The sequence below is a fragment of the Mobula birostris genome, chromosome 13, assembly GCF_030028105.1.
Source record: "Mobula birostris isolate sMobBir1 chromosome 13, sMobBir1.hap1, whole genome shotgun sequence".
In the NCBI taxonomy this organism is placed as follows: Eukaryota; Metazoa; Chordata; class Chondrichthyes; order Myliobatiformes; family Myliobatidae; genus Mobula; species Mobula birostris.
The window spans coordinates 83,883,700-83,955,788 of record NC_092382.1 but is presented as its reverse complement, the minus strand read 5'-3'; the positions used below and the strand labels follow the sequence as shown (position 1 = coordinate 83,955,788).

Genomic DNA, 72,089 nt, shown 5'->3' with positions numbered 1-72,089 from the left:
TGGGATAATCCCAAAGATTGCCGTAGGTAAATTAGATTGTAGGTTCAGATCCAAGACTTTTGATAGCGTTTTAAAAATGTCTCTCCAAAAATTATCTAGCTTTATGCAAGACCAAAACATATGAGTTAAAGTGGCCGCCTCAGTATTACATCTCTCACAAATAGGATTGATGTTGGAAAAAATACATGCTAGTTTATCCTTTGACATATGGGCCCGATGCATTACCTTGAATTGTATCAAGGAATGGCGGGCACAAATAGATGAGTTATTAACAAAATGAAAAAATTTACTCCATTGATTATCTAAAAATGACTCTTGAAATTTCAATTCCCAAGCATGTTTAATTTTATCATTAGGTACCATTTGTGAATTCAATAACCGTTTATAAATTATAGCTAGCAACCCTTTTTGAAGTGGTTTAAGCTGAAAGAGAGCATCTGTCATATTAGTTGGATAAGTAGAAGGGTAATTTGTCAGCATACCATGTAAAAAAAAATCCTAATTTGTAAATATCTAAAAAAGTGTACATTAGATAAGTCATATTTATCCACTAACCGAGAAAAAGACACTAAACAATCCCCTAAAAACAAATCTGAAAAAGTTGTTATTTTCCTGGTGTTCCAAGTTAAAAAGGCCTTATCCAAAAGTTTAAAACAATAATTGAAATGGATATTACTAGAGAGAACAAAATTATTTAACTCAAAAAAATCTACGAAACCAAATCCAAATTCTTAATGTATGTTTAATAATGGGATTAAAGTCTTGTCTACTAATTTTAGAAAACAAAAAGGAAAGGGGAGCTCCCAGTAAAGAGGCCAAAGAGAACCCCTTTACTGAGTTTTCCTCCAAATCCAACCATGAAGGATATTCATGTATGTCTGAATAATGAATCCAAAAAGTAATATATTGAATATAATAATTCTAAAATTTGGCAAAGCCATACCACCATCCTTTTTTAATTTCTGCAATAAGGGTTTACTCAAGCTAGGATTTTTATTATTCCAAATATAAGATAAGATTATAGAGTCTATTCTGTCAAAAAACGTTTTAGGAACAAAGGAAGGAACAGCCTGAAATATATCTAAGAATTTCGGTAGAACTATCATTTTAATAGTATTAATTTGACCTATTAATGATAATGTCACAAGTGACCATTTAGAAAGCATTTGTTGAGTGTAATAAATTAATGGAAGAAAATTATATTTATACAGGTCCTTAAAATTTTTAGTAATTTTATTACCAAGTAAAGTAATTTTTTAGCAATACTAAAGGGTACTTGATGATATTGATCTGAGTAATTATTAATGGGAAATAACTCACTTTTACGTAAATTTAATTTATATCTAGAAAAACTACTGAATTCAGGAAATATAGATAACATAGAAGGAATAGATTTCCTAGGATCTAAAATATAAACTAACAGGTCATCTGCATACAACGAAGCCTTGTGTACTTTGTCCCCTCTCTTAATAACCTGAACAGTATTGGAATCTCTAACAGCAATAGCAAGGGGTTCTAAAGCCAAGTTAAATAATAAACCGCTAAGAGGACATCCCTGCTGAGTACCTCTGTTTAATCGAAAGTGAGGAGATTTTTGATTATTAGTTATAACCGCAGCCATAGGGACTTGATAGATCAATTTGATCCAGGAAATAAATCACAGTCCAGAATTAAATTTTCCAAAACCTCAAATAAGTAAGACCACTCCACCCTATCAAAGGCTTTCTCTGCATCAAGAGAAACAACACATTCAGATTCTTTAGATGGAGAAGAGTGAATAATGTTTAATAATCTTCAGATGTTAAAATGTGAATATCCATTTTTAATAAATCCAGTTTGATCATTGGAAACAACACTAGGTAAAATACTCTCAAGTCTATTAGTCAAGATCTTAGAAAGAATTTTAAAATCCACATTCAGTAGAGCTATTGGTCTGTAGGAAACACATTCAGATAAATCTTTTTCTTTTTTAGGAATTAATAAGATTGATGCTTCATAAAAAGTTTTCGGGAGATTCCCAGAGGATATAGAATCAGTGAAAATTTGACATAAATGAGGTGTAAGTATTTCAGTGAAAGTCTTATAAAATTCCACTGTGTATCCATCTGGTCCCAGAGCCGTACCTGGTTGGGAAGAGGACATAGCCCTTGCTATTTCCTCTTGTTTAATAGGTGCATCTAATGTATTCATATCTTGGATAGAAATTTTATGTATATTCAATTTTTGCAAAAAGTTATTCACAAAAGAAATATTGTCTGAAAATTCAGATTTATAAAGGTTAGAGTAGAAATCCATAAATACCTTATTAATTTCATAAGGAGCTACCATTTCAGTTCTATCAGGTCTTCGTATTTTCAGGATCTGTCTTCTAGCCATATTTGCTTTTAATTGACCAGCCAATAATTTGCCTGACCTGTCCCCATGTATATAAAATTGGCTTTTAGATTTAAGAAGTTGTTACTCAATGGGAAAGTCAAAAGCAAATCATGCTGTGTTTGGAGTTCCACCCTTTCCTTAAAGAGATCTTCACTAGGCATTACTGAATACACCTTATCTATTTCTTTAATCCTATTAGTAATCACTAAAAGTTCCGCCTTGGTTTTCCTTCTTAAACCTACTGAGTATGAAATCATCTGACCCTAAAAAAGATTTCATCGTATCCCAAATAACCAAATTTGACATTCCTTCAGTTGTATTTAATTCAAAAAATAGAGAAATTTGCTCTTTAATAAAATTTACAAAGGTTGAATCTTGTACCAATGCAACATTAAATCTCCACTGTGGTATCTTCAGAATATTATCAGAAAACATTGAAGTTAGTTTCATGGGGGCATGATCCGACAACGCAATAACATCATATGCACAATCAGCGACAGAGGGCACCAATCGCGTGTCCAGCAAAATATAATCAATTCTTGAGTAATTATGGTATACATGTGGAAAAAAAAGAAAAATCCTTATCTTTAGGATGCCTAAATCTCCAAATATCGACCAAACCGCATTCTAATAAATAAGTATTAATACAAGTCACAGATTTATTAGGAAGTGACGAATTGGTGGACGATTGAGACAGCCCATAATCAACTGATATTCCTTTAAATTTGGCAGCACAGAAGATAACTTCTTAAAAAATTCAGGGCCATCTATAATTAGGTGCATAAACACACACCAAACCCACTTCTGACCACATAACAGACCAGTAACAATTAAATATCTTCCAATTAAGTCAGTGACAGTATTAAAATGTACAAAATGGATTTTAGAATGAATACAAATAGATACCCCTCTTATTTTATTTACCGATAAAGAATGAAATAAGGTCCTTTCCAATACTTAAAAAAAACTATTTTCATCCTGCCTACGGATATGAGTCTCCTGCACAAAAACAATATCCTCTTAAAAATCTTTCTGTGCTTAATAGGTTGACTCATACCGTTCAGATTCCAAGATATTATACTAATTTTATTAAGATCCATATTTAAAGTGTAATTTAAAATTGTCTAAAGAAAGCTAATGCGCAGGCACAAACTAAATCTGAAGAAAGGACAAAGCATGACTTGATCAGAAAGAAAAGCAAGATAATTGACAAAAAAAAACTATCAGGATTGCCCAGTCCAAAAAAAAATTAATGTAATAGATCCACCCCCCTCCCCCGGAAACTGTCCACTAGGCAGACAGCATGCTACTCAAACCCTTGGCCCCCGTCTCCAATTAGCAGCCACTGCTTACAAAGTAATACGTTACCATCACCAAACAGACACAATAAAGGGTACATAAAAAAAAACAAGTTCCAAATCTTTTCATATTATGTCTACCAATAGATAACACCTAACTAAAACAGCCATCTTAAATTCATTTAAAATACTTAACCATGTATTCAAAAAAAGATAAATCCAACCAACTAATATACTACAACTAATGTTAAAGACTGACAATTAAGTAAATAATAAGTAAAAATAAGTAAATAAATATATAAAATCCAAAACTATATTAACTATTAAAGCAAACAACAGAAGATCTAAGTCAACCAAGTCCATGTCTGGGCACTCATAAAACGAGGAGCAGACTTTCATTGAAGCCATTACAAACAGCTCCCAGATAAGGACTAACTTTTGAAATTGTTTATGAAATAAGCTTAAACTCCTTTAAAATTTTCCAACCGTCTTCTGGGCAGTCAATCTGTTTTGGACGAGTGTTAGGTGGAGTAATTATCAGACAAGCCAAATAGCGCAGAGAGGAATGACAGTTAAATCTTAAAAAGTTCAGCCATGACTTCCCAATATTTGATTCTATCAGCATAAATCTCTGTGGTGAAATCTTCAACTATATGAATCTTTATATCGTTATAAATTAGCTCATCCCTTTTCCTTGCATCCTGAAGAATAGCTTCTTTGGTTGTAAAATAATGGAAAAACTATCACAGGACGTGGTTTCATTTTGGCTGAAGGCTTAGGACGTCGAATTCGGTGGGCTCTATCCAGTATCAGACAGGCTTCAAGAATGTCACTAAAAAGTAAATATAACACGTTCAAAAAGAACTTTAATGGCTTCTCTTCCCAAAGTCTGAGCAGGCGATTGGCCTCTATCCAGTGTGAACTTGCTGGTGTCTCTGCAGTTGAGATGACCGAATAAATCCCTTCCCACACACTGAGCAGGTGAACGGCCGCTCCTCGAAGTGAACTGACTGGTGTGCCATGAGGGATGATGACTGAGTGAATCCCTTACCACAGTCTGAGCAGGTGAATGGCCTCTCTCCAGTGTGAACTCGTTGATGTACCTTCAGATTAGATGATGAAATGAATCCCTTCCCACAGTCTGAGCAGGTGAACGGCCTCTCGCCAGTGTGAAGTCGCTGATGTACCTTCGGATTAGATGATGAAATGAATCCCTTCCCACAGTCTGAGCAGGTGAACGGCCTCTCCCCAGTGTGAACTCGCTGGTGTGCCATTAGTGTGAATGACTGAGTGAATCCATTCCCACAGTCCGAGCAGGTGAATGGCCTCTCTCCAGTGTGAACTGACTTGTGCAGCAGTAGGTCGGATGACCGAGTGAATCCCTTCCCGCAGTCTGAACAGGTGAACGGCCTCTCTCCGGTGTGAATTCACTGATGTACCTTCAGATTAGATGAGCAAGTGAATCCCTTCCCACAGTCTGAGCAGGTGAACGGCTGCTCACTGGTGTGAACTCGCTGGTTAGCCAATAGGTCAGATGACCGAGTGAATCCTTCTCCACAAATTCAGCAGATGACCAGCCTCTGTGCAGTGTGAACCGACTGGTGTGTCCACAGGTGGGAAGACCAACTGAATCCCTTCTCACACACAGAACAGATGAACAGCCTTGCCCAGTGTGAACTTGCTGATGTACCTTCAGTTGAAATGACCGACTGAATCCCTGCCCACAGTCTGAGCAGGAGGAATGATCGAGTGAATCCCTTGCTCCACTTTTTCAGTATCTGGACAGAGACAGCAAAACTGGTGTGTTGTGTTCGAGATTCCCGTAGACAAATTCTTTGTCATTTTTAACCTGTAAAAAGATGTACAAAATCCATCAATGAGTGCAGGACAACATTTCAAATGAGTTGCAAATGGCATCTGGCATGAAGTTCAACTCAAGTTGGAGAGAGAAATCATCTTCTAACTATGCACAGTGCTGGTCTAGGACCATAACTAAATCATTATGCATAATGAATAGACCATAAGACAAAGGAGCAGAAGTCAGCCATTTGGCCCATCGAGTCTGCTCCGCCATTTTATCATGAGCTGATCCATTCTCCCATTTAGTCCCACTCCCCCGCCTTCTCACCATAACCTTTGATGTCCTGGCTACTCAGATACCTATCAATCTCTGCCTTAAATACACCCAATGACTTGGCCTCCACTGCTGCCCATGGCAACAAATTCCAGATTCACCACCCTCTGACTAAAAAAAATTCTTCGCATCTCTGTTCTGAAAGGGCGCCCTTCAATCTTTAAGTCATGCCCTCTCGTACTAGACTCCCCCATCATGGGAAACAACTTTGCCACATCCACTCTGTCCATGCCTTTTAACATTCGAAATGTTTCTCTGAGGTCTCCCCTCATTCTTCTAAACTCTAAGGAATACAGTCCAAGAGCGGACAAACGTTCCTCATATGTTAACCCTCTCATTCCCTGAATCATTCCAGTGAATCTTCTCTGTACCCTCTCCAACATCAGCACATCCTTTCTTAAATAAGGAGACGAAAACTGCCCACAGTACTACAAGTGAGGTCTCACCAGCACCTTATGGAGCCTCAACATCACATCCCTGCTCCTATACTCTATTCCTCTAGAAATGAATGCCAACATTGCATTCACCTTCTTCACCACCGACTCAACCTGGAGGTTAACCTTAAGGGTAGCCTGTACAAGAACTCCCAAGTCCCGTTGTATCTCAGAACTTTGAATTCTCTCCCCGTTTAAATAATAGTCTGCCCGTTTATTTCTTCTGCCAAAGTGCATAACCATACACTTTCCAACATTGTACTTTATTTGCCACTTCTTTGCCCATTCTTCCAATCTATCCAAGTCTCTCTGCAGACTCTCCGTTGCCTCTGCACTACCGGCCCCTCCACCTATCTTTGTATCATCAGCAAACTTAGCCACAAAGCCCTCTATTCCATAATCCAAATTATTGATGTACAATGTAAAAAGAAGCGGCCCCAACACGGACCCCTGTGGAACACCACTGGTAACCGCAGCCAACCAGAATAGGATCCCTTTATTCCCACTCTGTTTCCTACCAATCAGCCAACACTCTATCCACGTATGTAACTTTCCCGTAATTCCATGGGCTCTTATCTTAAGTAGCCTCATGTGTGGCACCTTGTCAAAGGCTTTCTGAAAATCCAAATATACGACCTCCACTGCATCTCCCTTGTGTAGCCTACTTGTAATTTCCTCAAAAAATTGTTATAGGTTTGTCAGGCAGGATTTTCCTTTAAGGAAGCCATGCTGAGTTCTGCCTATCTTGTCATGTGCCTCCAGGTACTCTGTAACCTCATCCTTGACAACTGACTCCAACAACTCCCCAACCACCGATGTCAAACTAACAGGTGTATAATTTCCTTTTTGCTTCCTTGCCCCCTTCTTAAATAGCGGAGTGACATTTGCAATCTTCCAGTCCTCCGGAACCATGTCAGAATCTATCGACTTTTGAAAGATCATTGCTAATGCCTCCGCAATCTCCACAGCTACTTCCTTCAGAACACGCGGGTGCATTCCACCTGGTCCGGGAGATTTATATACCTTTAGACCATTCAGCTTCCTGAGTACTTTCTCTGTCGTAATTGTGACTGCGCACACTTCTCTTCCCTGCCACCCTTGAATGTCCAGTATACTGATGTCTTCCTCAGTGAAGACTGATGCAAAATACTCATTCGGTTCCTCCACCATCTCCTTATCTCCCATTACAATTTCTCCAGCATCATTTTCTATCGGTCCTATATCTACTATCACCTGTCTTTTACTCTTTATATACTTGAAAAAGCTTTCAGTATCGTCTTTGATATTATTTGTTAGCTTCCTTTCATAGTTAATCTTTTCCCTCTTAATGACCTTCTTAGTATCCTTTTGTAAGCTTATAAAAACTTTCCAATCCTCTGTCTTCCCACTAATTTTTACTTCCTTGTATGCCCCCTCCATTGCTTTAACTTTGGCTTTGACTTCTCTTGTCAACCATTGTTGCTTCCTCTTTCCATTCCAAAATTTCTTTTTTGGAATATACCTGTCTTGCACCTTCCTCATTTCTCGCATAAACTTCAGCCACTGCTGCTCTGCCATCTTTCCCGCCAGTGTCCCTTTCCAGTCAACTTTAGCCAGTTCCTCTCTCATGTCACTGTAATTTCCTTTACTCCACTGAAATACCGACATATCAGATTTCGGCTTCTTTTTCAAATTTCACAGTGAACTCAATCATGTTATGATAACTGCCTCCTAAGGGTTCCTTCACCTCAATCTCTCCAATCACCTCCGGTTCATTACACAATACCCAATCCAGTACATCCGATCCCCTAGTGGGCTCAACAACAAGCTGTTCTAAAAAGCCATCTCGCAGACATTCTACAAATTCTCTCTCTTGAGATCCAGTGCCGACCTGATTTTCCCTATCCACTCGCATGTTAAAATCCCCAACAATTATCATAACACCGCCCTTCTGACAAGCCTTTTCTATTTCCTGTTGTAATTTCTAGTCCACATCACTGTAGCTGTTTGGAGGCCTATAAATAACTGCCATCAGGGTCCTTTTACCCCTGCGATTTCTTAGCTCAACCCATAAAGATTCTGCACCTTCCAATCATATACCACCTCTTTCTAATGATTTAATATCATTTCTTACCAATAAAGGCACACCTCCCCCTCTGCCTACCTTCCTATCCTTCTGATACACCGTGTATCCTTGGACGTTCAGCTCCCAGAGACATGCATCCTTTAGCCACATCTCTGTGATGGCCACAATATCATACCTGGTACTAGAATGACCAACAAATTCTCTGATGCTCCTCCTGTCTCTATAAGAATGGAGCATTTCTGTCATCTCCAGTCTGTGAACTGACTCAGTTTGATTCTCTCCATTGGTATTATTCCCTGTTTCCACTGAGCTGCATGGGTGCCTGGCCCCACAGTAACTGAAACACTCTCACACAAATAGCCGGCAGTGCATTCCATGCACCCAAGACTCGCTGTGTAAAAAAAAAACTTACCCCTGACATCCCCTTGGTATCTATTTCCAAGCACCTTAAAACTATGTCCCCTCGTTTTAGCAATTTCAGTCCTGGGAAAAAAACCTCTGGCTATCCACACGATCAATGCCCCTCATCATCTTATATACCTAAAAATGGCTCTAAAGATAAACAAGGAAATTATACATTGCTTTAAGGATTTGTTAGAAGTATACAAAATTATGAGGGTATAGATAGGGTAAATGCAAGCAGCTTTTTCCACTGAGGTTGGGTGGGATGACAACCAGAGGTCATGGGTAAGTGGCGAAGGTGAAAATTTAACGAGAATATTTGGAAAAGCTCTGTACTGAAATGGTCATAAGAATGTGGAATGAGATGCCAGCACAAGTGATGAATATGAGCTCAGTTTCACCATTTAAAATACATTTGGACGGGAGCCTGGATGGTAGGGGTATGGAGGACAATGGTCCTTGTGCAGGTAGTTGCATTAGACAGCTTAAATGTTTTTTCGGCATTGATTAGTTGGGCCAAATACCCTGTTTCCGTACTGAACTTCTCCATGTTTCTATGGCAGACTTGTTTGGAAGGGAAAAGGTAGGAATGACAGTGGAGCAGCAATGGCTGGGTTTTCTGGGAGCAATTTGAGAGCTGAGTGATCGATACATCCCAAAGAAGTGGAAGCATTGGAAAGGCAGGAAGACGCAAACGTGGCTGAAATGAGAAGCCAAAGTCAACGTAAAATCCAAAGACAGGGCAAACAAAAGAACAAAAACTATTGGGAAGCTTTTAGAAATCAACAGACGATGATATAAAAAGAAAGTCAGATGAGCTCAGGGCATGGAATTATGATATTGTAGTCATTAATGAGTCTTGATAGGACCCAACAGACTGAGCCATTTGCAGGAACAAAATATAAGGGGCCTCAATATCTCTTGAAGACCAAGGTTCCCTACACCAGTTACCTTTCAATTTTTATTTTTGCAGGCTCAGACGAACTTTACACCCCAAAATTTCACTTCTGAATGCCTCCCACTTACCAAGTACCATTTCAAGTTCCAACTCCTTAAAGTACAGGATTACAAGCTGCAGCTGGATGCACATCTTGTAGGTGAGGGCATCAGAGACACTGGAGGTCTCCCCACCTTCCCATCAATGTCCCCTCTAATTTGTAATGACCAGTGTGCACATAAATCTTGTACTGTGCATTTTTTACCCAGTGACAAATTGAATTTTATATAGCGAGGTAGTCATTTTAACAGCTAGCAAATACTATCGAAAAGAACTTTGATCTCCTCTGGGTTCGATTGAATTCATCTGCACTCTCACACAACCTATGTAGCAGGTCTGTAATGGGTAATGAAGGATTTTCTCACCAGAGCTTTTGCACATTTTCCATACGTGATTTGCTTCCTAAATTATGCTTTAAAAAGGCAGATTTCCAAATATCACTCAGGTAACACCAGTTTCTGTATTGTACATAAATATTTCCCCTGAACCCTCCCCCAGGTGACTGACGGTGGTGAACTCATTGATGGCAATGCCAATGAATCTGAAGGGAAGGGCTGTATTCTGTCTCATTGGAGTCTGGCTCATTTGTGGTGTGAAAGCTACTTGTTGCCCAGGGCAAAGTTGTTTGATGTCATTATGTACGCACAGAGAATAGGTCAAAAACTGCTGGAGGAACTCAGCAGGCCAGGCAGCATCTATGGAAAAGAGTACTAATGCTGAATTCATCCAGCATTTTCTGCGCGTTGCTTGAATTTCCAGCATCTGCAGATTTTCTCTTGTTTGTGATTGGAAGTAGAACAAAGGTGATTTTCTCACCTGCTGATGTAAAAGATTTTGTCCCCTTTCTCCGAGTTCCTAATCCTTGCATTTAGAAAGCTGGAGCTCAGCTCTGTCTGAGAGATCCATCGGTTCCCGTTCCCTCATCAGCCGGAAGCTCCCCGGGGCCCGTGTACGGATCGTGGGGCTGAGAGAGAGGGACGAGAGCAGGATTGTGCCCGGATTGCTAGCCATGGAGTCCGCAGCTGACAGCAATTGACCCTCAGTAGGTGTTGGAAAACCGCCCGGAGAAATGCTCTTACCTGTAGTCGATTGTTTGAAGTCTTTTGTATACTGCGCGCATGCGCGATTTTCGGGATCATCCGCAACCCTGACGCCTCCGCATTTGATCGGTGCTTCAGCGACGGCGAATATTTAGAACACAGGGCTTTATGGGTAATCACGGTGCCATTAAAGATTACTGCCAGCCCTGGTTCCAAATCCATACCTCTGTTTTTTTTGTGTGTAGAGAAAAATCAGCAGCTGTTTTAACGTAGAAGCCGGTTCCCATAAAATACATGCATTCTGTGTATCGAATGCCAAAGTACAATCCTCTTGCAAATGCAGATATAAAACACAAGAGATTCTGCAGTTGCTGGAAATACAGGGACGCACACACATAAAATGCTGGAGGAACTCTGCAGTTCAGGCAGCAACGAAGCAGAGAAGTACACAGTCTGGGCATGCTGAAGGGGCTCGGTCTAAACGTTGCTTATTTATTCCTCTCCACATTTGCTGCCTGATCTGTTGATTACCACCAGTAATTTGCAGAAATTACCACATTTTTTCGAACAACCAGTTTCCAAATGTTTCTGATTTTTCATATGTAGGCAGATTATGCTGGTCTGATTCCTATTCTTCCTCCTTATAAACTCCAGACCCCATCTCTCTCTCTCTGGAGCCTCAAAGCCCTGACTCAGGCTGGCAACTCCGGTTTCTGACTGCTCTATCAAACATTCACTTGCTAGTCTGCTGTCAGGCTTCAGAGGCACATTCCAACAACCCAGCTGTCTGAGGCAGAGTCCTTTGAAACTAGCTGGTGCATTCAGAATTGGCTTTTGTCAGCAGAAGGTAGATGATAATTACGCGTATGATCAGTGGTGACGTGCAGGGATCTGTTCTGTGATCCCCTGTTTATAGTTTTTTAAATAGATGATTTGTTTGAGGAAGTGGAAGGGTGGAATTTGTAAGTTTGCAGATGATATGGAGATTGCTAGAGTTGTGGTTAATATAGAAGATTGTCGTAGCTTACAACAGGACATCGACAGGATGCGGAACAGGGATGAAAAGTGCCAGATGGGGTTCAACATGGAAAAGTGTAGAGTGATTCACTTTGGAAGGATGAATTTGATGGTTCTTCCTCCCTCCACTGACCTGTATGTCACCCTTGGGCGAGGCATTGCTCCTACTTAGCACAACCCCTCCCGCCACCCCGATCAGGGTGATGTGAAGCCATGGGATCTTATGAGTAGCCAGCGCGTGTCACAAGTTCTGCTAATGTGTCCACTGACACCGGGCAGTCTGTCTCTGAAGAGTACTGATAACGGCTGTCTCTGACCAGTACTGATAACGGCTGTCTCTGAAGAGTACTGATAACGGCTGTCTCTGACCAGTACTGATAACGGCTGTCTCTGACCAGTACTGATAACGGCTGTCTCTGAAGAGTACTGATAACGGCTGTCTCTGAACAGTACTGATAACGGCTGTCTCTGACCAGTACTGAAAACGGCTGTCTCTGAACAGTACTGATAACGGCTGTCTCTGACCAGTACTGATAACGGCTGTCTCTGAACAGTACTGATAACGGCTGTCTCTGACCAGTACTGATAACGGCTGTCTCTGAAGAGTACTGATAACGGCTGTCTCTGACCAGTACTGATAACGGCTGTCTCTGAGGAGTACTGATAACGGCTGTCTCTGACCAGTACTGATAACGGCTGTCTCTGAACAGTACTGATAACGGCTGTCTCTGACCAGTACTGATAACGGCTGTCTCTGAACAGTACTGATAACGGCTGTCTCTGACCAGTACTGATAACGGCTGTCTCTGAAGAGTACTGATAATCCCAACATCTTGAAAAGACACTGCCCAGAAAGCAGCAATGGCAAACCACCGCAGTAGAAAAATTGCTGAGCAATCAGTCATGGAAAGGCCACAACCACCTACATCATGTGACACAGCACATGGCGAACGAACGGACAAATATAAACTTGGACCTGCTGACTGAAAGTGATTTAGATGTAGAATTTGTCAGGCGCATCTTAATGCAACATGTGTATTGTCCAACAAGCGGAAGGCCTGTACTGCATCGGGGGTTGGGTAATGAGCCCAGCCAGCAGACTGAACAGTGAACAGAACACCTCCCACCCTGTCACTATTTCCACCTTCCCACCTCCCCCTCACCTGGATCCACCTCTCACTCCTCAGCTCTTGCCCCATCCCCACCCCTCACCTCTCTTCTCTGACTATTTCCCATCCACTCTCAGTCCAGAGGGAGGGTCTCGGCCCGAAATGTTGACGGTCCATTTCCCTCCACAGATGCTGCCCGACCCACTGAGTTCCTCCGGCAGTTTGTTCTTTGGTCTGTATAACCCGTGTTAGTGTGGGGAGCGGGATTTTACACCATATTCCCGGTACAATCTCAACAAATCCCAAATGATTGTCACTTTTCCCGGACCATTGGCCCCGCTTGCAGGACAACAGTCTGCCGGTGTTTGCCCCCCAATGTGGTGAAGTCCACTGCTCGCCACCACTGTGGGCACAGACATTTCCACAGATGAGCCCCTCCTGCCCCCACCGGAACAAACATCCTGTCCGCCCCCTCTCTCACCATCTTCATCCTTCCAATAAAATCCTCCCCCTCCCATCTTCTGCCGGGATCCCTCCTTCCCACCCAGGGGAGCCGGAATCGCCAATGGGCCGAGTGGTCTCCTCCCACCTCTCAGTGAAGGATCAGGCTCCGGCCACAGAAGACACTTCACTAACCTTCTCCAAAAATGTACTTTATTCAGAAATACTACAAAATAAAGTTATTTACAAAAAAAGAACATTTGTTGACTGAGTCTTTAGTCAATAGTTATTTACAATAAATCATGCATTGACTCTCAGTCCTTGTTCAAAATAAAGACGTTTACAATATATCATTCGTTGACTCTCAAACCTTAGTCAAGAATAAAACTTATTTACAATAAAAAGCCAGGCGTTGACTCTCATTCCTTTATCGAAGTTCCATTACAGTCAATACCTTTCTCCATTTCTAGCCACTCCTGTGACACAATGTTGATTCAACTATCCATACTGCTGATGAGGTGTACACTGCCCACCCGACCCTCCCACTCCCACGGGTGACGAATCTTAAACTGTGGCCCTTCCCCACCGGGCCCTTGCGGTGGCTGCACCGAGTTTCAGTGCGTCCCTCAGCACGTACTCCTGCAGCCGAGAATGTGTCAGTCGGCAGCATTCTCCCACGGACATCTCCATGTGCTGGTAGATCATCAAGTTTCGGGCCGACCAAAGAACGTCTTTCACCGAGTTGATGATCTGCCAGCAGCACCGGATGTTGGTCTCCCTGTGCATCCCCAAGAGCAGCCCATAAATCAGGGATCCTCGGTTACTCAGCTGTTGGGGATGAGTCTCGATACCGTCCCTTCCATCCTGCTCCACACCCTCTCTGCGAACTCAGTGTACAAGATGTGGTTCACAGACTCCTCCTCATTGCAGTCCTCCCGTGGGCAGCAGGGTGTGGAGATGACGTCCCGGGCGTACAGGAGGGCTCCTCTCACCGCCAGCCAGGCGAGGTCCTGGTGCCTGTTGGTGAGGTCTGGCGATGAGGCATTTTGCCAGATGAACTGGACGGTCTGCTCAGGGAACCACCCCACTGTGTCCATCACGTCCTTCTCCCGCAGGGCTTGCAGGACATTACGTGCCGACCACTGCCTGGTGGCCCTGTGGTCAAAGGCAGGGGACCCCAACCTTTCTGGCACCGCAGACCGGTTTAATATTGACAATATTCTTGCCGACCGGCCGGCCGGGGGCACCTCTGTGCGCGTGCATGATGTGTGCATGCGTGTATGTGGCGATTCTTTTCTACAAATCGTGTTTGGCGATTCTGTTCAGTGAAACTACACTGTACATACATTATTTCTACTTTATATAGGCTGTGTATTTATCATATCATTCCTGCTTTTACTATATGTTACTGTTATTTTAGGTTTTAAGTGTTATTTGGTATGATTTGTTAGGTTATTTTTTTGGGTCTGGAAACGCTCAAAATTGTTTTTCCATATAAATTAATGGTAATTGCTTCTTTGGCGTAAAGCATTTCAGCACGAAAAAGTATTTTGTGTAATTCAAATACAATTCGCCCAAATAAAAGGCCACAAATTGGAAGTACAATCTGAGCTGTTTTTTTCTCCAAACGATTTAGTAGGTAGATCTTGCCTTTCACTGAGGTCGAGGTAGGGGATCTTGGGCTTAAAAAGGTTGGTGACCACTACTTTAAACCATCGCACACCCAACACAGCCATGGGCATTTCCCAAATATCACAAACCATTCAATAATAACCAGGGTTGAACCCTGCCCAAAATCTTCTTACTGCAGAACCAAAACGGTCTGTTCAATCACCAGACTTGCTGAGGTCAAAACACCATTAAATGAATTTGAGGTAAACTGCAGGTGAATGGGAGAAAAAAAATAAATTCAGCTGGAACCCCTACCACCTTCCCTTAGCATACACATCGAACAAATAGACCCATGGTCTGCAGCACTCCCATTGATTCAGATGTTGCTCTGAAGAGCAAAGCTCTAGTTCCAAAGTTTCGGTGACATGCGGGGAAATGTTCAAGCTTGATGGGCAGCCTCCTCCCACATGGGCTAATGGATCTCAAAACTGTTTAACCGTATCCAACAAATGCTCATCAGCTGCTAGCATGGAGATGACTGCAGTTATTGAAGAATGTGCACATCTCAGCCTGTTACGTTGCTAGAAATGCTTTGCACACTGAGCAAAGAGAACAAAGATACAGAAATGATCACTGACTCAAGACCCATTCAGCTTTTCATGATTATCAACTGGTACGAATATTGTTGCTGAGGGCTTGAGTATAGTTCTAAAAATAAAAGGGAAGTATAACATAGCAAAGAAGAGTGGGAAGCCGGAGGATTGGGAAACGTTTAAAGAGCAACAGAAGGTAAATAAAAAGGCAATATGTGGAGGAAAAAAATGAGGTATGAAGGTAAACTAGCCAAGAATATAAAGGAGGATAGTAAAAAGCTTCTTTAGGTATGTGAAAAGGAAAAAAAATAGTTAAGACCAAAATTGGGCCCTTGAAGACAGAAGCGGGTGAATTTATTATGGGGAACAAGGGAATGGCAGATGAGTTGAACAGGTACTTTGGATCTGTCTTCACTAGGGAAGACAGAAACAATCTCCCAGATGTAATAGTTGCCAAAAGAACTAGGGTAATGGATGAATTGAAGGAAATTTATATTAGGCAAGAAATGGTGTTGGATAGGCTGTTGGGTCTGAAGGCTGATAAGTCCCCAGGACCTGATGGTCTGCATCCCAGGGTACTTAAGGAGGTGGCTTTAGAAATCGTGGAAGCATTGGTAATCATTTTCCAATGTTCTATAGATTCAGGATCAGTTCCTGTGGATTGGAGGGTGGCTAATGTTGTCCCGCTCTTCAAGAAGGGAGGAAGAGAGAAAACAGGAAACTATAGACCGGTTAGTCTGACTTCGGTGGTGGAAAAGATGCTGGAGTCAATTATAAAAGATGAAATTACAACACATCTGGATAGTAGTAACAGGTTGGTCCGAATCTGCATGGATTTACAAAGGGGAAATCGTGCTTGACTAATCTTCTGGAATTTTTTGAGGATGTAACTATGAAAATGGACAAGGGAGAGCCAGTGGATGTAGTGTACCTGGACTTTCAGAAAGCCTTTGATGAAGTCCCACACAGGAGATTAGTGGGCAAAATTAGGGCACATGGTATTGGGGGCAGAGTACTGACGTGAATTGAAAATTGGCTGGCTGACAGAAAACAAAGTAGCGATTAACGGGTCCCTTTCGGAATGGCAGGCGGTGACCAGTGGGGTACCGCAGGGTTCAGTGCTGGGACTGCAGCTGTTTACAATATATATTAATGATTTAAATGAGGGAACTAAAAGTAACATTAGCAAATTTGCCGATGACACAAAGTTGGGTGGCAGTGTGAAATGTGAGGAGGATGTTGTGAGAATGCAGGGTGACTTGGACAAGCTGGGTGATAGGGCAGATGCAGCTTAATGTGGATAAATGTGAGGTTAAACACTTTAGTGGTAAGAAAAGGAAGGCAGATTATTATCTAAATGGAGTCAAGTTAGGAAAAGGGGAAACACAACGAGATCTAGGTGTTGTTGTACATCAGTCACTGAAAGCAAGCACGCAAGTACAGCAGGCAGTGAAAAAAGCTAATAGCATGCTGGACTTCATAACAAGGGGAATTGAGTATAAGAGCAAAGAGGTCCTTCTGCAGCTCTACAGGGCCCTGGTGAGACCACACCTGGAGTATTGTGTGCAGTTTTGGTCTCCAATTTGAGGAAGGACATTCTTGCTATTGAGGGAGTGCAGCGTAGGTCCACAAGGTTAATTCCCGGGATGGCGGGACTGTCATATGTTGAAAGATTGGAGTGACTGGGTTTGTATACTCTGGAATTTAGAAGGCTGAGAGGGGATCTTACTGAAACATATAAGATTATTAAGGGATTGGACACGCTGCAGGCAGGAAGCATGTTCCCGCTGATGGGTGAGTCCAGAACCAGAGGCCACAGTTTAAGAATTACAACAGAGTTGAGGAAAAACTTTTTCCACCCAGAGAGTGGTGGATGTATGGAATGCTCTGCCCCAGAAGGCTGTGGAGGCCAAGTCTCTGGATGCTTTCAAGAAAGAGATGGATAGAGCTCTTAAAGATGGTGGAATCAAAGGTTATGGGGATAAGGCAGGAACTGGGAACTGATCGTGGATGATCAGCCATGATCACAGTGAATGGCGGTGCTGGCTCGAAGGGCCGAATGACCTATTCCTGCATCTATTGTCTATTGTCTAAATGTCTGAAATGCTGTGAATAAGGCATAACAATACCCAATTTTTGTTCTATTACACAATAAAAGTGAAGAGATTTGCATCCTTATACCTTGGTCATCAAGTAACAGAGATTCTGGCTTGATGTCCCTGTGTGTAATTCCATTGCTGTGAAGATATTCCTGAAAGTAGGCAAAGACAAATATAGATCAGGTATTCTGAATTTACATCTTTTTCTAATTCTCCAAGCCCACACAATATCAATCGTAGAAATGGAACAGATTTCTGGCAGAATTAGTGACACTAATAAGTCAGATACAATTGCTGGACAATCGGTTCAGAGAATATTTTCTGACTTAATCTGGGTGCACACTAGACTTCCAGTGCCGATATGAAAGTTGAGTATGAAGGCTGGCCTGGAAGAATGATGAAACTTCTGAAGATGCTTTGGGAGGTCACCCATCCATGAACAGCATTTTACTGTCAAAGGGAACTATGGTGAGCTCCAAAATTGATCTCATTTGAAAATTGGGACAAAGCACTGTTAACCTCCTTACTGCTGGTTATAGTGCTAGTTCAATTCTGGCAGACAAAGCTCTTCGAGAGCAAACATGGGCAGGTCAATCCATCTATGATCATGCTCAGTAATGTACGTCGAAATAGAGAAAACTGCTGCTGCACGTCATAAACACTCACTTAAAACAAAGGGATAAATGATGAGGAGCACTTACCACTCCTGCTATCAGCTGCTGGAAAAACCCATCAGCATCTGCCTCGGGCATCCCCACGTCAGGCTCTGTGGGAAGGCAGATCACATTAATCAAAGGCTGAACTTGGGATCAGTTCGTAAATCATTAATATTGTCTGAAATTATGTCATTTTACATCATGCTTAAATTTAATCTCAAATCCCAGGCCTCATTTCACTCAGGTGCCCAAGTAGATGGATTCTCCAACGTGCCAATTGTACCCTATGATCGAATACAAAACAGTTGTGTACATTGCAAAACTTCTGAATGATCCATTGAGTTAAATGCATCAGAAACAGAGCATGAGCCAAATGGCTCTTCATCCCTGCTTCCCCATGCAATAAGATCATTATTGATCTGGTTTTGGCCTCTACTCCACTTTTCAACTCTCCCTCTGCACCTGTAGATTTCCATGTAGTTCATATGCCTACAATATATTGTATATTCTATGGCTCTACCATAACTCTTAACGTGGAGAATTCCAAAGGATCACAACCTGCAGAAGAAATTCGTCTTCATCTCCTGATCAATGGGAAACCAATTACTCAAACTATATCCCATTTTCTCGATATCCTCACTTGGAGAAACATCGTCTCAGCATCTTGTCTGACAACACTCTCAGAATCTTGCCTCAGTAAGATCACTTCTCATTGCTCCCTACACGCTCACCCCTCGCCCCCATATGTGAATCCCCTGATTCAAGTATGTCCTTTATTAAAGACGAGATCTAAACTGTACACAGAACGCCAGGTGTTGTCTAACGAGCTCCCAATAAAGTTGCTACAAAATATCCTTACCCTTGTATTCCATAACCCTTACAATAAAGGCCAACATTCCATTGGCCTTTCTGCATATTTGTTTAACCTACACACCCTTTTTGTGTGCTAGAGATTGAGTTTGCACTGCAACATTCTCTAAACACCTCTCTATTTAACAATCAGGTTTGTCTTTCTTCTTTCCAGAGCAGGCAGGCAACTTCATATTTTGTTCTATATTATATTTCAAAGGTCACTTTCCTGCTCATCCACTTAACCTGTGCTCATCACGTTGCAGGCTCTTGTGTACTCTGCATCACCTGATAAGCCACTTATCTTTATATTTTCAACAAATTTGAGAACATACATCCGGTCTCCTCAGATTACAACCAATGCATCCACTATCTCTGATGTCACTCATTTGTAAAGATACAAATTTGTCCTGTACTTTTTCACTGATAAAAATAAAAAAAATCTCTCTCCCTACAGACCTTTGCAATCTGTTATTATTTTCATTATTTAGAATCTGTACCTTCTCATTCCCAATTTTACCATCAGCCTCAAAAACCAACATTACTTTTGGCTTTTTGCTTGTATTTCTGTAAAAACCCCATCAATATTTTTAATAATTTACTCATGTGTCCCACATTCTTTACAATTTTTGTGGCATACCTTGTAGTTTTAAACTTTCCCAGTCCTCTTGACTACCATCAATTAATTAATCCTCATTACAACGTATATTATTTCAAAGATATAGCATCCTAACTTCCTTGGGAATTCTCCACAGATGGTGCACCCTTCTCGTGGGGCGTTTCTTCCTCCAGACTTTTGCTGTAAGTTAAGAAATACCTCCTTAAATGAGTGCTTGCACTAACATCAGACGCTAGAGAGGGCGGGCGGAACAGTTCGACAGGACTATCAGCTGAGAGGAGGAGTATTCATACAAACCAGGTCCGCCTCTCTCATTTGGTTGGTGAAATATCAGCTATTTTACACGATCAGCTATATTCCAAAAGAGCTTTCGCGACGAGGGAGAAAAAGACAACTTCTGTCAAAGATTGAGAGAAATTACACCAAACCTACTTCAAACGTTGGAGAGAAGTAGGATAAATCGGTGTCCTGTAGACAGTCGGTCTAACTTAATAGAGGGAAGACTAGCAGGATCCGAAAGGGTCCGGACAGTTGTGGGTATCGCTTCTCCGCTTTTTGGCTGCATCGTCGCACAGTGACAAAGGCAGTATACAGCTTGCCTCTTGCGTTTTTCTCCGACCTCGGAAACTGCAGAACCATGGCCGGCAAAAACCCCAAGGTTTTTATGGACATCTCTATTCGGGATAAACCCCAGGGTCGCCTAGTGATGGAGCTAAGACCAGATATTGTCCCAAAGACTGCAGAAAACTTCCGTGCATTATGCACAGGCGAGAAGGGTTTCGGTTACAAAGGCTCAACGTTCCACAGAATCATTCCTCGCTTGATGTGCCAGGGTGGCGACTTCACAAAACATAACGGCACTGGAGGCAAGTCCATCTATGGGGAGAAGTTTAAAGATGAGAATTTTCAGCTGAAGCACACGGGGCCAGGCATCCTGTCCATGGCCAATGCTGGACCAAATACAAATGGTTCCCAGTTCTTCATATGCATCACAAGGAGCAGCTGGTTGGATGGGAAACATGTTGTCTTTGGATCTGTGGTAGAAGGAATGGATGTGGTAAAGAAGATGGAGAGCTGTGGCACCGTGAATGGAACTCCAAAAGCCACGGTTAAAATCACTGAGTGTGGGCAGTTGACCTAAAGTATTTGAATTTGGAATTGTACTGTTTAAATAAAGTGTGATTGTTTGGAACTCCAAAAAAAAACACAAAAAAAAAACGTCCGGTGCTGCTGGCAGATCAGCTCGGTGAAAGGCGCTCTTTGGCCGAAACTTGATGATCTACCAGATGTCCAGTGTAGACAGGAAAACCTGGATCAGGGGTCGATGGACCGGACCGTGAACCGGAATACCGTCTTTATGGACCGGACGATGACAACATATTTTGGTCTTGTTCTATACAGGAACAGTACTGGATGTCAGTTTTTTCGACAATTTCTAAAGCACTTAAAATTAATTTACAATTTAGCAAATTAACTGTACTTTTTGGAATAATTCCTCAAACTATCCGTGATATCTCTATGTCAGACCATCATGTTATTGCATTTGTTACATTGATAGCTAGGAGGGTCATTTTGTTGAAGTGGAAGGATACATCAGCTCCCACTTTGTCGCAATGGTTCTCTCAAGTGATGCTATGTCTTAGTTTGGAGAAAATTAGAAGTCGAACCTTTGAACCTTTATTTGATTTTGAGAAAAGGTGGGGTTCATTTGCTCGTTATTATCATTTGAGTTAATTGATAGATTTCCTCCATGATCTAATTGTAAATTTTTGGTATATATTTTTTTTCTTGCTGGTGGTTTGATGTTTATTTTTAGAGGCTTTTTGTATGACGCATTGCTCCGGGTTGTACACCTAATGGGGTTTTATCCCAGATTTTCTGCTTAGTAGTTTTTTTTTAAATTATCAGCAACATTTTTCAATCTTCAAAAATAATGTTTTTTCCTCTAGACATTGTGTTGCTTAATTTGATGTACTCGTGTTATTTTTGAATAATATAATAATAATAAAAAGATTTGAATAGAAAAAAGAAAGAAACTGCTGAGATACAGTCGGCTATGAACCAAGTGCTGATAAATGGGACCCGTGTAGAATTGATGAAGTTCCTGTCTCTTTCTCCATTAATGTTTCCTCCTTACGGCAGAACTAACCCTCTCACTGTGTCAGAATCAGTGATTAAATCCGGCCCCAAACACTGTGCTTTCATCCCTGCACACTGTAACTTGAACCATCTCACTGAGGGTCTCATGGAGACACAACCCCTGCCCTCTGCACATGTGATCACATCTCCCCTGATTCTGACATGTCAAATAACCTCAGAATGGTTTTCTGATTCAGTCTGAAGGTTATGGTACATTCAGCTCATCATCAGACCTGACAAACCATGTCTTCCCACAGCTGGTTCCACCTGTTGGTGTGTCCTCTTTCCTCCAGCTCCAGAGAAGCTGCATCTCCACACAAACTCCTCACTTGAGACGACTGTCTGTACCCGTGACACAGAAAATCACAACACTGTCATTCTCCTGATACCATCCGGGAAGCGGTACCGCAACTTAAAAGCCATGACCAACAGGCTCCGGGACAGCTTCTTCCACCAGGCCGTCAGACTGATGAACTCACGCTGATCTGAGTGTACACTATATTACATTGTCTATTTTATTTATTATACATTACTATGATTACACGTTGCACATTTAGATGGAGACGTAACGTAAAGATTTTTACTCCTCATGGATGTAAGAAATAAAGTCAATGCAATTCAATTCCTGATTCCGTATCTGAGCTGCTCGCCTCCGGGTATCCTCCGTCAACGAGCTCCTTCCTCAGTCACCATCTGTGAGATTATAAAAAACAATTAAAAACGATCTATCAGACAGCTCCTGTACCCCTCCACCCCTGTTAAAACTCTCTGCTCAGCCCCTTCCCTATTCCCTTTCCCTTTCAGACTCCCGATGTGCCAGCAGATCCGAATTCACCGTGTGGACATTTCTACCCCACAGAAGGCTGTACAAACCCGTGTCCTTCTCTGATGCACAGCTCAGTGACCCCAATCCCTGTCTGCACTCGCAGCCCATGACGGTGACAGCTGTCCTAGACTCTGTAACTCACAATCTTGTAACACATAATCTTGTTCACAGCAAGTTTAGACAGTCATTAATATGCAGAGAGAATTGTTGTTTCCTGAAAGGACAGGCGAGCGAAGCTGTCTGATCCAATTCACCAGATGGTCCGGTGTTTACAAGTTAATTTGTCCCGGGACCCACACCCACACCCACTCATAACCCCGACCCACACAGACAGACAGACAGACAGACTGTCCCTTCGCCCCAAGCCCCCTGCAGAACCACAAGGAATTGATCCACGGCCCGGGCTCGGTCGCAAAGTGAAAACCGGGGCTGAGGAGAGCCCGGAGACAAACACCCCGCTGCCCACTCCACCAACAACACGGCACAGCCGGACACATCTCACAACACCGGATCCGGTCCCGATGAAACCCGAATTTAATTTTGTTGTTCCAGATCGGACCCAACAAAAGGTGTTTTAAAATTGAAGCGCTCCCCCTCACGTGACGTCACACAGCAGTCCCCCCCCCAAGCGCCTGACGTCACCCATGGTCTCCCCGTATCTGCATCTGCTGTCACGAGCACGGTGCCTTACGTCACACACGCGCTGCTGTGCTCGAGCTTTTTCGGTTTAACGGCTGAGCTACTGAGCACGAGCCGCGCGCCCCCCCGCCCCCCGAGCAGTCAACAGAGGGACTGAATCGATTGCGGAGCTGCGCTATTCCCATTGGTGCGAAGCGATGTCAATCACTGGTTACACCCAATAGTGGAAGCGGACCAGCCGAGAGGGCGTTACCTCGTCTCTGCTGCAGAGCGAACTGCCCGTCAAAGCGGAACAAAATCCCAAAGTAAATGTCCGCTTTCTGATTTATTTCCATTTCCCTCCCAGGGAAGTTGGGGCGTTTGTGAAGCGTCTCCTGCGGCCGGAGTCTGATGTATCGCTGAGAGGTAGGAGGAGACCGCTCGGCCCGTCGGTTTGATGCCGGTTCCCCGGGGAGGGAGAGGATGAAGACGGTGAGAGAGGGGGCGGACAGGATGTTTGTCCCGGTGGGGACAGGAGGGGCTCATCTGTGGAAATGTCTGAGCCCACGGTGGTGGCGATTCACCACATTGGGGGGCAAACACCGGCAGACTGTTGCCCTGCAAGCGGGGAAATATTTAGCTTTCATATCACGGCGGCTGTGGTTATCGGGACAGTGAGTGTGCTGGCCTGTTTGGAGAACGTCCCCTGGGGCTTTGCTTCTGAACCTCTTGTAATAATTGATGGTGTTCCCTGGTATTGTGATCTTACACCAAGCTACAAGTACTCTTCTTCTTGGGCGGTATTTGAGATGCTTCATCGCATTTTCACCCCTTGTGTCCCATTCTTTCTGATTTTGTTGTTCAATATTCTGACAGCCAGGCGGATTCTAGCGGCCAGTCGAGCCCGCAGGAGGCTCCGGGGACAAAAGAGTGGAGAGAATGACAAGGACCAGGAGATGGAGAACCGACGCAAATCCATCGTTTTGCTCTTCAGCATAACCGGTAGTTTCATATTGTTGTGGTTAACACGGGAGGTATTTTATATCTATCAACGGATTTCAATGAGTTTTGTTTATTATTCTGTCATGCATCCCGTTTACATTGTAGAAGAGACATCGGGAATGCTGCAGATCATCAGTTCCTGCGCCAACACGTGTATTTACGCCCTGACTCAGAGCAAATTCCGAGAGGACCTCAAGAATGCGGTGATATACCCACTGAACTGGATTTTGAAACTCATTCAGCCGATATAAATAAATGCTGTGCAGTAGTACAATTCAGCTGCTTTCATGTCCCTATTCTGTACTCCCACTTGTGAGCAAACGAAAACAATACGATGAACAGAGTTACAAACAAAGCATGAGAAACTCTGTCGATGCTCGAAATACAGAACACACACGAAATCATGAAGATTGTCGGCCCGAATAGTTGAATATTTACTTTTTTCCAAAGTTGCCCCCTATCTGCTGAGTTGCTCCAGCATTTTGTGTGTGTTGCCTTACAGTTATAAAACAGCTATTTACAGTCGATCCCGACGGCACCAGTGGCCTCAGCATTGCAGAGAAATCCCCTTTGCATCTCACCCTCGCCAAACTGAAATTGAATCCTGAGGCTAACCTGTCACCCCTTCTTCCCGATTCTGACAAAACTGTCTGTTTTTGGAGCATAATTTCGTCGGTATCAAGCACTCCTGTTCCCATCATTACCTGTCCTTTCCTTCACGATCTTTTTCTCTTCTGTCTCTACCTATAGTTTTTCCTTTTGTTTTCCCGTTTGAACTAACTTTCAGTGTCAGAATTTTAGCTCTCAGAGAAAGAGTTGCTGGGGGGGGGGTGGGAGGGGAGAGCTGTGGTTGAGTGGAAGAGGAGATGCTGTGAACCCAGAACAAAAGACACAGTGAAGAAACTGGGAACTGATGTGGTCTAATCCTACACATAGTGCTGGAGAAAAGCTTCAGCTCAGGCAACAGGAACTGCAGAGAGAGAGAGAGAGAGAGAGAGAGAGAGAGAGAGAGAGAGATCCAATTCTGCCTAAAATGTCCACAGTTTACTCTTTTCCACAGTTTACTCTTTTCCATAGATGCTGATGTCCACAGTTTACTCTTTTCCACAGTTTACTCTTTTCCATAGATGCTGATGTCCACAGTTTACTCTTTTCCATAGATGCTGATGTCCACAGTTTACTCTTCTCCATAGATGCTGATGTCCACAGTTTACTCTTCTCCATAGATGCTGATGTCCACAGTTTACTCTTTTCCATAGATGCTGATGTCCACAGTTTACTCTTCTCCATAGATGCTGATGTCCACAGTTTACTCTTCTCCATAGATGCTGATGTCCACAGTTTACTCTTCTCCATAGATGCTGATGTCCACAGTTTACTCTTCTCCATAGATGCTGATGTCCACAGTTTACTCTTCTCCATAGATGCTGATGTCCACAGTTTACTCTTCTCCATAGATGCTGATGTCCACAGTTTACTCTTCTCCATAGATGCTGATGTCCACAGTTTACTCTTCTCCATAGATGCTGATGTCCACAGTTTACTCTTCTCCATAGATGCTGATGTCCACAGTTTACTCTTCTCCATAGATGCTGATGTCCACAGTTTACTCTTCTCCATAGATGCTGATGTCCACAGTTTACTCTTTTCCATAGATGCTGATGTCCACAGTTTACTCTTCTCCATAGATGCTGATGTCCACAGTTTACTCTTCTCCATAGATGCTGATGTCCACAGTTTACTCTTCTCCATAGATGCTGATGTCCACAGTTTACTCTTCTCCATAGATGCTGATGTCCACAGTTTACTCTTCTCCATAGATGCTGATGTCCACAGTTTACTCTTCTCCATAGATGCTGATGTCCACAGTTTACTCTTTTCCATAGATGCTGATGTCCACAGTTTACTCTTCTCCATAGATGCTGATGTCCACAGTTTACTCTTTTCCACAGTTTACTCTTTTCCATAGATGCTGATGTCCACAGTTTACTCTTTTCCATAGATGCTGATGTCCACAGTTTACTCTTCTCCATAGATGCTGATGTCCACAGTTTACTCTTCTCCATAGATGCTGATGTCCACAGTTTACTCTTCTCCATAGATGCTGATGTCCACAGTTTACTCTTCTCCATAGATGCTGATGTCCACAGTTTACTCTTCTCCATAGATGCTGATGTCCACAGTTTACTCTTCTCCATAGATGCTGATGTCCACAGTTTACTCTTCTCCATAGATGCTGATGTCCACAGTTTACTCTTCTCCATAGATGCTGATGTCCACAGTTTACTCTTCTCCATAGATGCTGATGTCCACAGTTTACTCTTCTCCATAGATGCTGATGTCCACAGTTTACTCTTTTCCATAGATGCTGATGTCCACAGTTTACTCTTCTCCATAGATGCTGATGTCCACAGTTTACTCTTCTCCATAGATGCTGATGTCCACAGTTTACTCTTCTCCATAGATGCTGATGTCCACAGTTTACTCTTCTCCATAGATGCTGATGTCCACAGTTTACTCTTCTCCATAGATGCTGATGTCCACAGTTTACTCTTTTCCATAGATGCTGATGTCCACAGTTTACTCTTCTCCATAGATGCTGATGTCCACAGTTTACTCTTCTCCATAGATGCTGATGTCCACAGTTTACTCTTCTCCATAGATGCTGATGTCCACAGTTTACTCTTCTCCATAGATGCTGATGTCCACAGTTTACTCTTCTCCATAGATGCTGATGTCCACAGTTTACTCTTCTCCATAGATGCTGATGTCCACAGTTTACTCTTCTCCATAGATGTTGCCTGGTCTGCAGAACTCCTCCAGCGTTTTGGATTTCTAAAATCTGCAGAGCTCCTCTTGTTTGTGTTTGGTCTAATCCTAGTCAGTGTCAACGAGATGTTCGGCTGTGCCAACACAGAACCGACCCTGGACAAAGAACAAGCGAATAATGGTTGAAAAGGACAGCGTTACAGAAACAGACACTTGATAATTAATGGAACAGGGGCTCAGTTAATTTTGAACTCATGCAACTGGAAGATTGGAGGATCTCTCTAAACAAACGCGATGAGGGATATTATTGCTTATACAATTAGAAAGGTGATGAGAGTAGTGGCAGTTTGTATTCAGATATTACATACTCCAGATGAAACTGAATTGAGGAATCAATCTGAATCCTTCAGTGGTTGGTCTGTGATGTCAATTAATGTTCATCGTGAGGGGGTAATATCTAAATATAAACTCTAAATGTAAGCTTGGTTAAGACGGGTAATAGGTAGTGAGGATAATCCTGTTAATTGTATAACCATGACTCCTGGCATTAATGAAGGCTAAATATTTGAAGGGAATTCTTCGCGATAGGATTGACAAATATTTGTAGAAGCATAATTAGAGACAGTCAAATGGCTTTGTGAGGGGAAGATCATGCCTTACACACCTGAATGACTTTCTGAGGGGTTGACAAAACAAAGGCTAGAGTGGTGGACGCTGTATGTATGGAATTGAGTGAGACGCTTGACAAGAGCCCCTGCAATAGATTCACCCAGAACGTCGGGAGGCATGGGACTGATGGAAACTCAGCTGCCTGGGTTTGGACTTACCTTGCCCAGTGAGTATGGGACTGGCAGTAGGTGGGGCGTTTCCAGGAGATCTACTTTTTCTCATATTTGTAAACGACTTGAAAGAGGAAGTGGATATGTGGGTTGGTAACTTGCAGTTTGAAGCTCCACGTAGCGTAGCGCTTAGAATCAGACTATTCCAGCTCGGGGCACTGGAAATCAGAGCTCAATGCCGGTGTTTTGCTGGAAGGAATTTGTACTAAATCCCCGTCACATTTATGGGTTTTCTCCCAAGTTAAAAAAGGAAACAAAACTTAGCGATTAGGCTAGAGTAACGTTGAGGTTGCTGGGCGCTGCGGCTCATTGTTCCTCACTTCATCTCTAATTGAATCAAGGACACCTATGTGCTGCAGCTGTGGATAGTGTAGAATTTCATCATAGGTTACAATGGGACGTCGACACGGTGTAGAGCTGGGGTACGATGTGATAGATGGACTTCCATGAGTAACAGTACGAGCTGATACATAATAAAAATTCAAACTGGATTACAGAGCACAAATGGCAGATTTTATCGTAGTGTGGAGGATCAGGGGAGTCGTGCTATGCAAGTCTATAGATCCCTCAAAATTTCCAAACAAGTTAATTGAGTAGCTAAGAAGGTTGATGGTTTAAGAACTGGCAACTCCGGAAAAGTGATCTCACTATTACTTCCCGTATCACGGGCTTAAGAGGGAAAAGATGCTAAGGAAGAACAGGTAAATGTGTGGCTAACAATTTGTGCAGGAGGAAGGGCATCGTATACACATATTATTGGGCTCTCTTCGAGGTTTGGTGGACTGGTGTAAGAACATTGGTTTTACACCTGCACTGAAAGGGAGTTGATATTCTAACTGGCAAGTTTGATGTATCTGCCCTGGCATTAACATGTGGCATGTGCAGGCCTGGTCTTGGGGGTTGGGCGGGAGAGTGGGAAATGGAACTGCAAGTGAGTAAGTAGGATTGAGTAAAAGGTAGAGACGAGGTCAAGGAATGCAAAAATGAAGTCCAGCCAGGACCCCGTTAATGAGCCCGGTGTCTCCGAGGGGCTGAAGTGAGGTTATGTCAGTAAAGGTGTGTAACACTTAAGACAGACGTACTTAGAACCTGGATTAGTACGTGACACAGTGAGCCAGATATTGCAGAGCTCTGGTTGAGAGAAGGTCAGGGCTGGTCGCTAACCATTCCAGAATTCAGATGATTCAGGCAATCCAGAGGGTGAGGTGGTGGTGTGGGGGTGGGGGGTCCTGCACTGCTGATCAGGCAGAATTTCAGAATGTCCCAGGTCCGAGATCATCCCATAGGCTTCATCAGTAACACGATGCAGGTAGAGCTCAATAATAAGGAATGTGCAATCGCTCTGATGGTGTTCTACCTGCAGCCTGTAAGAGAGAGCAACAGACAGGTCTGGAGGTTATGGGCTGATGTAAAAGCAATCATGCAGTTATTGCGGGTAAATAATCACTCCAACATTACTGGCATTCCCTTATCCCTTGAGGATGGATGGGGCTTTGTGGTTCAGATGGGTCCTGGAATGCTTCCTGAAAGAGTATTTAGATGGACGACCAGGGAGGGAGACGGGCTTGACTTAGTAGTATCAGTAGTATAATTCTGGAGGTTCGCAAACAGTTTTTGATAAGGATAAGACTGGAGCTGCAGGGGGATAAATGTAAATTCGGTGAAGGATAATGACAGTAGAATTGGGCATCGACTTGCAAACCAAATTATCCCCAAACTAGAATCATTCCAACCATTCACAGGATGACAAAATATGTGTACACCCCCAAATCTGCACACTCCTCTCATATAAGTGTGCACCTCAAATCCAGCGACACCCCCAAATATGCGTGTACCCCCAGAACTGAGTGAAAAACATTCTAAGGAACAGGATATATAAGTCAATCGTTATATGGTAAACTGGATTTTCAGATGACACCTGGATTCGGAGTGTCAGTGGACAGCGAAGTAGGTTATGAAAACTTTTAGCGTGAGTGAAGCAGCTGGAAAAACGGGCTGAACATTTTGAAGTTGGAACTTAATGTGAAATTCCATCGAGTTGGGATCTAGTGTGAGCTGTTGCACTTTGGCAGGACCTACCAGGGCAGGACTTATACAATTAGTGGAAGGTAATTCAGATGTGCAGGAGAGCAGAGGGTTCTGAGAATACAGTTTCAAAATTCCTAGATAAGGTCATGAGGAGAATCTTTGCACACACGCCTTCATATATCAGAGTACCGAGTACACGAATTAAAATGTTATGTTGAAGTTGTGTAAGACGTTATTGAGGATCAGCGTGGAGCATTATGTATAGTTCAGATCACATATCTGCAGGAAAGAGATCAATAAACTTGAAAGATTACAGAGATAATTTATAATGATGTTTCAGAAATTGAGGGGTTGAGTCAGAAGGAGAGAATCAATAGGCCTATTCTCTCCCAAACTGAGGCACTCTCCCCTCAAGTTAGGTGAGACTGGAACAAGAGTTCATATTTTAAAGGTGAAAGTAGACCACGAGAGGAAGCTTCTTCACTCAGAGGGCGGTATGAACGTGGGATGAGTAGCCAGAGAAAGTGGTGAATGCAGGCTCAATCGCAACATTTAGGAGACACTTGAACGGGTAAATGGATGGGAAGTATATGAAAGGCTATGGTCTTAATGCAGGTCGTTGGGACCAGACCAGAAAACAGCTCGGCAGAGATTGGAAGAGCCAGAGAAAATGTTTATGTGTGTGGTGTTCGATAACACTACATCTAATCCCGAAGAATCCTCTCCAGTAAGTTTCATACCCCGAAGTGTGACTCAGAAGTTGATATTTTCCAGGATAACCCATCCCCTTTTATGAATAATGGAATACCATTTATCTCCGCTTTTTGGGTATCTTGCTTGCAGCTACAGAGGAGAGGTCCTCAGAGTTCTAATCTCCCGCTTCTCCAAGTAATCTGTAAGTATATCCCGCCTGGCCCTGGAAAATTATCCACCCTAATGCTCTTTAAGAGACAAAACACTACCCCCTTAGAGGTCCTGTACTTAAACAAATTTAAAAGACACTTTTGGTAACTACAGGATAGAAAAGGTTCGATCAACGACTCTTACGGCACGGAAAAGTCTCTTCAGACCCAATGCCTTGTGACTGAGATGTACATTCAGGCAAATTGCCGTCCCAGGGCAAACGGGACAAACGCAGGCAGATGGAAATGTTTTGTATGGCACCTGAACGCCACAGAAGGGGTGGGCCGAAGGGCCACTGTCAATGCTGTAATGGAAATGTTGTCGCTGAAAGGTCGACTCTACTCCTCTCGATAGATCCGGCCTGACCCGCTAAGTTCCGTGAAAATGCTGCATTCAGCTCTGGTTAGCATTCTATATCAATGATACTTTGTGCTGGAAGACTGCAGAGGAAGTTGACCAGGACTGGGGCTTATGTCATGGGGAAGATCAGTATGTGTTGATATACTGTGTTGATCTAGAAGGGGGTTTGGGATCCCAGTTCATTACTCTCTTTAGGTGCTGCACAGGGTGAGGGGTTGCTGCGAGCGGCGTAGGGCCTGCTTGTCTTTAGCAGTCGAGGCACTGAGTTCCAGGGTCAGGTAGTTATGTTGCAGTTTTATAAATCTCCAGTTTAACCACATCCTGAGTATTGGATTCTATTATTGGAAAATTGTGGGGGTTTTGAACTGAGAGTCGAAGAGCCTTAACAGGATGCTTCCTTGATAAGGAGAGATTAGACAGTCTTGGGATATTTTATCTGGAGCGGCAGAGGCTGAGGGAGGCCTGATTGAAATTCATAGGAACATGAAAGGCACCAACATCGTGGACAGCCCGTTTTTTTTCTTTTCGCTGAACATGAGACATGAAATAACTAATACCAGAGGGCATGTATTTAAGATGGAAGGCCAGCGAAATCAGCATGGCGGTTGTTGTCAGATCTGTGCCTGGACGAAAGGAGCAAAAAATCAAGCAGTTTGTAGGTTGGGGGAAGAGGCAGAACGAGCCTTTTGTTGGATTTGGAGTAGGCGAGAGGAGGGGAGCTGGAAGCCAAGAGGAGATGGGCAGTGATTTGGCCACCACTGCCGGCCCATCAACTGGAGAGTGTCGTGGTTAAGGGTCGAAACACTCTGTGAAGGTTGGGAACCACCTGATGACATCTGCTCCTGGCTGAAGGCTACGGATACCTTATAAGGTAACTGGAGAATGCATCCTAACAGGTATATGTAACAAGGTGAAAGGGGGGAAACTACTGGTGAGAGAATTTATTGGGCTAATGATAATGTGTGACTGATGAAAATGGAGCATTATGAACTGTAAATTCAGAATCGCCGCTCTGAGAAACGATTCTCACATGGCCACGGAAATAAAAGACATTCAAATATCTGAGTCCGCGTGTTGTTTTGTATTCTCCGACAATATCACTATTTGAGTCCGAACGTGATTTGACTTGGCCTGACAAATTTGGCGACGAGGATGGGAGCCTTTAAACGCGATATAGTGAACCCTTGACCGAGAATTTGGCCCCTCGGACTGCGCCAGAAGAGGTTGTCCCTCACCAGCCGGTGACCAGTGTACCTGCGTTCGGGTAAGAAAAAGAAGGAAACTGCGAGAAGGGACAGGGAACCATGAAATTTAAAATTGCTTTAAAATAAAACTGATCCATTTTGGGACCCAGATGTTCGCTGTTATATTCAATGGATTGTACAAGTGTATAACTGAGGCGCGCGAATGTTGCAACATCTGTTAAGTACACTTTAATTCTGAAAAGTGTTGGGTTACCGTCCTAGTAGGTTGGTGGACCCCTCTAAAGGTAAACCGGCGAGAACCGCGCCTCACGAGCGACGCCCGAGTGATCCTAAAACGAAAGTACCGGTAAACGACACCACGATGTAGAAAGTCGAAAAGTACAAGACAAAGAATTTGTTGGTTTCCTGCAGGGTCGCCCGCTGATAAGGTTTGGTTGAGAACAGGGGATAGCATGTACTCTGTCACATTTTCTAGTGAGTTATATGCTTGGAGTCAAGGGGATTGGACGTGGCGGTGCTTTCGATTCGCTAAAACTAAAATATTAGACTTCGATTACATGTTGTGGTTTACTAACAAATGGGACACCAACAACTTACAACTGAACGCAAGAAAGAACATATTTCTAACAAATGAATCATGATTTCGAGGACTGGCGCTCTCTGCGTCGGCTATTGTTTCCGCCGAGGAGCCGGGTCAGAATGGTTCCCCGAATTAACACCTATTCGTCGGGAACAGACAGGTCAGAAAACAAAAAAAAAACAAAGGGAACAGGAGCAGAAGCAGCAGATAGATCTACTGGAGAAGATATCAGTGAGTTTCCCCAAAAATTGTGGGGGAAATCACAATTGTAAAGCCCTGGGTCGCGCCTGTGGTATAGAATACCGTTAATTAATCTCCTAACCCGCTAAGACAACCAACTGGCTCACACAAACTTGTCAAGTTTTCCAGCTCCTGCCCGGGGATTTGCGCGCACTCCTCAGTGTTACATATGGAACTTCTTGGGGAGGGACACACAGTAGGTTCTCCAGTCCCAGACAGACGCCCGAACGTGACTGGAAACCAGGTCGGGCGGGCGATGTAAGACAAGCCATGGGTCGCTAAGGTAATGGAACCCATTTTAATGAGGGCCCGACAGCACGGGGAGTTTTGCGAACTTTCCCGAAGTCTACATATAAAAGGCGAATCCCTTTCGGACATTATAGCTCGTTTTAAGGATACCTGGTAGTCCAATGCTGGCAAACTCCTAGACCATCAGAATACCCAGCTGGCAGTGTAGACTTTTCTGAATTGCCTCCGACCTGCGATTGCCCAGTCCTTTCAGTTAACTAATCTTAATTGGCAGACCCAGCAATTATTATTAAAGTTTCTATAAATGAAACATTCTTGAGATTTTTCACTCCCCACCCCCCACCCCAAATCGGTGTGCAAATATATTTGCCAACATACCCCTAAATTTGTGCACATTCCTAAATCAGCACGCACCACAAAATCCTTGTGGAATCCCAAATCTGTGTCGGCTTCCAAATTCACGCAACCCGCAAACTCGCTGACATCTCCACATGCACATTAGATTATTCTTGAGCAAAATAATTTCAAACAGATCACAATCTATCTGCTTCCACCTTATAAAACAGTAAGAACAAAGTTTATAATTGAAAGTGCTTTAATTAATAAAATATCGGAAGTAAAGGAATGTTGAGATTTGTCACAACTCCACATACAACGGCTCCCACAAATCCGTGTGCAGCCCCACTTGCCTGTGCAATCCCATCTTGTTAAAATGATTCTTCTTTGAAAATCAAATGTGCATACGTGGGTGTCAGCTGGGTTGGTGGTGCATACGGTCTGAGGGTGCTTACAGATTTGGGGATGTCGGTCGATTTTGAGTTGTAACGAATCTCAAGGTTGTTTCATTGATCGGTACTTCATTAATAAATACACATTTAATGTTCTTCTCTGCTGTTACTATGATTTTTTAAGATGGAGGTTGCTACTGAGTGGACTATTTGAAATTATTCCTCCTCTGGGATAAGCTGATGTGTATCTGGAGGGTGTTGGCGGGTTCGCAGTGAGCAGCGATATGGGTGTCCATCCGTATTTGTGAGTGCATCTCGATTTGTGGGTCTTGGTGGATTTGGGTTAATGACAAATATCAAGGTTGTTTCGTTTAGAGATACTTTAATAAATAATGCACTTCAACAGCGAACTTTGCTCTTGCTATTTTCAATGTGGATTCAGCCATCTTGTGAAAAAGATCGAAATGATTCTTGCTCCAGGATAAACAATCGTACTTGCAGGAACGCACTCGTATTTGAAGGTGCACAGACATTTGGAGATGTTCACGGCGAGATTGAGTACACATGGATCTGGGGATGTCTCAAGGTCTTTTTGATATTTCAGTCGACTTAGCTGAATATTAAGTTGAAAAAATGGCTCTTAAATAATAAACAAATGTATGTATTTTGTTTTAAAATCCCGTGTAAGGAATGAGGTAAATAAGTCAAAAATCACATGTGATTCTTCCTTGGTGTGTGTAAAATAAGAAATGCAAAACAGCGGTTCTGAAACAGCGCATTAGCTTAGGACGTGTTAATTTTTATAAGAGAGAAAGACTATCAGCCTTTCTAGAAAAGGGGTTCCCTTGGTAGCCGGGAGTGGCGAGTAGACAAGAGCGGCAGACATGTGGAGAGGAGGAAGACAGAAGGTGAGGGAGAGAAAGTCAGAAACAGAGTCAGAGAATGATGGAATTAACTGTCGGCAACTGGGTTCCCTCCAGCACAGTGTGGATCAGATCACCGAGTGGCCGCTAAGTATTCATTGCACACAGTCTTACTGTGCCTTTACACGTGGCTGATTAGTATTTCTCATGTCATCCTGATATAGTAGTAGATTAATAATCTTCAACATGTGTACTCTGTCTCACTTTACTGCGAATTCTTCATGCTGTTAAATCAGAAAGAAACAAGGAAAAAAATAACCCCTTACTGTCGATACCCGTATACCATACAAGAGGCCAGGACGCATTCATACATACATTACTACTCTCCGGCAGCTGATGCAATTCCGCTGGGTGAAAAAAGTCGATGTGACAGAGAACACTTAAATCTAGGAGCATCAGCACCTTTCTATGAAATGACTTTGTATTTATTGGCAAGCAAAGGTGATGCTGTCCGTTTGTACAATTTACCCTCCATTGAAAATCACACAAAAAACAAAAGACACCAGTGCTCTAAATCGGTTATTCGGTTTACTTTATTATGTTTCTCCTCTTTATGTGCCTTCTTGCAATGTTTCCTGTTCTTTAACAGTATCTGCCTTCATATATTATTTGAAAATCTTTGGAAACTGGTGTTATTTTCATTTCCCTGAATAATGTCATGGCATATTTGTGAGACTGCAAAGATCGAACGGGAACTAGTGAAACACGTCTCTTCTTGGCTGTTATTAATCTCTGTTGTGGTTTGCAATGAGCTCCTCTTAAAACTTAGAAATGTAGAAACAGCAGAACGGGCACGTTTATTCACAATGGTCACCGCAATAAATTTGACAGAATGGTGTTCAAAGCGGTAAGCTTTTGATTAAAAGCGTACACGTTGCAATAAAACATATTTCTTCGTCACACAAAACATCAGGCAAGCACAGTTGTGCACAGCAGGTGTCGAAGTAAAGGTATTCTTAGATTTCTTTTGTCGGCACCATTACGTCCAGCCACTAAATACAAGCGGCACATAGTTCTTTGTCTGCTAATCAACTGAGCAGTGATCAGATTTAGATTTGTGCATATAAATCACACATTTCAACAAATTCTTTTTACAGATGTGTAACCCTGTGCGATAAACACTCGTTTTCCCTGCTGTGCTCGGAGTGTAACCACGTCTGATGTGATGATAACGATAAAACACAGCGAGCGTTATTCCCCAACAGCATGTGTTTACTGATATTCTAGTGTAAAAAAAAATATCTAGGTCTCCCATCAATGATACCAATCCTGAGCCACTGACTCTGCAGTTTTGTATCTTGCTCAAACAGCTGTTATATTTGCCTGCATGTGAGCGGCCATTGACAATCGAATATATTATGAATATTTTCATATTTGCCTTTCGTAACCCGTGACAATGGGATCACTGATAATTGGACATCATCTTTAGTCGAATAGCTCTGCTGAGTGAATTGTTTAAAGACAGAGCTTCGCACTGCCAGTGACGGTGTTGGAGTAGCAGCGACATTACTAGTGTGGAACATAATGAGATTGAGCAAGCCGCTTAGTTATCCTTGCGGAGAGTGATGGAACTGGATATGCAGTGAGATTATCACTGTGGTCAGGGATGTGGATTTGATCAGTCGTGACTCTGTCAGTCTGGTCAGAGATGTGTCTGGATCTGCAATGATAACAAGGAATAGCATATTTCCCTCAGCAATCAGAATTCTGAAAGGGCATTGAACCCAACAATACTCCCTCACTACATGTTGTCCTCTTTTTTCACTAATTAAATTTAGTTTTTTTTTTTACATATTATCTTCCAACTGTGATTTACAGATTTTATTATTATGTATTGCAACGCATATCGACACATTTCACGACATATGCCGGTGATATTCAACCTCATTCCGGTTCTGATTTTGTACACTCTGTGATTCGCTTCTAAGATTCGCGGCTGCTCCATTTATTACTACTCGGGTCCATTTCAGGAATAAACTATGCCTCTGATAGCCGTCACGTTCCAGAAGTGCAAACGATTTTTCTCCTTCAGATCTGACAACTTTCTCTATCTACTGTGCAATATTACACTTGTAAATGTTTTGAGTTTACACTCTAACACGAATCACCTTATTCAGAACATTTGAGATTCCTCTGACATATGTTTGGAAGAGTTTTTCCTCAGATCCTTCTGTATTACCAATCCCTTTACACAGTTCTATTGTCGAAATACTCTCTCGTCTCATCGGGTGAGAAAGCTGTCCGGTTTTGAGTATTTCACCACCAGATGCAATGAAGAAGATATTGATTATGACTTATCTTGTGCGTAAGTCTATACTACACACGCGGAGTTTGAAACATTGACTGCACAGAAGCTAAAGCTGAAATTAGCAAAATGTTTTCCACCAAGTTGCATTACTGCTTTGCTCAATCGCTTCGCTCCGTCGTCCGAGCTATAACACAAGTTATTTCTGTTGGTGTCTGTTTCATAGAATTGGCAATCAGGTGTGCGGTGGCTTACCTATATAGATTCCAGGCCAGATGCAGTTTAATAATTTGCAATCTATTGGCACTATAATAACGACATATGGGCTGCACGTTTAAGATAAAAGCCGATGTTCGGGCTAGGCGCTGATCCTGCACCTGAGATTAGCGCTGAATCTACAGGACAGTAGATGGAGCAATAATGTAGAGCATCTATTGACGCCTTTGATCAATATAATCGCGATCATCTGACTGCAGGGAGCTCTCACTTGATAATTCTCAACTTGGATTCCACGCAAAGTGGAGGAATTTAAAATATGGGTGCCCTGACAATGACCAGGACACGCTGTTACATAACCAGTACTGTCAGTGTTAAGGCCACAGAGACAACAACATTATCATCATGGTCAACGGTAGTAATGACGCGGCAGCTTGGCCTGCAGTGAGATCATCCAGTCAGCTGAGCTGAGTTCCAGAGAAGCAGTGACAACACCAGGGTGTTCAGTGACGTGCTTTGAAAGTGCAATCCATTCTGCGTATTGAATACAACAGCCCGTAGCGGTTCTGACGCTCCAGCATTACACTCAATGTGTCGGCATCGTGCCTGCTGTTCTGCATTTCCAATGCAGGGAGTGGCTTCCTGGAGGTCGGAGAGATGAATCTGACCGCGTTTAGTGGAGACTTCGGCCAGATTTATCAAGGCTGTGTTTTACATCCGTCCCCATCTGCAGAGTCCTTCTCCGTAGAATATTGACTCCCATTGTAGCAAACATTTCAAATTATTGCACAATACTTAGTAATAACATGTCGTACTCTCATTTTATACCAGCATATGGCGCATTCCATATTTCTACATGTACTGAACTACATCTGTTTCTGACTGCAGTTAATCTGATTTGTGATGTGCAATAATTCTCTTTGTTGTTGTACACTGCCTGGTTGGAACAGTACAAACCCCAACATTTATTTGCAGCACTCTTTACAATATGTTGAAGCGTTTAAATATATTAAACGTATGTTTACGTGCATACAGGATATTTTAATAATTATATTCACAATGTTATTGCCAGTATGGGAGAGCAGAAATAAAGAAGCAGCTGTAACAAGCTGAAAGTGATGTCGACTGATATTTTTCGGTTCCCCGGTGAGTTCCATTATCTGCACCTCTCAATACAAGCTGCACCTCTTTTCATACTTTATGTTCTTTATCCACTAATCAGCCGACAATTATTCGGAATTATTTTAGTGCAGGCAGACCAAATAAAAGAGATGAGTGCGCCTCCTTTCCTCCGCCTGTCTGCAGGTTACACTTGAGCACGGTTCGCCTACCTGCTTAGACAATTACTCTGTTTCGCCCCTCCGCCGACAGATCAGGGGGACTTCCAGCCATGGGAGTTGGTGGAGGATGGTCGTATGAGCAGCTGGTGTATATCACAGGTCCCGGTTATGCGACCACTAACAGCGGGCAGACGATCACTGAAGAGTGTAGGTTATGCCTCGGGTGTTCGATCACAGGGACGATGTGTTGCCTTTTTGGTCATGGGCATTAACGATGTGAATGAGTTAGTTGTTGAGACTGTGCAGGAGATTCTGGAGAGGGTATGACCGGTACGAGAGGGAGGGATGGGTTACAAGTGAATTTAGCGGGCAGGTTGGCCTGAGTTGCTTGGGTGGGTTTAAATTAATTTGTCACGGGAATGGGAACCTGCAAGATGGTGCTGAAGATGTAGTCGTTGGTTTACAAGCAGAAGCAATGTGTAGAGAGCCTCCTTGAAAGGAAAGGCCGTTGATAGGGCAAACTTGCAGTTAGGAGGACGAGTTGCAACATCAAAGCGGGAAAAATCGAAGTGTCTGAATCCAGGAATGTTGGTGTGATATTGAATGCACGCAGTACACTGGATATGGTAGAAGAACTTGTAGCACAGTTACTCATTGTCATACATGCATATGCAAAACGGAATCATAGTTGAAAGAAGATTATAGCTGGGAGTTAAATGTCAAGGATACAAATTGTATCGAGGGACAGGCAGGAAGCTAGAGGGGCGGCTTTTCTCTGTTCTGTAAAGATTAAAGCAAATCATTAGAAAGACGTTTTATAGGAGAGGAAGGGGTTGATTCATTGTAGATAGATCTATGATCGAACTCATCATGAAACTTGAGAAGGAAAAATGAAAGTCAGATGTATCAGAATTTCAGTGGAGTAAATGAAATTACGGAGGCATGAGAGAGGAATGGGCCAGAATTTATTCGGGGGGGGGGGGAACACACGGGCAGACATGGCGACAGAGCAGCAGTGGCTGCAATTACGGAAAGGATTTAGAAGGCACAAGATACGTGCGTCACAAGGAGAAGTAGTATTAAAAAAGAAATCTGACACAACTGTGTCGAACAATAGAAGACAAAGCCAACTTAATAGCCAAATATCAGGCACGTAAAAGAGCAAAAATTAGTGGGGTTAGATGATTGGTACGTTTTTAAACAGTCAACAGAAGGCAACTAAAATGTCAATAAAAAGGCTTCAAAGGAATACAAAATAACGCTAGCCAACAGTAAATCTAAGCATTTGTTTAGATATATAAAGTGAAAGAGAGTGACCAGACTGGACATCGGACAGCTGGAAAACGATGCTGGACAGATACTAATGGGGAACAATGAAACAGCGGACGCGCTGTAACATTTTGCATCAGTTTTCTCCGAGGAAGACAGTAGCAGTGAGGTGGAAGTTCCATATGTCAGGATTCATCAAGAGAAACCAACACTCTCCCCAATAATCCCAAAATCAGAGTTGCTAAGTATTTCACGTTCTGCATACGAACAAGTAAATTTCCTGTCACATTAGAAGCACTTCAATGCTACGTGATCCATCATTGGATCAACAGTTCAGTAGTTTCTTTATCATAGTAGCACATTAGCTGGTGCACGGTGTTTCTGAAGTTGTGGATGTTGGGAAAGTCTCATAGACCGGAAAATATTATATACAGCACTGAACAGACCATTTGGTGAACAACGTTTGCCGACATTGTGCTTTTATAAAGGTTTCCCTTTAGTAAAAATGATCAGCTGGGCACAAAGTGTTTCCCAGATACCCCCACCCCTTCCAATAAACAGCCACAGCATAGAAAATGTAAAAACTGTTTTCCGCAAGGATCGCCCCCTACGCGACTCCCTTGTCCATTCGTCCCTCCCCACTGATCTCCACCCTGGCACTTGTCCTTACAAGCGGAACAAGTGCTACAGCTGCATGAACACCTCCTCCCTCAATACCAATCGGGGCCCCTGACAGTCCTTCCAAGTGAGCCGACACTTCACCCGTCAGTCTATTGGGGTCATATACTGTGTACGGTGCTCCCGGTGCGGCCTCTCGTATATCGGTGAAACCCAACAGAGTTTGGGAGACCGCTTCGCCGGGTACCTATGCTCCGTGAGCCACAACAAACGGAATCTTTCAGTGGCCACCCGCGTTAATTGTATTCCCATTCCCATTCCGATATGTCCATCGATGGCCTCCTCCATTCTAGAGATAATGCCACACTTAGGTTGGAGGAAAAACGCCTTATATTCCTCCAACCTGGTGACATGGACATCGAATCCTCAAACTTCCTCCTCGTCCTCACCATCACATTCCAATGTCCCTCTCCTTGCCCACCCTTCGCCTCCCTCTGCTGCCTCTCACATCCAACCACCGCCCCACCCCCCGCCTTATACTTTCCTACAATGGACTTCTGTCTCTGTCAGCAATCAACTTCCTTCGTCATTCCTTCATCCGTACCCCTCCGTTTCACATATCGCCTTGCGTTTCTCTGGCAGCCAGTTCTGGTGCGGTCGCGGGAGCAGGAGCATCTGTAACAGCACACAATGCTGTTCTCGGGGTGGATTGGGTGTGGTCTCCATTTGAACAATCGCAAAAACCTCTCCCCTGTAGGACACCCTTCCGAACTGTCCAGTCGATCGCTGGCCCAACCGCTGAGAAGGCCCAGTTCATTTGGTATTCACTCCCCATTCAGACCGGGGTTGAGTGCCTTCAGGTGCCGTGCGCAATTTCTTCTGTTTCTCCGTGCACCGTGCGGTTGCAGTATTGGCAGCTCATGTCTCTGCTCTAACTTGGATCCCTCCCCTTCTATTTTCCACAACATTTTTTTTCTGTATTCTGTGCTGTACAGCTCATAATCCACCTTCAGCAATCAGCCGTCATTACAGAGTCCCGTTACCATTACACTTCAACATCCTATTCGCGGGCTTTTGTCACACTCTCAGCGTCTTCAGCACATTTCGAGATGAATATAGTCGACCTTTCGGACGAGACACTTCCAGTACTGGCCCTTGAGCACATCCCATCCACGGACATCAAGAGCCAACCAAGATATTCCTATCTGCCTGCCTTTATACCGTCTCCTCTGGCATAGAAATTAGCCAGAACGTGCATCTCAATCACTGAGTCTGAAGGGTCTTTTCCCTGCTGTAAGAGTCTTTGTTTAAACTTTTCCTCTCCTGTATTTAGCGACAGTGTCTTTTAAATTTGTTTCCTTACAGGACCAGGAAGGAGCTGGTGTTTAGTCTCTTAAAGTGTATTCCTGTGGATAATTTCCCAGGGCCAGCAGGGATATGCTGCAGATTATTGAGAGAGACAGTAGATCAGGTAACTGGGGATTTGACCAATAATATCTGTGTCTTCTCGAGCCACAAACAAGGTACCAGAAAAGTGGTGATAAATGGTATTCTATTATTTATGTAAGGGGAATGGATAATCCTGCAAAATACAGTCTGCTCAGTCACACTTCACGTGTAAAGAGGATTCTTAGGGATAGGATGGAAAGTTGGAGAACACCACACACATAAACAGACTCTCCGATTTCTGGCCTAGTCCTAACGACCTGCACTTGGACCAGAGCCTTTCATACACCGCTCATCGATGTACAAGTGTCTCCTAATTGTCGCGATTGAACCTGCATTCACACCTCCTCTGGCTACTTATTCCATGCTCAACACCGCCCTCTCGTGGTCGCCATTCGTCTTTAAAATATGACCCCTTTTTCTAGTGTTATGTACCCCGTAACTGGGTTGCCAAACCAGCAGAAATGGACCACTTAGTTGGAGTCTGGATTACTGGAACTAAGAAAGTTTTATTAAAGAAATAAGCAACACAGTACTCTAATCGCACGGATATAAATGCAACAGTTCAGCAATGATAAAACACACATGTACACAGAACTAGGATAATAGGATCAATCAAGCTCTATTGCAGTCTAGGGGTCAGTTTAGTTCAGTTCGGAGTAATCGCGGTTGTGCCGTTGGGGAGAGAGAGAGAATCTGACAGTAACAGTTCCTCATGAACCTGCAGCTGTCTTCAGTCACCGTGATGGTTAAACATTTGACACGCAGCTGATTTGAACTTCCTCCCTGATGTGAAGTTGCTGGTGTTGCAGCAGCTGGGATGATTGAGTAAAACTCTTCACTCACTCCGGACAGAAATGTGGCCTCTATTTATTGTGAACTCACCGGAGCATCACCCGGTGGGTTAACTGAATGAGTCTCTTCGCACACACGGAGCAGGTGAACGGCCGCTTCCCAGTGCGAAGCTGTTGGTGTATCTGCGATGGCCGACTGAATCCCTCCCAAAATGAGAGCCAGTGAATGACCTCACACTGCTATCAACGTCATGGCAATATATCCAATCAGATCACGGATATGGACACGTGATCGGGCTCTCCTTGTAGCGAGTGGGGCGCTGTCTTCTCCAATATCTCCGATTCCACAATTAACGATCGGCAGCATTCATAGTCATACTCATAGTCATAGTCATAGTCATACTTTATTGATCCCGGGGGAAATTGTTTTTTGTTACAGTTGCACCATAAATAATAAATAGTAATAAAACCATAAATAATTAAATAGTAATATGTAAATTATGCCAGGAAATAAGTCCAGGACCAGCCTATCGGCTCAGAGTGCCTGACCCTCCAAGGGAGGAGTTGTAAAGTTTGATGGCCACAGGCAGGAATGACTTCCTGTGTTGCATCTCGGTGGAAAGATTCTCTGGCTGAATGTACTCCTGTGCCCACCCAGTACATTATGTAGTGGATGGGAGACATTGTCCAAGATGTCGAAGCAAGCAGCTGAGAAGGGAGTGAAGAAATCGGGTAGAAAAGTCGTTTTTTTTTAAAACACTAACCGGGGAGAAGGGTCCGCACTGCGCAGGCGCATGACGTTGCGCGCCAAGGTTTAAAAACAGACCACATATACAGCGGCCATCGTCGGAGTGGACTGAGTCAGAGTGGTACGGCTTTGGATCAACAGGCTCCGGCGAGAACAGGCAGTGGCCAGGGTAGGTTCAGGTAAGTTTTTTTGCTCAGATTGTTTAGAGTAGAGAGAATGCCAGGCAGGATGTTGGAATGCTCCTCTTGCAGGATGTGGGAAGTCAGGGAGCCCTCCAGTGTCCCTGACAACGACACCTGCAAGAAGTGCATCCAGCTGCAGCTCATGACAAACTGCGTTAGGGAACTGGAGCAGGAGCTGGAGGACCTGCGGATCATTCAGGAGAGTGAGAAGATTATAGATAGTAGCTACAGGGAGGTAGTTACGCCAAAGGAGCAGAGGACAGGAAATTGGGTCACTGTCAGGCGAGGGAAGAGGAAAGGGCAGACAGAGCAGGGTTCCCTTGTGCCATTCCCCTGAACAACAAGTAAACAAGGATACTGTTGGGGGGGGGGGGGGAATGACTTACTTGGGAAAAGCTGCAGTAGCCGGATGTCTAGCACTGAGTCCGGCTCTGCAGTGCAGAAGGGAGGGTGGAAAATGAGGAGAGCGGTAGTGATAGGGGATTCGATAGTTAGAGGTGCAGATAGGAGGTTCTGTGGTCGTGACAGAGAATCCAGGATGGTTTGATGCCTCCCGGGTGCCAGGGTCAAGGATGTCTCTGATCGCTTGCATGACACTCTGAAGTGGGAGGGTGACCAGCCAGATGTTGTGGTGCACATCGGTACCAATGACATAGCAAGGAAGAGTGAGGAGGTCCTGGAGAGTGAGTATAGAGAGCTTGGTAGGAAGTTGAAAAACAGGACCTCAAGGGTGGTAATCTCAGGATTGCTACCTGTGCTATGTGCCAGTGAGGGTAGGAATAGGATGCTCTGGAGGATGAACAAGTGGCTGAGGAACTGGCGGAGCGGGCAGGGTTTCAGATTTCAGGACCATTGGGACCTCTTCTGGGGCAGGTGGGACGAGTACAAGAGAGACGGGTTACACTTGAACTACAGGGGGACCAATATCCTTTCAGGGAGGTTTCTTAGTACTATTGGGGAGGCTTTAAACTAGATTTGCAGGGGGATGGGAACCAGAGTGCCGGAGCTGACAGTGTGGCTGGGGTGAAAATAAATTATGTTAAGAGTTCAATCAAATCCGCTGATAGAAAGGTTGTGAGTGGTGGTAAAAATCTTCTGAGGTGTATATATTTCAATGCTAGGAGTATTGCGGGGAAGACGGATGAGCTGAGGGCGTGGAATTATGACGTTATAGCAAATAGTGAAACTTGGCTACAGGAGGGGCAAGACTGGCAGCTTAATATCCAGGGTTCCGTGATCGAGGCAGAGGACTGAAAGGTGGGGGAGTAGCATTGCTTGTTAGGGAAAATATTACAGCAGTGCTCAGGCAGGACAGATTAGAGGGCTTGTCTACTGAGTCCTTATGGGTGGAGCTGAGAAACAGGAAAGGTATGGCCACATTAGTGGGATTGTATTACAGTCCACCCAATAGTCAACGAGACTTGGAAAAGCAAATCCGCAGAGAGATAGCAGGCAACTGCAGGAAACATAAAGTTGTAGTGGTAGGGGATTTTAATTTTCCATACATTGATTGGGACTCCCATACTGTTAGGGGTCTAGATGGTTTAGACTTTGTAAAATGTGTTCAGAAAAGTTTTCTAAATCAATATATAGAGGGACCAACTAGAGGGCATGCAATATTGGATCTCCTGTTAGGAAACGAGTTAGGTCAAGTGACGGAAGTCTGTGTAGGGAAGCACTTTGGTTCCAGTGATCATAACACCATTAGTTTCAATTTGATCATGGACAAGGATAGATCTGGTCCTAGGGTTGAGGTTCTGAACTGGAAGAAGGCCAAATTTGAAGAAATGAGAAAGGATCTAAAAAGCGTGGATTAGGACAAGTTGTTCTCTGGCAAAGATGTGATTGGTAGGTGGGAAGCCTTCAAAGGGGAAATTTTGAGAGTGCAGAGTTTGTATGTTCCTGTCAGGATTAAAGGCAAATTGAATAGGAATAAGGGACCTTGGTTCTCAAGGGATATTGCAACTCTGATTAAAAGGAAGAGGGAGTTGTGTGAAATGTATAGGAAACAGGGAGTAAATCAGGTGCTTGAGGAGTATAAGAAGTGCAAGAAAATACTTAAGAAAGTAATCAGGAGGGCTAAAAGAAGACATGAGGTTGCCTTGGCAGTCAAAGTGAAGGATAATCCAAAGAACTTTTACAGGTATATAAAGAGCAAAAGGATTGTGAGGGATAAAATTGGTCCTCTTGAAGATCAGAATGCTCGGCTATGTGCGGAGCCAAAGGAAATGGAGGAGATCTTAAATAGGTTTTTTGCGTCTGTATTTACTAAGGAAACTGGCATGAAGTCTATGGAATTGAGGGAATCAAGTAGTGAGATCATGGAAACTGTACAGATTGAAAAGGAAGAGGTGCTTGCTGTCTTGAGGAAAATTAAAGTGGATAAATCCCCGGGACCTGACAGAGTGTTCCCTCTGACCTTCCAGGAGACTAGTGTTGAAATTGCGGGGGCCCTAGCAGAAATATTTAAAATGTCGTTGTCTACGGTTGGGTGCCGGAGGATTCGAGAGTGGCTCATGTTGTTCCGTTGTTTAAAAAAGGATCGAAAAGTAATCCGGGAAATTATAGGCCGGTGAGTTTAACGTCGGTAGTAGGTAAGTTATTGGAGGGAGTACTAAGAGACAGAATCTACAAGCATTTGGATAGACAGGGACTTATTAGGGAGAGTCAACATGGCTTTGTGCGTGGTAGGTCATGTTTGACCAATCTATTGGAGTTTTTCGAGGAGGTTACCAGGAAAGTGGATGAAGGGAAGGCAGTGGATATTGTCTACATGGACTTCACTAAGGCCTTTGACAAGGTCCCGCTTGGGAAGTTAGTTAGGAAAATTCAGTCGCTAGGTATACCTGGAGAGGTGGTAAATTAGATTAGACGTTGGCTCAATGGAAGAAGCCAAAGAGTGGTGGTAGAGAATTGCTTCTCTGAGTGGAGGCCTGTGACTAGTGGTGTGCCACAGGGATCAATGCTGGGTCCGTTGTTATTTGTCATTTATATCAATGATCTGGATGATAATGTGGTAAATTGGATCAGCAAATTTGCTGATGTTACAAAGATTGGAGGTGTAGTAGACAGTGAGGAAGGTCTTCAGAGCCTGCAGAGGGACTTGGACCATCTGGAAAAATGGGCTGAAAAATGGCAGATGGAATTTAATACAGACAAGTGTGAGGTATTGCACGTTGGAAGGACAAACCAAGGTAGAATATTTAGTGTTAATGGTAAGGCACTGAGGAGTGCAGTGGAACAGAGGGATCTGGGAATACAGATGCAAAATTCCCTAAAAGTGGCGTCACAAGTAGATAGGGTCGTAAAGAGAGCTTTTGGTACATTGGCCTTTATTAATCAAAGTATTGAGTATAAGAGTGGAATGTTATGATGAGGTTGTATAAGGCATTGGTGAGGCCGATTCTGGAGTATTGTGTTCAGTTTTGGTCACCAAATTACAGGAAGGATATAAATAAGGTTGAAAGAGTGCAGAGAAGGTTTACAAGGATGTTGCCAGGACTTGAGAAACTCAGTTACAGAGAAAGGTTGAATAGGTTAGGATTTTATTCCTTGGAGCGTAGAAGAATGAGGGGAGATTTGATAGAGGTTATATAAAATTATGATGGGTATAGATAGAGTGAATGCAAACAGGCTTATTCCACTGAGGCAAGGGGAGAAAAAAAACAGAGGAGATGGGTTAAGGGTGAGGGGGGAAAGTTTAAAGGGAACATTAGGGGGGGGGCTTCTTCACACAGAGAGTGGTGGGAGTATGGAACTGCCAGATGAGGTGGTAAATGCGGGTTCTTTATTAACATTTAAGAATAAATTGGACAGATACATGGATGGGAGGTGTATGGAGGGATATGGTCCGTGTGCAGGTCAGTGGGACTAGGCAGAAAATGGTTCGGCACAGCCAAGAAGGGCCAAAAGGCCTGTTTCTGTGCTGTAGTTTCTATGGTGTAGATGAATCCATGGTCAGATATGCCATGACCTTATTAAACGGCGAACCCGGCTCGATGGGCCAAATGCCCTACCCCTGTTCCTATTTCTTATGTTCTTCTGTTTTTATGCTTGCTGCTCGTATGGTTACATTTGGTTAGCACATCCAGCTAATACCCAAAAGTAACTTAACGGCTTCATTACTTCTTCACTTGGTCCTCTATCCTTGTATTTTCGGAAAAGTCGAATGTTACAAATGTAAACCTGAGGCTTTATAAAAGTGCGATGTGTTGTGCCCTTTTGATATGTTCGCATAGGAACACAGTCCAATCAATTTCCTTTCTCCTGCCGTACCTTGACATTACACTGAGCTCTAGTGATCAGTTGCCTGTAACAGCTCACTATGATTATCCGCGGGCAGCAATGTCCCATTATCATGATCAATGTTCCTCAGCTGCTGAGGTACAAAGGATGTAGGTCATGTTATGTTCTTCATTCAGATTCCTGCCCCTGTTTCCTTCCATTGCGACTTTCTCTCTGGGCGCAAATGGGGAAGGGAGTCGGAGTAGTGACAATAGTACTGGTTTCTTTGATTGTATGCTGGCAGGAGATGTTTGGAAACAGGTTAACTTTCATCGTCATAACCGGACGGAGCTGCGTCGCTACGTCCACCACCAACCTCCTGTTTCATATCCAGCCCCTGTTTATTATTTCTCTGTGAATGGGGATGTTGGCTCAGCAAATTTCCTATCGGCTGCAGAATCTCGATTTGATCTCTAGTGTTACGTTCCTTTTATGAAAATAATTTCGACATTACATTCAAAATGTGTTAAATCAGCATACATTTTACTCTTACTTCCACTTCGCTGCAAACTGAAGTGCTTCCTTTCATTCACTCTTTTCTTTCACAAGCATTCTAAAACTGATTCAAATGCATTATTTACACGCTCCTCCCAACCACCTTCCTCGCAAATGTGTTGCATTCTCATTAAGGTTGACAGCTTCTCTTCCAGATGTTCATCCGTACTCTCACGTCTGTTTCCATCATATCAGGATTGTGCACGGCACCCTACTTGACACATAACATAGATAAGATAGAGGCTGGAACTTGGGGCATAGCCTCATGTGACGGCAATGTAGATTTTGGACGGAGATAAGGAGAAAACGTTTTCCCAGACAGTGTTGAATCTGCAGAGTTCTCTGCCCAATGAAGCAGTGCAGACTACCCCAGGAAATATATTTAAGACAAGTTCGGATAGATTTTTGCAAAATAGTGGAATTAAGGGTTAAGGGGAAAAGACAGCCAGGTGGAGATGAGTTCATGGTCAGTTTGGCCATGACCTTGTTAAATGTTGAACAGGCTCAATGGGCAAATGCCCTACCCCTGTTCCTATTTCTTATGTTCTTCTGTTTTTATGCTTGCTGCTCGTATGGTTACATTTGGTTAACACATTCAGCGGTGTCTTCTGCTAATACCCAAAAGTAACTTAACGGCTTCATTAATTCTTCACTTGGTCCTCTATCCTTGTATTTTCGGAAAAGTCGAATGTTACAAATGTAAACCTGAGACTTTATAAAACTGCGATGTGTTGTGCTCTTTTGATATGCTCGCATAGGAACACAGTCCAATCAATTTCCTTTCTCCTGCCGCACCTTGACATTACACGGCTCTCTAGTGATCAGTTGCCTGTAACAGCTCACTATGATTATCCGCGGGCAGCAATGTCCCATTATCATGATCAATATTTCTCAGATGCTGAAGTACAAAGGCCGTAGTGCATGTTATATTCTTCATTCAGATTCCTGTTCCTATTTCCTTCCATTGTGAGTTTCTTTCTGGTCGCAAATGGGGAAGGGAGTCGGAGTAGTGACAATAGTACTGGGTTCTTTGATCGTATGCTGGCAGGAGATGTTTGGAAATGTGCTGACTTTCATCGTCATAACCATACGGAGCTGCGTCGCTACGTCCACCACCAACCTCCTGTTTCAAATCCAGCTCCTGTTTATTATTTCTCTGTGAATGGGAATGATGGCCCAGCAACTTTCCTATCAGCTGCAGATACTTCATTTGATCTCCAGTGTTACGTTCCTTTTCTGAAAATAATTTCGACATTACATTCAAAATGTGTTTAAATCAGCATACATTTTACTCTTACTTCCACTTCGCTGCAAACGGAATTGCTTCTTTTCACTCACTCTTTTCTTTCACAAGCATTCTAAAACTGATTCAAATGCATTATTTACACGCTCCTCGCAACCACCTTCCTCGCAAATACCTTGCCTTCTAATTAAGGTTGACAGCTTCTCTTCAAGACGGGTCTCCACATCATGGAAAACATGATTGCTTCATCTAATCAGTCTCTTTGTACTCCATTTTGCTGCCGTAATTCTACCCAATTTTTAATCAAGCTTCCTTTTGCTCCAGCTTCGTTTAAATTCCTTGCCTCACATCGTCCCATGGGTAATCATCGAGAGCCTCATCACAGGCATTTAATATCCTTCGTACATCCGTGACCAGCGATGTCCCCACACTGAGGAGAGTTCCACGTTACCGTGTAACAATCAGGGTAGAATTCTCAGTACGGAAGTTGTTGAGCCTGTCGGAGCAAGTTATCATTTCATTGTTAATCCAGGGGATTATATCAATAAAAAATACAGTAGATGTCATAAAGGAAAATGTGTGCAGATGCGGCTGAGACTTCAGAAATTAAACTGAAGGGAAATGCTGGATGTTGAGTCAATTTCAGAACAACGGGGTCGATTTAAAATGTTTATTCACGCTGTGCAGGGAGCTTCCGAACCCAAGGTCGTCAGAAGCACAATAAAAACAATAGATTAATGTTGAAAGTTCAAAGTAAAATTTATTATCAAAGTACATAAAACATACAACCTGAGATCCTTTATTTTCTGCAGGCATATTTAGCAAATCTATAGACGAATATACGGATCAATAAATATATAGGTAAAATATTGAAGAAAAGACAGCTATAAAAAGAATAGAGAAAAGGTAGTAATGATGTTAACCGTACGGCACATGAAATAGTGAGAGCAATAGTCAAGAGTTATATTCGGACTCCCAAAATGCAGGTTGAGAAGAGTATTGCCGATAATGCTGAGACTGAGGGGAATAGAGTTTCTTCCTTGTCGGATAAATATTAGGAACTGCACTCAGACACGGAGGAGATCGCTTCAACCAATCTTTATTCGTGATATCACGGGAAGCTCTTCCCTAAGAGCGGGGTGTCAGAGTTCCGGAAACAGCTTCAAGTACAGCTTCATTGATGCAGTTGAGTACATATCAGTAAGCTCTACAAGCAGGGGTTATCGGTTAGTTATCAGCTGTTCACGCACTCATGCGCACAGCACAATCAATTGTAGGATGCAGGCCTTGGGGTTTAAATCAACATTAAATGACAACATTCACAGTCAGGTCCTGATACTTGACATTAGTGCAGACACGCAATACATTCTGTTGCCGTTTGATCACGATAAGGAAGCCGCTCTAGCAAAAATATGCTGATGTGTGATAAAGAATTACAAAAACAGGGACAGACTGGTGCATTGCCCGCCGCCGCCACCCCACCCCCGGCCCCCAACTCTCGCCTTCACAGGTTTCAGGCATTTATTTGGTTTAGTCCATTTTAACCCTTTGACGCTTGAAAATTCCACGACAAATCACTCCTTGTTGATCTATCTTCCAGATCAACATCCTAGTACGTTGTTTTCTTCTTCGTCCTGAAAAGAGGGTTCGTATCCTTCAGGGAAGGGACAGTCGTTTCTCGGATACACTTTCTCCCCCAGCCAATGCTCTTCGCTGGCTATGGACCCCATCATCTGGGGAACTACTGGGTGCCTAAAGGATTTACAATATGTTTGATCCACTGATTACAACACGGCGTTAATGCTCCACATACACAGCACCCGAGAAGACATAACACTACAATTATCATAACTCCATGGATGATTCACAACCTCCAGCTGGAGAACCAGCCAGTAAGCCAGTCCCACCAGCTCGCCGGCCCCTGCGTGAAGCCATCTATGTAATCACGTATTTCACCTATAGCATAGGAAATAATATACCACTCGTCCCTGACATGGGTGATAGATTTATCTCCTGCTATGGCACAGAGCCCTCCTTGTTGGGCAAGTTCATAGTCAACGGCATAGCGAGTCTGTTGAGCATACAGCAGCATCTCTGCCAGTTCTTGGTTGACAGCATTAAACCCATCTATTGTACTGTTGCCTAAGATAGTCAGCCCACACATGAGATGGTTTCGATTCTTTGCAGCTATGGTACGATACAGAGAAGATTAGCATGGCCCCTGCGCAAGGATGACACGCAAATTCTCAAAAGTGAACTCAGGCATAGGCATATGGTCGTCTGTGGCCGGACCTGGGGCCTTAGTATTTTGCTGACAGATGGCACATCTTTTCACAACCTCAGCAATGGCTGTTGTTATTCCTGGCGCATACCATTGCTGTTCTATTGCATGTAGCATCCCTCCTCTGCCCATGTGGGCCGCACATCGATACCAGTTCCAAGATAGATACAGACATGAGACTTTCTCCGGCAACCGAGGCCACACATTGGTACAAGTTCCACACTGGAAGCAGGGTGCTGAGGGTTTCGGTTATCTAATAAGCCGAGGGCCGCTCTTCGGTACCAGTTTCACAATAGGCACGCAATAGTTTGTACTACAAAAGCAGAAGGAAATGAGATTGAAAGGTGAGCTTGAATACGCCCTCTATTCTGCACAGACTTAGATTGGTGACGAAGTGGAAAATGAGAAGACACTGAATGGGGAAATGGGACAGAGATAGTCATGAAGTCACAGATTATTACTATAGAAAATAGGTTCTTCATTCAATCTAGGCCATCCCTCTGTGATCTTCCGCCTCGCTCCATTTTTCTGCACCCTCCGTCCCTCTCTCATACACGTCCCTACACAACCTCCACTAAAATGATACAATTGAATCCGCATCTATCAGTTACGCTTGGAGTTCCTTCCACGCTCGCTCGGCCCTCTGAGTGAATAAATTCTATTACATATACTTCTTGCATATTTCAACTTTCTCCCCAAGCCTATGAACTTTAGTTGTAGATGTTCTCAAAGGATATGACATAGAATATAGAAATCTGCATCATATTACAAACCTCTACTCTAAAAACTCCTTAGACTTTCCCTAGCGCATAGCCCTCTGGTTTTCTAAGCTCAATGTACCTGTCTAAAGGGCTCTTAAAATACCCTATTGTACTCGCTTCCACCACCGCCGCCGGCAGTGCATTCCAGGCACTCACCATTCTCCGTGTGAAAAACGTACCTCTGGTATCCTCTCTGTACCTGTTTCCAAGCACCTTAAAACTATACCCCTTTGTGTTAACCTGGGGACAAAAAAAAAAAAAAAAAAACTCTGACTATTCACACGCTCAATGCCTCTCTTCATCTTGTACATCTCTGTCAAGTCAGCTCTCATTCTCCGTCAGTACGAGGAGGAAAGGCCAAGCACACTCAACCGGTTCTCCTAAGGTACGCCCTCCAATCCAGGCAACATCCTTGTAAATCTCCTATGCACTCTCTCTCTCCCTCTCCCTCATCCACACACCCTCTCTATAGTATTGACCCTGGATGGGGAAGATCTGCATGCATTCACACTGTTCATTTCCCCATCTCTTCCTTTCAAATTATCGCTGCACTCTTTGAAGTTTATTGATATTTCAAAACTGTAAGTAGATGGCCAGAACAGCCCACGATATTCTATGTACGGTCTCACCAACGTGTTGTACAGCTTCAACAAAACGTCCTGATTCGTGTACTCAGTGATCTGATTGTGAAGGCCTCTGTGATTCGAGCTCAATACGACCCGATTTGCCCGTGACGCCGCTTTCCTGGAGTTATCAATCTGTATCGCCTTGTCTCTTTTTAAATACTGCGCACTAAAGTCCACATATTCAATATGTGCGTCGAAGCCCGTTGCACCGTTCCTCACAACGCAGACCGTCGCACACTGTCTGTATTAAATGCCATCTGCCAGTTTTCAAGCCAGCTGACATCAAGCTGCAAGCTTGGATGGAGTTCCTGGCCGGAACAGCGCCCCCAACCTTAGGGTCGTCCGTAATTCTTCTGATTCAGTTTTCTACATCGAGATCTGAGTCAGTAACATACATGATAAATAGCAATGGGACTAACACCAATCCCTGCAGTAGACCCGTCACGGTCAAAAAATCAACAACCCACTCTCTGCTAATCCGGACATGAACGCTCATCAATCCGGCCCTAAACCGCAGCTAAATTCCTCTGGGCGGGTAACTTTTTATTACCAAAGGCCCCTGGAACATTGCTCTCGATCTCTCTTACAAGCTCAGAAGAACATACGTACAACATGTTTTATTGTGACACATGTCATCAGCTGTTACTGTGACCTTCTTGTTCAAATGACTCGAAATGACTAGAAGAAGCGACAGTAAAGAATGATCGTATCTCCCCGTTCAATAAGGTATACTCCATTTCACCTGCCGAGCTGGTGTCCCGCCCTCAATGTCAGAAGCGAATGTGCTCCGCTGAATGGGATAAAATAAATCTGTTTCTCTCTCTCCAAATTTCTTGTAGTTAATTTAACGGCGATTGTGATCCTATCTCAGGGAAAGTGCGGACTGTCCAAATGCATCACCCGTTACCTGGTTGGAATGGCAACAACGGAACTGATAGTGGTTATAGTTTTCGCTTTAGTGGACCGGACCAACAATATCTACATTTATTCCAGATCACTGCTGATCACTCCTGTATGCGCTCTGACAAATGTATTATTTGGTGTGATGAGAGACTGTTCTGTGTGGTTTACGGTCAGTTTCACATTCGACCGTTTCATCGCAATATGTTGTGAAAAACTAGGGGAACGATACTGCACTGAGAGAACAGCAACGGTCATCATGGTGACCGTGGTTATAGTGAGTTGCGGGAAGAGTGTCCCGTTTTACTTTGCTCTTGAACCTTACGTCATCATTGACAACGTGCCGTGGCGTTACTCCTTCACACGTGAATACACTGCTTCACCCGTGTGGAAAGGACTCGAATTACGTGAGAGCATTTTAACACCATTGCTACCAATCAGCTTAATTCTTATCTTCAATGGGTTAACAGTAAGACATATAATTGCGGCAAATAGACCCCGCAGAGGGCTTCGGAAGAGCAGCGATAAACAGAAAGATACCGAGGTGGAAAACCCCAGAAAATCGATGATCTTATTGTTTGCAATTTCAACTAATTTCATATTGTTTTGGATGCCCTATATAGCTCATTCTCTGAAATGGCAAGTGGAAAATTACTATTACCAGGACAGATATTTCAGTTCCCCGGTATATATACTGCAGCAAACTGGATTAATGTTTCAAATTCTTAGTGTGTGCACCAATACTTGTATCTACACACTGACACAAAGGAAATTCAGACAACAGCTGAAGGATGAAATGAAATATGTGTTTACGTTAAATGGCCTTCTGTATAGGCAACGCCAACTCCAATTCCAATTCAGCGAAGTTTTTGAATAAAGCAGTTTAAAATTCAGTAGGTTTGGCAAGTACGTCATAAATTCAAACAATCGTGTGCCTGGTCATCCTGAAATGAATAAATTCCAAACTATTACAGAGATCTGACAATAATCCGGGAAACCTTACCGCAGCATAAAAGCCAGGACCAACAGTCTCCGGGACAGCTTCATGCACCAGACCATTAAACTGACTAACTCACGCTGGTTTGAATGTTTTTCTATGTTACATTGCCTGTTCCATTTATTATAAATTATTATAAATTACTAGGATGGCACATTGCACATTTAAACAGAAACGTAACCTAAAGATTTTTTTTTTATTCCTCATGTAAGTGAAGGACGTAAGAAATAAAGTCAATTCAATCACAAGGAGAGGAATGATTTCCGTACTTTTACAGGTTCAGGTGTTTCAAAATGCTCATAGTCGGGTAAAAGAGAGTAAAGGGAAAGCCTTTTAAACAAAGGGGGAGCTTCATAGTAGCACAGCGCGGAAAGCGGGGACAATGTGGTGGGATTGTATGCCAATGGACTGTGAGTGGAACTCAGAAGTAGGAAGGGAACAAACACTCGTTTGAGAGTATTCTGTACAGAGATCCCATCACCAAAACGAAAACAACACACAGAGACAGTGACAGATCGGGAGATAGATTTTGCACAGGTGCTTATATTAACACGGCTGTTGTCACGGGCAACTTAAACTTCACTGATATTCATCGGCAATTCCTCTGTTTAAAAGGTTTAGATGTGACAGAATTTCTCAGTTGTGTACAGGCAGAAGAATTGGTACAAGTAGCGGGCAGGTGGACTAGTGAACAGTCGATCCTGTGCTAGGATCACCAGAAAGTGAAATGGATCAGGTAACTGATCTCTCCGCGTGTCAGCAGTTCAGATGGATAGAGCACAGCTATTCGAAATACCTTACACTGGGATAGCAGCAGACAATATGGAATGCACTTAATTGATACTATTGGGTAGGAACGTTGGAGCCGATTTTGGGAAGCGATTTGTACCTTCAAATGCACAAGAGAAATATGGAGATCGTTAATGCAGCATTGATTGGGATTCAGTATTAGCTTCTTTCATTGAGGTGGGGATCGGATGGCTCCGTAAAGTAACTCTGGTTGATAAGAGATATGGAACACCTCTTCAAGAAAAAGAAATAAATATACTTAAGGTTTTGGAAGAAAGGATCAGACAGTGCTATGGAAAGTCACAATGCAGCCAGGAGGGATTTAACAATCGACTTAGAAAAATTAAAAGGAGGTATGAGAAGGCATGAGAGAGCCGCATTAAGATAGGTGAAAAACAGGAGGATAACGAGAGAGAGTGGGAGAGATCAGAGATAAAAGAGGAAACTTGCTTGTAGTCCAAGGAGGCAGTGACACTTTGATACTTTGCTTCGGGATTCACCAGTCAGTGAGACCTTGATGAATGTGGATACAGCGAAAAAATGCGGGTGAGCTGAGGCATGTAGACACTTAGAATTACGACCTAGAAACTGGGAATACATGAATATAAACCATTTCCCGGTGCTGGAAGCTATGTAATCCAGGTAATTATAGAAAGCGAGCGAAGATGTTGCAGCGCTTTTGGACATGACATTTGCATCATCACTGTCCACAGAAGTAGTACGGGAGGATGGGAGAATGGCAAATATTACTTCTTTGTGCAGAAAATGTAATAGGGATAGTCTTGGATAGGACCCTGGTCAGACCCTACTTAGAGTACTGTGCTTAGTTCTGGTCACCTGACTACAGGAAGGATGTGGAGCGATTTAACATCTTAAAGTAGTTTTGAAATTTTGCAGGACACGGTATTTGCTCCTGATGTTTGTCTGGATGGGAACATTTGAGATGTCCGCTCCGGTGAAACCAGAACACATCCTCCGCTCTGCGACAATAGCTTCGAACCGCTAATTCTCCCGTTGTGCCGTCTACGTCATCCACGAACCTACTTATGTTTAAATCCGTTTATGTTTTCCTGAAAATTATATATCATTTTTATTATTTTTTCTTTCTTTACTTTACCATTGTCAGGTTTGAAATACAATGTGCTACTGCTGGAAAAGCGGATGCTCATGTACTTACACCCTGGATGCCCACGACAGTAAACCTGAACACGAACTGAAAAGTTCAGTTTCAAGTTCATCCCAAACACTGGAGCCCAAACGATGTTTCTGCCCAGGATTGAACTGGGGACCTTTCGCGTGTGAAGCGAACGTGATAACCACTACACCACAGAAACTGTGCAAAGCGCTCAATACTCTGCGCTATTGAGCAATGACCCGAGGCACCTCCTCCCCACCCTGCTCTGCAATACAGCAATAAGAACAAGTCATTACCCACCGTTCCTCTTCGCTTTCAATGACAATTATTGCATTTATGTGACATATACGGTTACATGCATTAACAATTTCCTGTGGGGTGCTGGTCAGGGCGCGACATGTAACAGGTAACTGAACTATGTTGCTTATATACAGCAAAGAATTCAAACAGCAAACACGAGGAAATCTGTAGATGTTGGAATTTCGAGCAACACACATAAAAGTTGCTGGTGAACGCAGCAGGCCAGGCAGCATCTCTAGGAAGAGGTACAGTCGACGTTTCAGGCCGAGACCCTTCGTCAGGACTAACTGAAGGAAGAGTTAGTAAGAGATTTGAAAGTGGGAGGGGGAGGGGGAGATCCAAAATGATAGGAGAAGACAGGAGGGGGAGGGATGGAGCCAAGAGCTGGTCACGTGATTGGTAAAGGGATATGAGAGGATCATGGGACAGGAGGCCCAGGGAGAAAGGAAAGGGGGAGGGTGAAGCCCATGGGCGAAGGGTATAGTGAGAGGGACAGAGGGAGAAAAAGGAGAGGAAGAAAAAGAATACACACACACACACACACACATATATGTGTGTGTGTGTATTTTTCTCTCTCTCCTTTTTCTCCCTCGCCCTCCTGTCTTCTCCTATCATTTTGGATCTCCCCCTTCCCCTCCCACGAGGTTGTGCTCCAGCTCACGAACTAAATTCAACGGCGCCTTTAAGATTTCTCACCCTGTCTCTCTCGTCCTTTCTCATCACCTCAGATTACAAGTTAATTGAAAGTGACTGAACAACGTGCCAATACACTTATAGACAACAGGACGCGTTACAAGCCGGAGTTACTTGTGAGATGATACCAGCTGTAGAGTAATGAATCACGGCCAATCGTCACACTGAATCCACACTAACACCAGACACACCATCACACTGATATCTCACTGATGATCATGTTCCAATCTAATCCGTCGGATCGCAACCAGACAAAGACATGAAAGGCCAGTTATATGACCGATTGTGAAGGAAATTTATATTGGGAACAACAACCTTCAGGCAAATAGACCAAATCAAAGGTCGCAGTGGAGGGATCGCATTGCAGCTAGAGGGATCTGACCATTGGAAACGGAATCTCAGCATGTCAGTAGAATCGGGGGAGGTGTCCTCTCTTTCACAGAGGCTTAGTGAACACAGGACATGTGAGAATTATTTTATAATTCTGTCCTGAAATAGTGGAGCTTCATGTTGGGAGAGAGGGATAGAGATATCATCATCTCGATACCATTTCTGGCCATTGAGGCCACGATTAATATCTCTTTTGTTCGCGTGGGCCTGAAACAACTCGCCGTAGTAAGTAAACATTGAGCTTAATCGACAGCACAGCGAACCAAGGTGAGGTGCAATTACAGCGTTTCTGAGGCATGGCTTCAGGAAAGGTCGGGTTCGTTGTTTCACTGTTTGGTTAATTGAATTGAGAAGACAGGAATGTGTTGGGCTTGTGATGTCCTGATTCAACAAAGAAATCGCCTGTTCAGGCACGTTCAACAAAGGGAAGTGAGGCTACGCGTGTTGAGCGAGAGAAGCAAACAGGGAGAATGTTTGCAGCCCCGCGGGCACATGCCTTTTAGTGAATAAGGTCAAAGGTGCATCGCTTCGAAGTTAAATGCAAGTAATAAACAGGGTGCTCAGCTTGAAAAACGCGCAGTCACCTGGGTGTTGCAAGCATTAAAATCACAAGTGCTCTAGGTGAGGCTGGAACTCCCAGCCTCGGCATTTCTCCGCCGTGTACTGCCATATAAGTACCGCGCGCTAACCGATTGCGCCACTAGAGCCCAGCGCTGCAAACACTTGGTTGTAAATATCTGGAAAGGAAAACTGGAAGAAATTCCAATATCATGGAGCAAACAGCACAGAAATATACGTGAAAACGCCGTTCGGCCCACAGTGTATTGCCGTGGCATCTAAACAGCAAATCAAAGATACTCAAACTCTAATCCCTCCTTCCTACCATGTCCATATCCCTCGATCTTCCTGACATCCATGTGGATATCGAGTAATCAAATGTGCGCATCAAGTACCGCCTATAAATTTGCTGATGATGCAAACATTGTAGGTAGAATCTCAGATGGAGAAGAGAGGGCCTACGGGACTGAGATATGCCAACTAGCGGAGTGGTGTCGCAGCAACAACCTGGCACTGAACATCAACAAGACGAAAGAGCTGAGTGTGGACTTCAGGAAGGGTAAGACGAAGGAACACATTCCAATCCTCATAGAGGGATCAGAAGTGGAGACAGTGAGCAGTTTCAGGTTCCTGGGTGTCAAGATCTCTGAGGACTTATCCTGGTCGCCACATATCGATGCAGTTCTAAAGAAGGCAAGAAAACGTCAGTACTTCATCGGGAGTTTGAAGAGATTTGGTATGTCAACCAATGCACTGAAAAGCTTCTATAGATGTACATTGGGAAGCATTCTGACAGGCTGCATCGCTGTCTGGTATGGGGAGTGGGGCTACTGCACAGAACCGAAAGAAGCTGCAGAGGTTTGTAAAATTTGTTCCTCTCCATCGTGGATACTAGCCTACGAAGTACCCAGGACATCTTCAAGGAGAAGTACCTCAGAAAGCGTCCACTATTAAGGACCTCCAGTACCCAGGACATGCCCTTTTCTCACTGTTACCATCAGATAGGAGGCACAGAAGCCTGAAGGTACACACTCAGCGATTCAGTAACAGGTTCTTCCTCTCTGTCATCCGATTCTTAAATGGACATTGAACCCATGAACACCACCTCTATTTTCAAATATATATTATTTCTGCTTTTTTACACAATTTTTAATCTATTCGATATACGTATAACATCATTGATTTACTTATTTATTATTATTTATTTTCTTCGTCGATATTATGTATTACTTTGAAATGCTGCTGCTGAGTTACAAAATTTCACGACACATGCCAATGATAATAAACCCGATTTTTTTTTTCTGAATTCTGATTCTGATCTCTTTAAAGCCTCTAATGTTTTTGTTTCTACCACCGTACCGGGCAGTGCACTCCAGGCATCCACCACTCTGATCAAAAAAGTTTGACCTTGACATCTCCCCAGAATCTACCTCCTCCCATCCTCAATGCATGGCATCTGGTATTAGTTACTTCAACCCTGGGAAACCGACGCACCCTGTCTACTCTAACTCTTCACCTCATAATCTTCTAAACCTCTACTAGATCTCCCCTCAGCTCCCGGTGCTCCAAAGAAAACAAACCATGTTAATCCAACCTTCCATAAACACATATACCCTTTAAACCCGGCCGCATCCAGGTAAACCTCCTCTTCAACCTCTTCAAAGCCTGAACTTCCTTCCTACAGTAGGGTGACGAGAATTGTATGCAATACTCCAGAAATAGCCTAATCAGAGTTTTATAAATTTGCAACATAACCCCTTCACTTTTGAACTTAAGGCTTCGACTAATAACAGCAAGTTTGATCTTATAAAAGCAAGGTTGATCGATGAACCTCCTTATCGATCTTCGCTTTCAGCTCAAGCGGGTATAACTTCAGGTTAAAAGGTACATTTATTATCAAATTATACAAATCGTCTTCTAATTCGGTTGGAAATGAAACCTAGAGGGAAACAAAAGGCGGCAGGATCATCAACGCACATATCCCCCACCGCAGACGGAGATTAAAGTCCTGATATCAGTGGATTCAGCATTAATCGGGAACTCGGGATCATCTGCGTAGACAAGTATTCCGTAGATTGAGCAGCCAAACTCAGTGTGTTTATTGTTACAATGTTTCTCGTTGTGAACAATGAAAGTACAGTAGCCTCGGCCGGCAAATGTCCAATTAAATCGTCGCGTCATTGCCTTACGTCAGAATGGAACAAAGAAAGTCAACACATTACGTGACAAACTCTGAAACCTACACTTCCACTAAACCTGTGTCCATCGTGTTAGATGCAGCTGATATAGAAACATAGAAACATAGAAAATAGGTGCAGGAGTCGGCCATTCGGCCCTTCGAGCCTGCACCGCCATTCAGTACGATCATGGCTGATCGTTCAACTCAGACCCCTGTACCCGCCTTCCCTCCATATCCCCTGATCCCTTTAGCCACAAGGGCCTTTTCTAAGTCCCTCTTAAATATAGCCAATGAACTGTTTCCTGTGGCAGAGAATTCCACAGATTCACTACTCTCTGTGTGAAGAAGTTTTTCCTCATGTCGGTCCTAAAAGGCTTCCACTTTATCCTCAAACTGTGACCCCTCATTCTGGACTTCCTCAACATCGGCAACAATCTTCCTACATCTAGCCTATCCAATCCCTTTATAATTTTATACGTTTCAATAAGATCCCCTCTCAATCTTCTAAATTCATAGCGTATAAGCCTAGCCGAGCCAGTCTTTCATCATATGAAACTCCCGCCATCCCAGGAATCAATCTGGTGAACCTTCTTTGTTGTTGTTGTTGTTGTTCGTCCTTCGTAGTCGGAGATGACCATGGCTTCAAAGTCAAATGGGAGATTGGTGGCTGTGGGTCCGGAGGTGACTGATGAGGCCAATCCGGGCCCTGAAGGCTCGCCCACATGTGGGACACAAGTGGGTGGGTGCTGTCATGGCAGTGGATGCTGCTCGGGCCTTGCTCACAGCACGCTTTCGTTGCGCCTCGATGGTGCGCCTGACTTCAGCTGCACGGGCTCCTGTGGTGATCTTGCTGCGCCAAGCTGGACGGTGGAGGGCAAGCGTCTCCCACGTGTTGATGTCGACACCCAGGCCTTTGAGGGATGCTTTGAGGCAGTCTTTGTAACGTTTCTTCTGCCCCCCGACTGAGCGCTTGCCCTGACACAGTTCTCCGTACAGCAGCTGCTTAGGCAATCGGCTGTCTGGCATTCTGACCACATGTCCAGCCCACCTGGCTTGGGCTTTCAGCAGGAGGGTGTAGACGCTGCAGAGCCCAGCTCGTTCCAGGATTTCCGTGTCGGGGACTGTGTCCTGCCACCTGATGTGGAGGAGTCTGCGGAGACAGCTCAGGTGAAAGTGGTTGAGCTGTTTGGCGTGTCTGCTGTAGACAGTCCAGGTCTCGCTGGCGTAAAGGAGGGTGGTAAGGACCACTGCACAGTAGACCTTCAGCTTGGTGGTAAGGCTGAGTCCTCTCCGCTCCCAGACGTTCTCACGGAGTCTCCCAAAGGCGGCGCTGGCTTTGGCAATCCTGTTGTTGATCTCAGCGTCTATGTTCACTGCGCGAGAGAGTATGCTGCCCAGGTAGATGAAGTTGTCGACTGCCTGGGGGTTCTGGCCCTTCACCGTGATGCGCGGCTCCTGGTATGGCTTTCCTGGGGCAGGCTGGTACATAACTTCGGTCTTTTTGGTGCTGATAGTGAGACCGAAGTTGTCGCAGGCTTGTGAGAAGCAGTCCGTTTCACGCTGCATCTCCTGATCTGTGCTGGCGTTGAGTGCGCAGTCATCAGCAAACAAGAAGTCTCTGATGACAGTCTCTTGCACCTTTGTAACTGCCTGCAGGCGCCTAAGGTTGAACAACCTGCCGTCAGTCCTCTACCTGACGTGGATTCCTTCTTCGTAGTTACGGAAGGCATCTGTCAGCATGGCAGAGAATACCATACTGAACAGATACGGGGCAAGAACGCAGCCTTGTTTGACGCTATTTGTCACTGGGAAGGCCTCCGACTCGTCGCCGTCATCCAGAACTTTCACCATCATACCGTCGTGGAACTGCCGGACGATTGTGATGAACTTGCTGGGGCAGCCAAACTTCTCCATGATCTTCCACAAGCCTTCTCTGCTGACCGTATCGAAAGCCTTGGTTAGATCGACAAAGGTCACGAAGAGGTCGCTGTGTTGCTCCTGGCATTTTTCCTGGAGTTGGCACGCAGCAAAAATCATGTCCGCCGTCCCAAGTTCAGCACGGAAGCCACACTGGCTTTCTGGGAGCATACCTCGCTCAAGATGTTGGAGAACGCGGTTGAGCAGGACGCGGGCCAGAACTTCCCCGCAATGGACAAGAGGGAGATGCTTCGTTGGTTGTCGCAAGACTGGCGGTTGCCTTTCCTCTTGTAGATGTGGACTATGCTGGCATCTTTCAGCTGTTGCGGGACCTGTCCCTTTTTCCACATGGACTGGAAGAGAACAGTCAGCTTTTGCATCATGACAGGGCCTCCTGCTTTGTATAACTCAGCAGGGATTATATCGGGTCCTGGCACTTTGCCACAGGAGAGTTGCTTCACTGCCTTCCTGACTTCATCTACTGTGGGGAAAGTGTCGAGGTTCTTGTTGATCTCTACCTGGGGCAGGCGGGCAATGGCCTCGTCGTTGATGTCGGCAGGGCGGTTAAGGACGTTGTTAAAGTGCTCAGCCCACCGATCCAGAATCTGCTTCTTCTCTGTCAGCAGCTGCGTCTCATCTGCGTTGAGGAGAGGTGAGGAGCCGGATACAGCCTTAAGCGCATCGTAGAAGCGCTTTATGTCGTGGCTGTCTGCATAGCCCTGGATTTCATCGGTCTTCTTGCTGAACCAGCTGTCCTGCATCTCGCGAAGTATTTTCTGCACCTTTCTTCTTGCGTTGGTAAAGGCATCTTTCTTGGCTAGCGACGTGGGGTCGTTCTGATGCGCTCTGTAATGTTGATGTTTCTCCGTTAGTAGTGCCTGTATTTCTTCATCATTCTCATCAAACCAGTCTTGGTGGATACACGTTCTTCTGGAGCGGTCGCAGCAGCGCTGAACGACGAGAAGCAGGCGTGGGATTTGCCATCAATTCTAACCTCGCCCGTAAACTCACCAAGCACCCAGAGAGCATCAACGACCGCCTGATGACACTTCAGCTCCCACTTGCAAACAAGAAGAGTGCTGCGCTGATTAGTGCCTACGCTCCCACCATGACCAACCCAGATGACATTAAAGACAAGTTCTACGAAGAACTCGACGCCCTCATCTCAGCAATCCCACAGTCAGAGAAGCTCATCGTTCTCGGGGACTTCAATGCCAGAGTAGGGACAGGCTACCAAACCTGGGAAGGGATCATTGGAAGACACGGCACTGGCAAGTGTAACAACAACGGCCTTCTGCTCCTCAAGACATGTGCCACACACGACCTTGTCATCACCAACACCCTGTTCCGCCTACCCACCCGCAAGAAGACGTCATGGATGCACCCACACTCGAAGCACTGGCATCTGATTGACTGCATCATCACCAGGAAGAGGGACAGGATGGGTGTCAGAGTGACGAGAGCCATGTGTGGTGCCGACTGCTGGACCGACCACCGCCTCATCGTGTCCAAGTTCAGGCTTCGCATTCTGCCCATGAGAAGACCCCAAGGGTAGAAGATTGCAAAGAGGCTGAATGTCTCCAAGCTGAAAAGCAGCAGGGTTGCAGAAGAACTCGTCGATGACCTTGAAGGCAGACTGCCAGACACACCACAGCATGACGGGACCAGCGTTGAGGAACAGTGGACGGCCTTCACAGACGCTGTCTACACTACCGCCCTCGAACACCTCGGACCAGCAACCCGAAGAAAGGAAACTAAGTCTCCATTAATTCCACGTGGTAGACCAAATGCAAAGATTACTCGCATTGGCAGTCTTAAGACACAAAATGATTCCCAGAGACACAGGACCTACTTTTTACGATCGCAAGTGACCCTCAGAACGTTATATTCGGGTTATCTTACTTCATAATTTCCATTCGCGCTCACCCTGCCACCACCACTCCCCCGCCCCATCTATCCCTCTTGCTGACAACTCCCCCTACCTGTCACTTTTCCAGCTGGTTTTCACTGCTTTCCATGCGTGTTTTTTTTTTTCTGTTGGGAACTTCAATACATGAACCGTGTGCAATCAATTTCAGATCATCATGTAATCTGCTCACGGGTAGTGTAGCCGAGAGGTTTCTGTCTCCAGTCTTTAAAGTGAAGAGGCTTCGAATCACAACACAGCCACGGCTCGAATGTCCCCCTATGCTTTTTCGAGAAGCTGTCGTTGGGCGGATGGTCGCAACCGACATTCACCATCCTGCAGTTGTAACAGAAATCTCTCATACCCCTGATGATCCCGTACTTCGATTCTCCTTCCACCCCAGCGGAGTAAAACAGTGGCTAAGATTGTGTCACTAAATTGAACGTAGATTGTTTTTTACAAGTGGAGTACTCATGTTGTAATTAATTTTGGAAAGAGCTGACCATCCACTCTCCAAACAGACTGGCCGGAGCTCTCATCATTGAAGCCAATCTGTTCTTTACATAGGTTAACCCAGCGTAAAAGAACAGGTCGAGGAGAGAATCTCTCTGCCCACCAAAGTCCGCCCCTCATTGAAACATGCGATAGAAACACCATTACAGTTTATCCACGTTGCTAAAATTACCTCTGCATTGAACGGAGTCACATCCACGTTTCACTCACGTAATAAATATGTGCACTGATCTGCCAGCGTAAATTAAAACAATATACTGTCCATAATCCCGATAAAACCCCGCATGGATTTGTTCCTGCTGTACATGACATTAAATCAAAGGTAGAGTCCCGGCCGATATGCAAGCTATCAGTTACCCAGTGAAACCGCGCGACATGCGATGTACCCAGCATAGGCGCCGCGCCGCAAATGCTTGGAGGACAGTATCAAACTCCACCTTCCAGCACCCTGACATGGGGTTAAACTGGAGGAATTATCCATGTCATTGCGGCTGTTGTTACAGTACAAGGTGAGCGCAGGGAATGAAAACTAAAAGGTCCGGAAATGGGCAATTCCTTGGTTACTTTTCACACTAAACTATTGAAACCTGCAGTTGAGACGATTCCATTCTGGAACAGAATTATAAATCAGTTCTTCCATGTCCAGTGTAATCCGATTTCTGACTTCCTTTACCAAGCTGCTGTTAAAGAATGGAGCCCTCCACCAAATCTACTGACATGCCGATTATCAGATCCTTCAGGCTCTCTGTGACCTGCGACCTCTGATGTGACCGACTCAGCACTGCTGTAAAATGCTCACATTCCCGCTCTCCTGTTACACGGGGCTCGCTTCCTGATGGTTATTGTGATTAATATAATTTTCCATCCAAAAGAGGTTGTTTAATTATCCGCAGATGAGTGGGTCTGGTTCAGATACGACGGAACAGATTGGAAAATGAAGATTAAGATGGAATTAATGAAACATTAGTGTGATTGTGTGTTTAGTAATAGCTCGCTTGTGCACTAGGCGGGGCTAAAGACATTGGTTTCTGACTCTACAGATGCTATTTCCTCTTGTTTTCACTATTTCCGTTGTCTATGAATTATTTCCTTCAATTAACGTTCTGGCGAGAGTGACGAGAACGGAAGATTGGCGAAGACTGGCGAAGAACTAATCTACAGCGAGAAATGTCAAAATTACAGCTGAATTATTCTTGAGAGGCGGGGAGCCACCATGTGGTGACTGAAGGACACTGCAGCGGCCGATACGTTTTTTGTTGCAACACATCAAAGTTGCTGGTGAACGCAGCAGGCCAGGCAGCATCTCTAGGAAGAGGTACAGTTGGATGTTGTTGGATGTTGCGCCCTGACCGAAACATCACAGCAAATTCGTCGTGAATTTAATAAATATGCCCTATAAAGTTGGCCCTTGTTCCTGAAGTGGGAACGAAGAGTAGGCAAAATTTCGTTTTCTATTGCTTGCGGGCAGAAAAAAATTGTCCTTAAGAGCAGGATGAATAAGTAGAGAGTCGGAGGTGCAGGGTGTCTGGTCAGTGCTCAATAGCGTAGAACATTGAGCTCCTGGCAGCGTTTCTGTGGTGTAGTGGTTATCACGTTCGCTTTACACGCGAAAGGTCTCCAGTTCAATCCTGGACAGAAACACCCTTTAGGCTCCAGGATTTAGGAGGCACGTGATCTCAAAGATCCCGCGAACTTTTACGTTCGTATTTACATTTATTATCATGGAAATACCCCTGCGGGAAATTGAAAAGGAATGGCCAAAAACCTCGTGCATAATCTACAGAGCAAGGGAATTGGGAACCGTTTTGTTTCGAGACAAGATGATGATGCGAGATCGTATATCGGTATAGAGTTATAGTCACTATATTTTAATATGTCGGTCTTGCTGAGTATTGATGCAACATGTAACTACTTACGGAATATCCCACGCATGCATGCAGATGAGTAATTAACCAGTGATGTTTTTTCTTTCCTTCGTCGTTAACGTCACGAATAAGTTTATATTTCGGTGTACACTTTGCCCTGTGACTCAACACATAGCTCCCGATGTTCCCTCGGCACCCTGTTACCTCTATTACATTATTAAAACATAAGGGTCAGTTATCGTCATCAAACCGGCCACTGTTACGAATATTATTCAATGTCTTGATGGCGGACTTACCACTGATGTTCCAATCTGCCCACAGTCGATATAAAATATGTATCACTGAAGTTGCAGAAATGTCAGTTAAAATGTATCCGGAGGTATCAGCAGAATGGAAGGGAGAAAACATAAAACTGTACATCGGAAGGAAAGAGACAGATGGGTGGGGAAATCGCGGTTTAATCGGTGCCGCCCACAGTATTCATGCGCTGTATGGAAATTCCTTCAGTTTGTGTTTTACTTGTACATTCCTCGCCTGCGTGGCCGCGGTTGATGCATTTCACTTACTCGGTCCGGACGTTGTGCCGCTCTTCTGCTGTCTCCGGAATCGGATGACGAGAACATACTCCGCTCGATCTGTCTTTGATATCAGTTCGGTACACTCGAGTATTAATCGACACCGCGCTGTGTTTAAACGTTTCTGACGCGTGTTCTGCAGGAAGGTTTGAAAATCACCTGCTTCGGGATCTGTGCGCTCAACTCCCAGTTCAGAATTTCCGCATGCACCTCCATCCGCCCTTCATCGTTGCGAAGAGACGGAGGCTGAATGGGGAAACTGATAAACATCGCAACTTATAGTGACACTCACACATTTTCCCCTGTAGGCGCATTTGTACTGATCGTTCAAGGAGCAGCAGACTTTGGAACAGTTCAGGAGAACTGGAAAATTGGAAATGTCTCTCCACTCTTTAAAGGGAGAGAAACAAAAGACAAGAAATTTTATTTCCATTCCCATTCAGCCACACATTTTAATTCCACATCCCATTCCCATTCCGATATGTCTATCGACGCCCTCCTCTACTGTCAAGATGAAGCCACACTCAGGTTGGAGGAACAACACCTTATATTCTGTCCGTGAAGCCTCCAACCTAATGGCATGAACATTGACTTCTCTAACTTCCGCTAATACTCCATCTCCCCCTCTAACCCCATCCGTTATTTATTTTTATACACACATTCTTTCTCTCACTCTCCTTTTTCTCCCTCTGTCCCCCTCACTGTACTCCTTGCTCATCCTCTGTTTCCCCCAATCCCCATTTTCTTTCTGCCTAGGCCTCCTGTCCCATTATCCTCTCATATCTCTTTTGCCAATCACCTGTCCAGCTCTTGGCTCCATCCCTCCACCTCCTGTCTTCTCCTATGATTTTGGATCTCCCTCTCCCCCTCCCACTTTCAAATCTCTTACTAGCTCTTCCTTCAGTTAGTCCTGACGAAGGGTCTCGGCCTGAAACGTCGACTGCACCTCTTCCTAGAGATGCTGCCTGGCCTGCTGCGTTCACCAGCAACTTTTATCTGTGTTACAGGAAATGTTAGGCCCGTTAGTCTTCTTCCGTGTTTAGGACGATGTTGTCCATTATTAAGGATGAAGTTTCGGGGCACTTCGAGGCACATATTAAAATAGGGCAAAGTCAGCATGGTGTTCCTCAGGGGAAATTTAGCCTGACAAATCTGTTGGAATTCCTCGAGGAAATAACAGACAGGATAAATGGAGAATGTCAGTGGATGTTGCTGGCCTAGAAAATCAGAAAGAATGTCACAGGGTGCAACTCTTGAGGTTTCTCAACAAGAGGAGAGCCGATGGTATTACGGGAGTTATACTAGCATGGATCGAAGATTGGCTGAATGGCCGAAGGCAGCGAGTGGAATTAAATGGAGCGTTTTTCTTGTCGGCTGCCGGTGACCAGTTGGTGTTTGGACCACTTATTTTCACGTTATATGTCAATAATCTGAATAAGGGGATTGATAGTTTTCTGGCCAGTTTGCAAACGGTATAAATATAGGTTGATGGTTATGTTGTGTGAGTGTTGATCAGCAGGAACTTGGCAGAAGGAACTGAACTGATTAGGAGAGAGATGTAAAATTATATTGGAAAGTGTATGGTCGTTCACTTAGGCAGAAGCTATAAAGGCGTGGTCTATTTTCTAAACGGTGAGCATGTTCAGAAAACAGATGTGTAGAAGGAAGCGGGAGACCTGGTACAGGATTCCCGAAAGATCAACTTGCAGGTTGGCTCAGTATTAACGAAGGGAAATGCAGTGACAGTTTACATTTCGAGAGAACTGGAAAATGAAAACAAGGATGTAATGCTGAGTCTTTATAAGGCATTGGTCAGACCGCAGTTGGAATCTATTGAGCAGCGTGTGTTCCTTAACCAAAAGCGGGTGTGCTGGCATTGGAAAGGACCCAGGAGACATTCGCGAGAATGATCCTGGGAATTACAAGGCGAAATATGCACAGCGTTTAATGACTTTGGGACTATACTTGCTGTAGTTTCGGAGAATGACGCGGGTATCCCATTGAAACTTATCGAATAATGAAAGGCCTGGAGATAGTGGACATGGAGAGGATGCTTCTTGTCGTGGAGAAGTCTAAGAATAGAGGGAACTAACCCAGAATATAAGGAAGTCATTTTCGAACTGGGGTAAGGAGAGATTTCTGTAGCCTGATGGTTGTGAATTTGTGGAATTTATTGCTACAGATAGCTGTGGAGGCCACGTCATTCGATATATTAAAAGAGGTGATTGACAGTTTCATGATCAGTAAGGGGGTCACATGTGACGAGGAGAAGGCAGGAGGATAGGGTTGAAAGGGATAGTATATCAGCCATGCTGGAATGGCAGAGCAGACTCGATGGACGGAATGGCCTACTTCCTCTCCAAATGACCAAATTTGGAGACAAATTCCAATTGTGAACATTATTTTTCATGACTCACAAAGCAAACTATCTGGCAAATATTGGAGACTTGGAAGCTTTAAAGTACAGTAATAGTTCAACAGATGGCCCCTCACATAAAGAGGTCACGACGAGGATGGGATTCGAACCCACGCGTGCTGAGCACAATGGATTAGCAGTCCATCGCCTTAACCTCTCGGCCACCTCGTCTGTTCTTCTGTCTCTTGTGTTACAAAATTCTGAATTTCTTCACAGCACTTAGAAACTCCGCTTATGTTAGAAATATTTGTTTTCAGATACCATTTATATTTACTTTGCCTGTGATGCTTACCAGAATTTCTGGATATTGGGAAGAAAGACTTAGTGAGATAGGTGCTAACCATAGGGAAAAACAGAACTAGCTATTACTAGCATTTCAGACGCCACCGCTGTGCTATGCCAAATTGATCGATTCCGTGTGCTGTAGCTCTAAGAAATAGTGTGTTTTGGGTAGTGCAGTGAGATAAAATTATATCGAATTTAGTAAACGTCTAGTAACTTGTTTATCAAATTGTTTGATTTCAAGAAACACGTATTATCGTAAATTATCATCTGGCTCCAAAACAACGGCGTTTCGTGTATTGGCAATTATGAGAACCCGATAGCTATTAAATTACAGAAACGCTGAAGAGCACTTAGCTCCGTCTGCGGCAGCAGATCTAAATATCCCAACCTTAACCGACACAATGCATGGCTGCTCGGTTCTGGTATATGCATATGATATATAAAAAGAAATCACGCCCGATGATGTTTTGAATGAACTGGACCATTTTGCTGATTCCACTCCCAGAATTTATGGCCGCCTGAAAAGTCAGAGGCGCGTGCCTTTAAGGATGGCTTTTTATGTAAGAGAAACAGAGATACAGAATATTAAATCGTTGTAAATGAAAGTCGCAAAATGTAGTGATATTAACAACATTGGCCGAATATTCATCTGGACGTGTGTAGCAGCATTGGGCCGGTACCGAATTTAAACGAGAGCCGATGGTGGTACGGCCTGGGGGAAGTATCTGAGGGTGAGACCCTCTTAGTGGAAGCTCCAAAATACCACGAGGGAGGGGAGTTGACCGCTGAAGACACCTGAGAGAGGGGTCGCGGCGACTGGCCCCTGCAGCCGTGAAGGACGTGTGTGTGGATTATAGGACTCTGATAAGGCGCACTGTCATTGACCTGAATACGGGTCTGACGGCCGAAGACGCGATGGTCTGTCTGAATGGTGCGATGTGGTTTAATGTGCTGGATCTGAGGAGTGGATGTTGCCAGATCCCGATGAGTGAGGCCAATGAGGAGAAGACGGCAGTTATAGGTCCCCTAGGATT

The 72,089-nt window shown here is 44.0% G+C and overlaps 1 protein-coding gene, 3 non-coding genes and 1 pseudogene across 4 annotated transcripts; 3 read left to right on the top strand and 2 right to left on the bottom strand.

The window, feature by feature from the left end:
* Window positions 1–20,357: 20,357 nt before the first annotated feature.
* On the top strand, window positions 20,358–20,881 carry LOC140207716 (uncharacterized). The gene has a single exon (XM_072276273.1). The coding sequence runs from the start codon at window positions 20,378–20,380 to the stop codon at window positions 20,879–20,881; it is 504 nt and encodes a 167-aa protein (XP_072132374.1). The 5' UTR covers window positions 20,358–20,377.
* Window positions 20,882–52,136: 31,255 nt separating this feature from the next.
* Window positions 52,137–52,236, top strand: LOC140208836 (U6 spliceosomal RNA; annotated as a pseudogene).
* A 5,348-nt stretch (window positions 52,237–57,584) lies between these two features.
* trnav-cac (transfer RNA valine (anticodon CAC)) lies at window positions 57,585–57,657 on the bottom strand. The gene has a single exon. It is a non-coding gene; the product is annotated as a tRNA-Val (tRNA).
* A 9,825-nt stretch (window positions 57,658–67,482) lies between these two features.
* On the top strand, window positions 67,483–67,555 carry trnav-uac (transfer RNA valine (anticodon UAC)). Its single transcript has one exon. It is a non-coding gene; the product is annotated as a tRNA-Val (tRNA).
* A 3,304-nt stretch (window positions 67,556–70,859) lies between these two features.
* Window positions 70,860–70,941, bottom strand: trnas-gcu (transfer RNA serine (anticodon GCU)). Its single transcript has one exon. It is a non-coding gene; the product is annotated as a tRNA-Ser (tRNA).
* Window positions 70,942–72,089: the final 1,148 nt, after the last annotated feature.

What these genes read in the sequence shown, in the direction of transcription:
- LOC140207716 (XM_072276273.1), top strand. Translation starts at nt 20,378, where the DNA reads ATGGCCGGCAAAAACCCCAAGGTTTTTATGGACATCTCTATTCGGGAT.